Here is a 72,089-nt window from a genome sequence, read left to right on the forward strand (position 1 = left end):
GCCGTAAGCGTAAACCTGCTCGGGAGCAGGTTTACTTTATGTAAACAGGATTAGATCGCGGCCACGCAGGTATGTCCGCTTCATTTATACGAAAGCAACAGCGATATTCCACCACTGTTTCACCATAAATAAAAAACATCAATGTAACTAAAGATAATGCAGCACCTGATCCATTTATTGATTCCATACAGATACATACAGGTCATTTCCTAAAAAAGGGAAATGTACTATTAACATTCTATTACATGTATGTGATTATTACAGATGTAATTCATATTTCAGAGTAGTAATTGTAAATTACTTTGTGTAATCAAGATGAGAGACCACGGCTATAAAAGCGAAGGTGGATTTGGGAAGCCTGTCGCAGCCATGTCCTGTCCGTTTACGCGAGCCACCCATTGTGGAAGGTGCAAGATTGATAAGGAGAGTCCTCAGAATTCAGCGTATATTGCGGGACAGACAGGATCCTTTAGCTCAGCGCGACAGTGTGCTCATAGAGAGATATCGATTTTCCCGTGAGGGTATTATTTACTTAACCAACTTGTTGATGAGGGGGTGCAGGACCACCACCTGTCTTTTTTTGCTCTGCCCTTTTCTTGGTTGCTGTTATGAACAAACAAACAGATTATTTCAGGGTCTCTTTTCAAGAGCCGAAAAGCAATATAAGTGATCAATATTACCATTCTGTAGAATATTCTTATATTTCACTTTTACTTGTTCCCATGTTCTAGTGGGTCCTGTTGTGGCTCTAATGTGAAAGGGGATATAATATAACAATATAATATAATGTAATATAATATTGGATAATATAGTGTAATATAATAAATCTACCCTACCTACTGGTGTTGGCCAGAGGGGCCGATGGCGCGATATGGCAGCCTGGCTTCTGTCAGTCTGTCCCAGGGCAGCTGTGGCTACAACCGTAGCTGCCTCCACCAGTGTGTGAATGTGAGAGTGAATGAATAGTGGCATTGTAAAGCACTTTGGGTGCCTTGAAAAGCGCTATATCAATCCAATCCATTATTATTGTTATTATTGAATTACTTACGAGTTTAATTTGTCAGCAACTTTCTGCCAGCCCTCTCTCCTTGCTTTTGCAGCCTTTGCAGTGTTCCCTTGCATTTTAATTAAACTCTGAAACTCCTGAAATCCCTCACTCAAGAGTTCTTGCTCTTCTGCCGAAAAATACTGAGCGCGCTCCTTCGACATTTTCGCCGACCAATCAGAGGGTTGCCGATCAATGTTTCTACTATCGATGCGTAGCCCCTTTTACGACACCCAGTGATCTCACATTACTTCATCCAGCTGTACTAATCATCAACAGCAGGTGTGTTCGGAGAACTGGATTAGCGAGCTCACGGTTAGCGCGATGATTTGGTCTTGGATGTGTCATTTGATCTTGGATGTAGTAAGCGACGTACGAAGAACGGGCCCCAGGGCTGTGCTGATCTGAGACTGTAGACCAGGGGTGTCAAACTCAAATACACAGTGGGCCAAAATTCAAAACTGGAACAAAGTCGTGGGCTAACATTAATATTTATTGAAAAAAAAATCTTCCTCCAGATATAAGAATGAATATTTTCTTATGGACTCAAATAAGTTTTGCTGGAAACCTGAATATGGAACAAGCAAAGCTTAATACTAAACAATATATATATTAGCTGTATAATACCAGTAGGCCAGCTCTAATAGTAATTTGGTATGGCTTCGCGGGCCAAATGTAATTAGGCTGCGGGCCAAATTTGGCCCGCGGGCCAGAGTTTGACACCTATGCTGTAGACATTAAAAAGTCCACAGGAGAGATGGTAGCTGATTAAACAAGTGTCATGAGATAATAACTAAATGCAAAGATTGGTGACAGCACTTGGAACCATAAGGCAATAAAAAACTGTGAGAAATAATTTAGGCTCTGCCTGTGAATCACTCTTTGCTTCTCTTCTTCCTGCCTTCCATCATTTCATATATCACTCTCCACTTGCTGTCCATCTGAGAACAAGGCACAACTTGTTATTGCAGTAAACTATAATCTAATTATCCACACCTAACAAGTCTTGCACTTAATCTATAATAAAATGATGACAGAAAAATGTTATAGCCCTGCCTTTAGTAGCCTCACACAGCTCCTACTGTTTCCTCCTCATGTCCTTACCAGGCATGTCTGCACAATATTATATCATGAGTAATATTTTTTTTAAAAAGCCATCTAAATGAAACACACACATGCACGCACACACAGGGACATTTTAGACCTTCTTCAGAATACTGTATATACTATGGGCATCACGGTGCTGATCCAGAATCCTTACATTATTATTTATTACTAGAGCTACAATAATAAAGCAATGAGGAGGGGGAAGTAATAAATATGAAATAATGTATTTATGATGATTCCATTTGTTTCACTATCCACTCTGTGCAGGGCAAAGCTTATTACATGTTTAAACTGTAGAGATACAATCATTTTACTGCTGTAAAATCCACATTTTGTCTTATTTAAAATATAAATCTAATATAATCTGCTTCTTAATGTATGTTCTTTAAAATACAGCTTGTGTTTTTTAATATATTATAATTATAATAATTATTATGTGGACATGCATATTAGATCGTTTTTAGTGAAATATAATCCCTCCAGAAAGGCAGGAAAAGCCCGGAAACTTACTTTAAAACTAAATATGTTCTAAATACTTTAAAACTAAATATGTTTCTAAATACTTTAAAACTAAATATGTTCTAAATACTTTAAAACTAAATATGTTTCTAAATACTTTAAAACTAAATATGTTCCCTAAAACGGTGACAGAGCTGCAGACCCATGACAGCCTTACACAGGTAGCCAGCAGCTGTGACCAGCACTACCTGTGCAGTTAATAAAAGGACAGGTAATGTTTGTCGCGCTGTTGCACACACAGCACGCTCGTTTGTTTCAGTTCGTCCGTTGCAACAAGACATCTTACCAACGTGTACGTAATAAGCTAATACTCCTGTGTGCTACACACTACAGTGTACGCTGTACACCTACTTACTGGTTGTGTCGCATCAGTCTGTGTCTCTGAGTTAACTTGTGTTTCTCCTACAGCTCCGGACCGCTAAAAATGCGCGTGCTCTTTGTGAGCTCGTTCCCGGCTCGTAACCAGCGCGTTCTGCCGTCAAGGGTGACCATTGGTTAAATGTGATCATGTGACTGATGCAAGCCAGATCCTTTTATTTAGCAAAACTGTGATTAATAGTTAAATATTATTGTTGAGGGGCACAGACAGGACTCCGCACGCACGCACACATTAAAATAATAATAATAATAATTTTTTTTTTTTAAAGTTGCCTCAACAAAAGGGCACTTTGGGCACCCATCAGGAAAGGGGCGGGTGCTCAAGCCCCTCTAGCCCCCCCCTCTGCACGTGCCTGCTTCTTCCTGCCATTTAGGAGACAGTGATGGCACTCTGAACTCCTCTCCTTCAGCTGTGTTGTCCACAAACTCTGACCAAAATGGAGCATACACATCTCTTGATACGCCATCTGCATCAGCTCCTTTTATGTAATGTAATGGATGTGATGACCAGATCATCTTCCTCAAACTGCAGGAATGGTTCATCTATTACAGTGTCATCAAGTTGACAAGGCAGAGGCTCTCCAAGGTAGGGTCCAATCATTACCTCAGATGTGTCTAATAATACATCTTCATCAGCATTCCTAGATTCTGATGATGAGATTACAACAGTGTGAGAAGCTTCTTCATCTCCTTGATGTGAGTCAGTCAGTTGTGTGACATTGTTTACTTGTGCTTTCCCTCTATCATAAACTTCTTCATCATTGGAAAATCTTCTTGTGCACAAGTAAAATCTCAACATTCCCATTTTAAGTGCTGAGTAGAGTTCTCCAACTGTGACATCTTCATCAAATACGGCCACTTCCTGATAGTCTAATATGTCATGACTGAACACCTCCCATCTTCCAAATTTGCTTTTTCCACTTGGAAAGAAAAGATCTTTAGCATACTGTAATATGTCAGCTTTTTTGGAGTCTTTGGGCACATCAAAGGTCCTTGTTCCTCCTCCTCTGCGCTTTCTCACTTGCTTACCTTCATGGATCCACCCTAACTCAATTTTTCGAGTATTTTTGTCTTGTCTTCCATGAAATCAATCACTGTGACATCAATCTGTAATAACAGAGATATTTATTACTATACAGAAGTACAAGGTATGCCTGCTGCCACACCACTTGAGGTACCTCACTAAAAAAATGTATGTACATTTCACATGTGTTTTGATAATTGTCTGTTATTATTTTAGTGGCAGCCATCAATATTTAGCATTTATTCTTTTCCTCTCTCTATGCCAGCAACATTAATCAGATTCTCTAACATGTCATTAATTGAAATATTACAGTATATACAACGCACACTTTTGAAAAAGTAAATTAGTATTCACGTGTCTTTCAGTTGCACAGTGCACAAAGGGTTGAACTCATTGGTTTTTTTTAAATTGAAGCCAAATATCAATATAAACACAGTTTAATTCATTTGTTTTTAGATAAACAAGGAAACATTGTGCATCACATAATATAGTGATATATTTAAGAAACCTGGAATCTGCATACGGGTTTATTAGTAACATTTAATAACCGTGGTAATAACAACAACCCAGTTTTATACAGCGGGTTAATTTGTTTTACATTCTCGATTCCATATAGATCCACAACAATGCAGCCTACCGTTAAGTCCTTACGCAGTCAAAGCGAGAGAAGCGAAAACCACTGTGGTTGCTAACTTAGCAATATGTCATATTTTTAGACGCTGTAACTTCGTAAAAAGTGAGTTTTACAAATTTCCCCCTCAAGAGAGCACTTACGCGTTCTTGTAGCATTCGAAAGAGACAGTCCTCAGGTACACCACGATTCCGAAGAAATCTCAGAAGTGGGCTATCAGTGTTTGTGTCCATGTTGAAAGCAGCTTAACATTGAAAGTTAAGTGCCAGTTCTGAAGAGCGTGAGCTCTCCATGCCTACCATGGATTAGGGTTTCCGAACGCAACACGTTTTATGTTCTTACAATAAAAAAATGTTATTCTAATGGTATCTTTTTTTACGTTTGTACAATATATGATCACGTTCGTACAATATATTGTACGAACGTGATAATTATGTATATTGTAATAACGTGATATTATGTTGTTTAAACGTGAAAAGTATCTTGTTAGAACAATAAACTTTTCACGTTATAACGTGATATACTTCTATTTTCTTTTGCCTGGGTGGCAGCTCTACGCTTCCGTAGATTTTAGTGTCATGAACAACATCAGCTAATTGTTATTTACTAACTAATCTTAAATGACTGTTCAGTACAGAAATGAAGCCCAACAATCATGTTTTACAGTCCTGTGGTCTCAGCCTCAGATACTCATTTTTTCTCCTTCATTTCTGTCACACACTGCTGTATGAAACGTTTCTCGCGGTTAGTATCATGGTTGCTAGGAAACCTGAACAGCGCAACGAAGGCTTGACCGTCCCATTTCACAACCTCTCACTTCCGCACTTCTCGTACTTATACTATGGTCGTGTCCAAATTCATGGGCTGCATCCTCCTGAGGCCGCATTTGTAGACCGATTACGTTACAGCGACGTGACGAAGGCTGTCCAAATTCGTAGACTCCTCCGAATGCAGCCGACAAATGCGTCTTCCTTTTCCCCGAATTTGAAGGATAGGTCGGGTGTGTCCTTCGTGGCCCACCATATCCCAGAATTCATAGCGCGGCCCAGCCAAACTCCAGTTTCCGGCAATGGAGGCCGCTTCTAAGTTTTAAAATTACTCATACTAATCTTTCTGGGTCACAAAATAAACCTTTAACATATTTTCAGGCGGGAAAGTAGCAGTGTAAACATCAACTATCTGCTCGGTGTATCAAGATATCACATATTTGCAAAAGTGCTTTGACGTTTTCGGAGACGTCTGTTACCCACCAGCTTGATAGCTAGCCGGAAGCTCGATGGTCACTGAAGCCGCCGAGAACGGCACAACTCCCGGCACATCATTTTCAGATCACCGCAGACTTTCGTTACTCGGGTTAAACATGATATATAAGTCACTTAGACAACCTAAAAATGTTATTGTTGGGCTTTTTTCAGTGTTTTGTTTGTTCGTGAGTAAATCGGTTTGGCTGAGATTAAAGTTATTAGATTAGATAAAATAAAACTTTATTAATCCCCCAGGTGGGTTCCTCCTTGGTTTTCACACAGCTGACTAAACGTCAAACAGAAAACTGATTAAACAGAAGTATGAGACAGTCGAGAATTTACCCCAGTGTCCTGTTATATTTTAGATAGCAAGGAGCAGACAGCCGAGTTTATTAAACTCCACCGAGACAGCGGCGACGCTAATCAGAAGGCTAGACCGTCCAATTTCCCCAGCCGTTTACTTCCGGCCTACCCAACCTTCTGAGGACCCGGCCCACGTAGACCGCGAAGGCCGGGTCCTCAGGAGGATGCAGCCCATGAATTTTGACACGACCTCTTCTTCTCACCTTCCGGTGTTACACTCTCTAGACTCCGGGCGGAACACACAAGTAAATGCAATTCCCATTGCTACATGTCTAGGGTTTATTTCTGGGACTTCGCACGACCCAGGATTCAAATCATGAATACATAATGGGCTTGGATTTACAACATTATGAATGAAATGTGCTCTATTTGGAAGCAGCCAGCCCCCCTCCCCTTTCGACAGGTTGTGTGTGAGACTTTAAATCATCAAACTATAAAGTATAAATGTTAAATTGTTATTGATCCCTTTACCCCGAGTCCTAAAGTGTATATTTATTTTCTTACTCTTCTTATATTTATTGTTTGCTTACTTGCACTGCTGTAACTGGAGCCTCGTCGTCTCGTCTCTCTATATGCTGGACTGTATGTATGTATGTAATAAAGTTTACTTTGACTTCAGCAGCAAGCAGGCGCACCGAGGGCTCTCGCGCTCACTTTTCGCGTATAGAATTTTGAAAAAACATCGGTGCAAATTATAAGTCTGTATCATGATGTTTGGTGTTTTTGTGTTTGTTGGTTTGTTTTTATTTTGTTTTATTTTGTGGGTTGGCAATTAGATGCTGCTCCAGCCAGCCAGTGAATCCCCCGCCGCCCCGCCCTCTCCTCCCAAGCAGCAGGTGCACCTCGCAAACGGAGGGCGCCCTTACTCCCAGCAAATGGCCGTAAGAACACCGATCGGTGTCTATGTCATCTCCAAAATGCGCTGGCATGATGTCAGGGCAGCATGAGTACGAGTAATTTTTATTTTTTTTTTGCCAATGCCCGTGATGCAACCGCCCGTGTCGCCCGTATCAAAAACCGCTACTGGACATACCCACACCAGTACCATCATCATCATCACCTCAATGCAACACCATCATCATAACCACGCATAACCACCTCCACCTTCACCATAGTCATCATTGTGCAAGATGGCGCCAGTGTGTACGGCAAGCCGTCTCCGCTCCTCCGAGTTCCTTTTGTTGTTAGCTGTTTTATTTTCCTTATGTTTTCTGGATGGAACCACATTAATTGTTTATGACCGTCAAACGCTGCTGGATCTCCGACCTCTGAAACATTTCCGACCTTTGAAACATCAACCAGCATATCCACTTTTGAAATTGGGAAGCGACATTCCGTCTCCCATAGACACGACTACTGGCATATATTGCCTGCCTTTTTTCCCCCCTGCCAAGAAACGGCCCAGACGACGGGGAAAACGGAGCGGCATCCGGATTCGCATCAAAACTTATTTGAAACTACATGGTGTAACCAACTACTACGCCATTTCGGATATCCTCCAACCCCTATCCTCTCTCCATGACCAGCACACCATCAGATTACTCCGCCATCGATGGATCCGACAACTCGGACAACTCGCTAATTCGGAACTACCAATCGTCCACCAACCCACTAGAAGCTGGATACGGGCGCGTGGTGGTGGCGTGAACCACAGCAACCTACGTCCGCTGAGGCGTGCTCCAAATAGCGATGAGATGACTACGATCAAGATGGCTGTGCTGAACATTAGATCGCTGGCGAACAAGTCTTTCGTTCTGAATGATTTTTTTCTTTCCTCCGAGCGAGACTTTCTATTCCTGACAGAAACCTGGATCCGACCTGGTGAGTCTGTCTCCCTATCGGAATTTCTTCCACCAGAATGTACTTTTGTCAGTACTCCTAGGACTTCGGGCAGAGGGGGAGGGCTAGTCACGGCTTTTAAAAACAAATTCCGTGTGCGACAGCTTCCCCCAGCCATATTTTCTAGCTTTGAGGTGCAGTTACTTGAGTTGAACTGCTCCTCCCCGATCCTCTGTGCGGTGGTATATCGCCCACCAAAAGTCAATAAGGATTTTATTCATGAGTTTGCTGACTTTTTAGGAAACCTCTTGGTTAATTATGACTGTACTCTCATTACTGGTGATTTCAATATTCATGTCTGTTGTGAGTTGGACCCACTGGTCAAGGACTTTCTTGCTCTTATAGACTCTTTTAACCTTACTCAGTGGGTCAGTAAACCAACCCATATTAAAGGCCACACGCTTGATTTGGTACTATCCTACGGTTTGGACATTTGCATTACGGACATTTATAATCCTGGGATATCGGACCATTTCCCGGTTTTGTTTAATGTCAATGTGTGCAATATGGAGCTGAAACGTGAGGGTCCTGTGCAAAATATACGCATGATTAACTCAGAGACTATTGCTCAGTTTTCTATGGCTCTGACCAACACTGCCTTCTGCGAAATTAACTGGGATACAGCTACACCGGTTAATGATCTCGCTAACTCCTTCATCGCCACCTGTACTTCTATTTTAGACACTGTGGCTCCCTTAAAGACCAAACGCCTTAAACCATTCCGTCAACCATGGATGAATGACTATACTCGTACCCTCCGACGTGAATGCCGCCAAGCGGAGAGGAGATGGAAGAAAGACAAACTCCAGATCTCCTTTGACATTCGCCACAATTGTCCAAAGAAATATCAGAAGGCTGTTAAAACTGCAAAAGCCTCCTTCCTTTCGGAGATCATTGCGACTAATAGTCATAAGCCGCAGGTCCTTTTTGGCATTTTTAATTCGTTAATAAATCCACTCTCCACTCAGACCGAGACCTCCCAAGCTTTATGTGAAAAATTCCTAAACTATTTTTCAGATAAAACTATAGCACTAAGATCCACATATCTACCCATTGAGGACACATCTTTAACATCCGAACCCTCGTCGGTACTAGAACAGTTTGAATCTGTTTCCTTTCCGACCCTTAAGGAAATAATAGCTCAAACGAAAAATTCCAATTCCCGTCATGATGTGCTCCCTTCTCGCATTATCAAAAACGCCCTGAATATTGTAGGACCCTGGATTTTACTTATAATGAATTCATCACTACTATCAGGCTGCGTCCCTGCCGTGTTCAAACATGCAGTTATCCAACCTGTAATCAAGAAAAGTAATCTTGATCCTAATGTCCTCTCAAACTATAGGCCGGTATCGAAACTCCCTTTTATGGCTAAAGTCTTAGAGAAAATTGTTCTCAAGCAATTGCAATCTTTCTTAGAGGCAAATGGAATCAATGAAAAATTCCAATCTGGTTTTAAACCTCACCACAGTACCGAGACAGCTTTACTGAGAGTTTTTAACGATCTCCTCGTAACTGTTGATACAGGGCGCCCTGTGGTTTTAGTTCTTTTAGACTTGTCCTCTGCTTTTGATACGGTCGACCATGATATTCTCCTTTCAAGACTTGAACATGTAGTTGGCCTTAAAGGCAAAGTACTCTCATGGTTTAAATCATACCTATCCGAGCGGTTTTTCTCTGTCTCTATGGGAAATCACTCCTCTTCCCCCGCACCCCTTTGTTGCGGTGTTCCCCAGGGGTCTGTGTTAAGTCCCACGTTGTTCTCTCTCTATCTGTTACCCCTGGGAAAAATCTTTAGAAATCACAATATCTCTTTTCACTGCTATGCGGATGATATCCAAATCTATTTCCCTTTGGATTTGGATCTTCAATCCCCGCTATTGCCGTTGCTTAATTGCCTGTGTGACGTCAGAGACTGACTACTGCATAATTCGCTCACCCTCAATGAAAACAAAACAGAAATTATCGTCTTTGGTAGCCACATGCCGTTGAAACAGCTTTCGGAGACTTTAGGTTCCTATGCCAGCCACTTATCGCCCACTGTCAGAAATCTCGGAGTAATGCTGGACAGCTCCCTCAAATTAGATAAGCAAGTGGCTGCAGTGGTAAAAACCAGCTTCTACCAACTACGCCAAATTTCGAAGGCAATGCCTTACCTACGACATAAAGACCTTGAAAGGCTCATTCATGCTTTTATAACCTCTAGACTGGACTACTGTAATTCTCTTTACTTAGGCCTCCAACTCTCTCTTATTCAACGCCTACAATTAGTCCAGAATGCCGCAGCACGCCTTTTAAGCGGCACTAGAAGACAGGATCATATTACTCCCATTCTAGCTGACCTCCACTGGCTTCCTGTCAAATACCGTATTGTTTTTAAAATTCTTTTATATACTTTTAAAATCTTAAATAACTTGGCACCCAGTTATTTGATTGACCTTCTTAATCTATATATCCCTACAAGGGCACTCAGATCCTCTAATCAGGGGCTCCTAATGCAACCAATGTCTCGATTAAAGACGAAGGGGGATCGGGCCTTTGCTTTCGCTGCACCAAAACTCTGGAACAGCCTACCGGTTGATGTCCGTGCGTTGGAAACTATCCAATCTTTTAAATCTCGGTTAAAAACCCATCTGTTTAAGCTCGCTTTTCAAACTACTTAGCTTAATTTTTTCCTGATTCATGTCTGTTCCTATATTATTATTTTATAATTTTATTCTTTGTTAACTGTATGGAACGCCAGGACTGCCATAATGAATTAATTAAATACACCATTAAATAATTAATTAAATGTGTCAATAATTAATTAAAATTGGAATTAATTAATTAAATAAATAGTTATGACACATGTAATTAATTAATTATTGACACATTTAATTAATTATTTATGTATTTCACATTTTAATTAATTATTGACACATGTAATTAATTAATTATTGACACATTTAATTAATTATTTATGTATTTCACATTTTAATTAATTATTGACACATTTAATTAATTAATTATTGACACATTTAATTAATTATTTATGTATTTCACATTTTAATTAATTATTGACACATTTAATTAATTATTGACACATTTAATTAATTATTTAATGATATATTTATTTATTTCATTTTGGCAGTCCTGACGCCTGGCTCTGTCATGAAATAATTTTATCTGTCAGCCTCACCCATCAAACTCAGGGGGCGGGGTTAACGCTGCCCATGCAGCTTCTCTAACATTTGATTGGTTGCCGTGCAAAGTAAGTCAAAACAGGTCGATCCTAGATAATCGATTGCTTGTGTAGACTTGGGGCAGCCAGTTATCCCAGAATGCAGATCAAATCACAGGCAGCAATGGTGGTGGTGTAGTTTTAAAATACCCCGTTTTTCTGTCACCAGCTACACTTTTAACAGTGTTTTAGCTGCGAATGTCGCGACGTATGTCTGGTCAGGTTGTCAACATAGAACATGTTTGCAAAAGTGCTCAGATGTTTTCAGAGATTTCACTAGCTCTGCTAACAGTTAGCATGCAGAGTGCACCGAGGGGGTTACGTTAACCGGTTTGTTTACATATTCCACTCTCCGTGTTCCACATGTTGCATTCGCAGATTCTCATTTTCACCGAACGATCGTCTCTTTCCGCCTGGTCTTGTGTCTCTGTGCTTCTGTAACATAAAGAACGAGCTGACATTTTTCTCACGAAACCAGCGATCAGCTCAGCAGACCCTCAGTTTACCTGCATGCATCCTCCTCCTCATCTGTCAGCTGTTTAACACCTACTGCTAATTCAAGAAACACACCTACGTTACCTGGTGATAGTCACAGTTTAACTGGGCAGCCGGTGCTCGATATAAAGCAATGTCAGCGCATTTTTCTGCACAAGATAAGTAAATATAGTATTTTCCCCGAGCGCAGAGCTGCTGGAGCTCGTTTCCTTACAGAGCACTTTATAGGCGAACAGCTTCATCAGCGGCTGATGTCCAATCACCGGCACACAGCTTTGAAACCTCAGCTGAGTTTTAGCTCTCAGTGGTTAAACGCTGGACTTCATTCACTCAGGTTCTGTCTGTCGGGTCACGTTTACTTCGCTGTTTTATTTACAACTGAGCAAATCGGTTTGGCTGAGGTTAAAGTTACGTTTCATAACTGCATAGTTTCACAGACGTTTAATGGTTCACTGGCACATGTGTTAGACTGAACTATCATCTAAATATCATCTGTTTTTTAATAGTTATTCAACTGTATTCTAAGCACCAGCTGTCTGTTAGAATGTGATTTTTTTTTTTCTCTCTCTGTTGGCAGAGGTATAAAAATGCGCAGGAAAATCTGACGTGCATGGCGAACTTCACCGACGATATTTAGGGAGGAATAAACACACATCAAACATAAATGAACCATTTGCCTGTCTCCATAATTGAGAGAATTTTCTCTTCTTATGTCAACACTCTCTCTCTCTCTCTCGCTCTTTTTTTTTTGCTTTTTCGGTCATGTTATGTTTACCTGTCAAAGGCTTGTTACAAACTATGAAACACATTGTGCAGACTTCTGGATGTTAGAAGAAAACTAATACTGCTCATGAATGAGACTAAAGGCAGGAAGGTGTCCTTTAAAACTAAACATGTTAATAGGACCTCCCTGTTTATATCATAGTTTATGATATAGCACGTGTATTTCAGTAATAGCCTGCTGAGGCCACTATACGTGCTGGCCTCATATCAAATGTGAAGGCAGACTGAGTCTATGTTTGACGTTTTTTATATCTAATCTTCCTTTTCAAACATTTAAACAGCAGCGAGTCTGCAGCTGAGGGAATACAAATTCAAATTGTCGGAACAGGTTTGCTCGTTTCTTGGATTCATTTGGTGATTTATTAAATGTATAACTGTTATTCTAATCTGCTGCTGAGTCTCTTACACTTTTCTTTATGCTGTATATTTTCACGTCTCTGGAATAGTTGGCAGTTAGATAGTCAGCTGGGAAACTTTGTGTTAACTCATGGAGCTGAGGATATCGTGGATATGCTGACCTCGCTCCGTGGTGTACAGAGCGAGGTCAGCATGATTAATATTCACAATAAAAATATTAGCCGAACATCATGAAGTCTGTATGTGTTTCATAGTGTCGAACAACCTTTGTACAGTTAAAGCCAGCAGTTACTACATGACGGAAACACCAACGTTATCTCTTTTATGTGTTTATACACAGGTCACGCTGATTACTGAACAAAAACCCAAAGATCAGATGTTAAACAGATTTATTTGCTCTCTCTCCTCCTTAAACATGTTTTTAATGTTAGTTATAATTCAGACTGAAACACGTAGGACACATAAGAACATCAGGAAATAAAACACCGATAAATATAACCTCAGTAAAAGAAGTCAGCGGGGGTTACTACAGCTGTGTACCGGGGCCTGCGCTTTGTCGGTGGGATTGCTTGCGAGGCGAGCGGGTCTATCCCACGCTTTGCCGTGAGACTGGGACGACATCTCCGAAATCATCGAAACACTTTTGCAAAGAGGCTGTATCTTGACAAACCGACCAGACACATGAAGATTAAACCGCTACATTCTCGGCTAAAAAAATATTAAAACGGTATTTGGTAACACACAAACAGGGTTTTTCAAAGCTCAGTTCTGTTAGCTTCCACATGCCGGTTGTTGTGTGCTAGAAACAATGGCCACCAGGCCAAAGCAATGGTTTTGACTCGATCAGCGTTAACCCCGCCCCCTGAGTTTGATGGGTGAGGCTGACAGATAAAATTATTTCATGATGAGAGCCAGGCGTCAGGACTGCCAAAATGAAATAAATAAATATATCATTAAATAATTAATTAAATGTGTCAATAATTAATTAAATGTGTCAATAATTAATTAATTAAATGTGTCAATAATTAATTAAAACGTGAAATACATAAATAATTAATTGAATGTGTCAATAATTAATTAATTACATATATCATAACTATTTATTTAATTAATTAATTCCAATTTTAATTAATTATTGCCACATTTAATTAATTATTTAATGGTGTATTTAATTAATTCATTATGGCAGTCCTGGCGTTCCATATAACTGTTTTCTCCTGTTGTAAATTGCAAGTATGGTTCGTTTGTGAAGCACTTTGTTGTACTTGTGACTTTTAAATGTGCTATAGAAATAAAATTGAAATTGAAATTGAAAGTCACAATTACAGTGGCTTGCAAAAGTATTCGGCCCCCTAGAACTTTCCCACATTTTGTCACATTACAGCCACAAACATGAATCAATGTTATTGGAATTCCACGTGAAAGACCAACACAAAGTGGTGCACACGTGATAAGTGGAACGAAAATCATACATGATTCCAAACATATTTCACAAATAAATAACTGCAAAGTGGGGTGTGCGTAATTATTCAGCCCCCTGAGTCAATACTTTGTAGAGCCACCTTTTGCTGCAGTTACAGCTGCCAGTCTTTTAGGGTCTGTCTCTACCAGCTTTGCACATCTACAGACTGAAATCTTTGCCCATTCTTCTTTGCAAAACAGCTCCAGCTCAGTCAGATTAGATGGACAGCGTTTGTGAACAGCAGTTTTCAGATCTTGCCACAGATTCTCAATTGGATTTAGACAGGTCAGGGATAAAGTTATTGAGAAATTTAAAGCAGGCTTAGGCTACAAAAATATTTGCCAAGCCTTGAACATCCCACGGAGCACTGTTCAAGCCATCATTCAGAAATGGAAGGAGTATGGCACAACTGTAAACCTACCAAGACAAGGCCGTCCACCTAAACTCACAGGCAGAACAAGGAGAGCGCTGATCAGAAATGCAGCCAAGAGGGCCATGGTGACTCTGGACGAGCTGCAGAGATCTACAGCTCAGGTGGGGGAATCTGTCCATAGGACGACTACTAGTCGTGCACTGCACAAAGTTGGCCTTTATGGAAGAATGGCAAGAAGAAAGCCATTGTTAACAGAAAACCATAGGAAAAATAGACCTGAGTCCAAATTCAACATTCCAAGAGGTGGAGTGATCATCTGAACTTACCATTCACTGATTTAAATAAAACATCTCACACGTTCACTTTGACAGTGTTTTATACAAATAAGTGACAGTGATTGCAAACAGAGATTCATTGACTAAATGTCAGTTGTGGGATATGTTTTATTAATGACCTCGCTTTCAAAACTATAGATCAACATGTTTGATTTTTCACATGTAGGCCTGAACGTGGTTTATAATAGTTTTAATAATAGTGAGGGAGGAATACAGTATGTCTAGATTTGTGTAGTCTTTCAGGACTAAATGAGACAAGCAGCTGACAGTCAACATAAAAATGACAGGATGGGTACACAGTCACAGAAAGAAGTCTTGTAGATGAGCCAGAAGCTTGAAGACCTCACATTGACTCTAGAATACTTTGGTATACAGAGGACTTCATGGTCCAGTAAAAACAAAACCATCTCACACTGCCGGTGTTACAATCGGGTATTTATTGTCATTCAGCTGAAGATAAAACTGAGGGAATAGCACAGTTACACATTTTAATCTTTTAAATTAAAAACACATCAGCTAAACATGCAACTAGGCCTGGGAGAATTTGGACATCCACATCAATTTTGTAATTTTAGGGACCAAATGCATTGGGGTTTAATCATCAGCGATGATTACTAGCAGCTAGTCGAGTGTCTGAGCAGGTTTGAGGTTACACTGATGATATTCTGCCTCCATCAACATCTACTTGGTGAAAAGTATCAGTGGTCTAATGAAGCCGAGCCAAAGCCTAGTTCAGCTGGCACAATCTGAGAGAGGAGTCATAATCCCACACTCTGAACCCAGGGTAAAGAGGCTCTGTGAATTTGGTGAAGAAGGTGTGCAGGTGTGTCAGGGACCTTCCAGGTGAAACTCTGTAGAAGCACAGGATGCCCTCCTCCCAGTCCAGATACACCGCCACCCTGTGGCAGCCTGATGAAGGAACTGGGATGGCTATGCTTTTGATATTGTGATAAGCGGCATAGCCATGAGCTGAACTGTGCAGTCCCCAAGACTTCTCATTGTATCCTATTACGCAGCTGTTTCCAACACCTTTGCGACTGATGCCCTTGTAGGTCACACCGATGCCAGCCCAGTTTCCTTCCCACTCAACCTCCCAGTAACAGCGCCCAGTAAGGCCCTGCTGGAACAGGACTTGGGTCCAGTGGTCAAACCGGTCAGGGTGATCAGGGTATGGCTGCTCCTCCCTGCCTTGGCTGACTTTTCGGTTGCCATCAGATAGGACGAGGAGTTTATGAGCGGTGTTAGGATCCAGTGTCAGCTCACATGCATCTGGAGAAAGGTAATAGGAATTAAATATAATTTTTGAGACAGATTTGATAAATCACACACTAAGATCAAAGTTGGATCGACCAAAAAAGGTAACTTGTGTAGCTCTCATTTGCAGTGAGGGAAATAATTATTAGACCCCCCCTGCTGAATTTGTAAGTTCACTTACAAAGAAATAAACAATCTCTAATTTCTGTGTAGCTTCATTTTAATAGAGAGAAACAGAATATCAACTAAAAATCCAGAAAAACATAAAGAACACATAAAAGTTCTAAACTGATTTACGTGTCAGAGAGTGAAATAAGATCCTCGAGCAAATGTGACTTACTACTGGGTCGAGAAACTCTTGTAGTTGGTATTTGTGCCCCTACAACCAAGCCAGAATTCTGAATTGAGATTACAATCCATGGGTCACACAGATTTCAATCAGTCAATGAACCAGATACTTCTAATATATCAACACATTATGTATATGGAGCACACCAATTTCCTCCATTCCAACCTCTCCACCACCATGGGTGAGACCGAAGAGCTGCCAAAGAATGCCAGGGACAGGAATGCAGACCTACACAAGGCTGATGGGCTACAAGACCATCAGCAAGAAGCTTGGTGAGATGGTGATCACTGTTGGTGTGATTATTTAGAAAGGGAATAAATATAATATGACCATCAGTCAACCTTCGTCTGGAGGTCCATGCAGCATCCTGCCTCACAGTGTGAAAGGTGCTGGATTAGCCCAGAACTACACAGGACCTTGTTAACGATGGCAGGTAGGACCACATTCACCAAGAAGACCACTGCTATCACACTACGCCATACTGGATTGGACTCTGGCAGCACCTGCAAGGCCCCCCTGCTCAAGAAGTTACATGTACAGGCCTGTCTGTACATGTAACTACATGTTTGGCCTCAATTCGACCCGCCATGTTTGGAGGAAGAGATGCACCTGACACACACCCCTTGCTGGTCATATGGAAACAGATGAACTCTGAAACCGACAGCTGCAGGCTTATCTAAAGACCTTGGGATGACATTATGAAGTTTGTGGACACTTCTTTTGGTCTCGGGCTGAATTTTTTTACACACCCAGTCCTGATGAAATTGGGAGCAGTTTGTAAATGATTTTCCTCAAAGTGGATTCAAACTAGAGATGGCACGATACCACTTTTTTATGTCCCATACCGATACAGATATCAAAAATTTGGATATTTGCCGATACTGATACAAATCCGATATAGCGTATTTTATAATCAATAAAAAAATTTTTTTTTAAATATCTTGCTGCATTTTGTATAAGTTCATAGTCAAGTTTAAAAAACTAAACCAAACTAAAGCTATTGTGTTATACCTGTATGCAAAAGATACACTGCACCCAAAATATTTCATAGATCAGCAATACTGATCAATCTAATAACCTTAAACCTGCACCATCCTCCCTATTCTGGTATTTTAAAGAGGACTTAGTGGAAATATTAAGCAACCTAACTATTAGGGTTGCAAACTCCTAGCAGAAAAAAATAATAATAATAATAGGGAACCACCCGCAACGCTCTGCCTCATTATGCTTAACTGACGTAATCCACTTTAATTTATTAATGCACGTGTAAAAAAAAAAAAAAAAAGCACAGAAATCAATAATTTTTCTACAATAACTAAATAGATTCAACATTCCCAAAGGAAAACATATTATAGCTTACTAGGTTATAAATTTAATTAATAGTTCCTATATACAGTAATGGACTTCCATACATTTTACATCAGATGAAAACTTCGGTTGTAAGATTTGGGTAATTATTTATTAAAAACTAGACATTTTAAATGAGAATAAGAAAGAAAAGTAGTACCTTAGTACCCCCCTTTTCCCTGTTAATGCCCTACCTGCCCCCCTGGCTAAACCATGCTAGATCCGCCCCTGCACAGTTACAGCTGTCAGCTGCATAGAAAAAGATCCTGGTGTAGAAAGTAATATTAAATAAATTCTAACAACAGCTTATCAAGCTCAAAGGTGCTGCTGTTGTTCAGCCGCTGGTTTCCTCTTTCAGGCGCAAAGTGGGCCAAAAACAAACAAGAGAGACGATCAGCTGATCATTGATCAGTTTCATGATTGAAGTAGAAACAGGAGAGGGAGGGGGAGAGGCAGTCGCTCCCAGCATTTGCTGGCAATGCTTTACAAACATTCAGAGATGAACTTACACACTTGCTTTACTTGTCTGGGATAACTTTCTCGGAGATGAAATGCCGTTTTGGTAGCGAGGCTCCAAATGCTCAACCAGACCGCCGAGAGGTCTGGCACGCCACAACCGCTCTATCACCTGGTGCATACTCCGACGTGCTACGGTTATGAGTTACGCCATGTCGCACGTTTTGTGAGGTGCTTTTGTGATATGGATCGGATTACATTTTTCTTTTCTCTCCGATATCCGATCCAGTAATTTAGGTCAGTATCGGACCGATACGTAATATCAGATCGGTCCATCTCTAATTTAAACCACTTGAAGATCTTTTGAAATCTTTTGCCAAAATGCAAAAAAAGCTTTCTGGAGAAGGCTTCATAAAGTAATGAACAGCAGTACCTCAGTACTGTCAGAGGTTCCCATCATGCACAACTGGTTGTGGCAGATGGCCCCGCCCCTCCCAGAGAGCCTGGTTCCCCTTTCTTCCTGTTAAAAGGGAGTTTCCCTTTTAACAGGAAGATAGATGTGTTTGTGTTTCCTGCTTCACATCACACCTGCTCACACAACAACAAAACTTACATTTTGCCAGTCCAGATTTTAACCAGCATTCTGCATTGTGGTCCACTCTGTGGGGGGAACAGGGCACACATCAGTACAAACTAAATAATAATGTCCAGATAAGTTTAACAAAGCTTACGCTAAATATAATTCTAATATTTTGGCTCCTTTAATCAGTGAGTAATGAGTTCACTGTCCCCCTTGGCCTTTTGAGCTGTTTAGTGTGTGTTCCTCCCTCAGCAGGTGTGTTTCTTACTAGACTCTGTGGGATTTGGTAAATAATATTGTTTACTGTTTAAACTAGTGCTGTCAGCGTTAAAATGACATTAACGCTATAACTGCATTAATGCGACAAATCTCCGTTAACGCGTTAGTGCGGTTAGCTTGTTAATGCATTGACACCGTCCAGCCTCACGCTGACAGCACTAGCTTAAACATATAATGATGGTATTGGACATTTCCCAGTTAAACCAGCAGGCACTGTGCTTCCATTACAGGAGTTTCAACATTAGCGGTTTTGCTAAAATAAGAGGAAGTGCTGCTTCGGAAATTAGTTACCAGTTAAATAAAGCTCAAAATGTAACAAACTTCGTAACAGGGAAGGGCTTTAATCTCCCATTTAAGACATAAACATGTTTGTTTGGTTTGTTTTTACCTGAGTTTAATATTTTCACAGTGTTCTTCCTCCAGAGCTTCAGAGATGAGCTTCACTCCAGACTCACTGAGGTGATTGTATCTCAGGTCCAGCTCTCTCAGGTGGGATGGGTTGGACTTCACTGCTGAAGCCAAGAAACCACAGCCTTTCTCTGTGATGCTGCAGAATGACAGCCTGTGGAGCAACATCATTTAATATCATATTATTCAATTACCAAAGGTCAAAGTTCCTGATGAAGCAGTCAGTGTGAGCTAGTCTTGGTGATCCACCAACTTCAACTGTGAGGATAATCCACGGAGTCATAAAGGGATTGCTGTTAACTACCTAAACAAATTTAAGACTTACTATAAATCAAACTGGGCAAAGTGTCACATGTTGGCTGTGACATATGTATGTGACACAGGGAAAAGTGGCTATATTTACAAATTTCCTGTTTCCCAAAAAGGCCCAACAAGAGCACAGTTGCTGCATGTAAACAGAACACACCTGTTTAAACTTATTTTTGGTATCGAAGGTGTTCAATAAACCCCAAACATCCAACCAATTCAATCTGATAACTTTGCACTCTTCCCGAGCATGCCCTCTACTTCACTATTTTATCCGGTCGTTCAGTCTGACGTCACTAGCCGTGTCTGGACCTAAACTCCGCTGCAGGTCCATATATCAAACGATCACTATGGCATTACTGAGAGTTGAAAAACTGTCTAAAGTCTTTCATCTTTAATAAAATGATCAGCGTTCTGCTCTACCAGGTGTAACAATTGAGTTTAACATCCAGGCATCCATGAAAACGGAATTTATGACATTTAACGGAGTTAGAAGTTAGCAGGAAGTTAGCTCGCTAGCTTCTATCTAAATACAATATAGCATGTCCTGACTGCGGGGTTTTGGAAACAAATTAAAACGTACAGCTCTGCTATCACTTCCAACATAAATGAAGACAGAAAACTAAACAGCAGTGACGTTTGTAGGGTTACTGAAGTTTGGCTAGCTGGTATATAATGATGTGCTACGTGACCGCTAGCGACACAGCTATGTTAGCATAATATAAACAAGCTAACTTTTTTTCCACTCGATAAAAGTTAACGTGAGTGTTCTCGGTGGTCAGGAACAAATGTAATCGCATGGCAGGATGCTGTAAAAGGACCAAACTTCAGCCAGGAGAACAACTGAGATAATCCATCCACAATACGAGGTTAGTCATTCATATACTGCTGCATGGGCTGGGCTGCAGTTACATCCTAAGGTTTTAAAAACTGAGCTTAAATGAATGATTAGCGGTAATAAAAGCCGAGGGAGGTCAACAGTGATCACTGACTGTTTTAGGAGCTTTTTGAGATCAAATAGAAGAAAATACATAACATTAAACATGTTAACAACACAAAAGCCATATTAAACGCAGACTACTTTAGACCCGGAAGTAGGATTCGTCGCGTCATCACTGAACAACCGGATGGGCGTGCCTGCTGATTTGACGTGAATTCCTGAGGCCATAAAATACAAAAAGCCCAATAGGATGCCATTATGAAGCCCCTGTGTAGCGCTGTCCAAGGCTGGACATGTGCTGGACAGTCACGTAGGCCATCCTGTAACCACCAGTTACTAGTGAAAAATGGCTACTCCCTTACCAATTGCTGAGAGGCTGCTGGCAGTTACTAGCCCTCAAACAGGTACTGCACTGAAAACCTCCTTGTGATGGCTTTGGTCACTAGCAGGTTGCATAGAAGACGCTGATTTGCCTGCAGGCACTTGTCATTTACTCTGTCTTATTTCACCTGGCAACTGTCAGCCAGTGTTGGTCAAGTTACTTGAAAAAAGTTATTAGTAAATAATTACTGATTACTTCTCCAAAATGTAATCCCATTACTTTACTGATTATTTATTTTTAAAAGTAATTAGTTGCTTAGCTACTTGTAAAAACATGATAAAAAACCTGAATATGTAATAAAGCAACAGATCTTTCAGCCCAATTAAATTTTTTCTGCATAATCCATCATATAAAATTGAATCAAATGTAAAAGTCTTTTTTGTTTTATTAGTTTTAATTTTTTAACTTTATGCATCATGCAAAAATTTAATTATATGCAACACTCTTTGACTGGAAGAAATTGTTTAACATTTAAACCTATTTTCTGCACATTCTGCATATAAAATAAAATAATGCTTTGTGTTTACACTCAGTCTTTCAAATAGATGCAAGTAAAACAGAGCATAAAATAAATAAAATCAAAGACTCAGCGGCTCTTAAATCTATTGTCACCTGTTTAGCAGGAGTGGGGCGGGTGGAGGTTTGCCCACTCAGATTTGAAGTTTAATTTTTCGCTGTAGAAAGAAGTTTTCTACCCATGCAGAGTGTAGAGCGGACGCTGATGTTTGTGTCGCTTTGTACAGAATCAAACTAAAAGTAATGTGAGTACTTCCAAGCTTTAAATGCCATCACTCCATATTATCAATCGTTGATCTGCACACGTCTGTTACCACGGATGTCGCACGCTCGTACGTCATTGTCATGAGACACTCTCACAAACAAAATCACAGTTTAGTAACGCAGTGTGCTTACGGGAAAGTAACAGTAATCCAATTACTTTTTTGCAATAGCAATCCCTTACTTTACTCGTTACTTGAAAAAAGTAATCAGATTACAGTAACGTGTTATTGAAATGCGATACTGCCCATCTGTGCTGCCAGCAACCTCCACAAACTTCCCACCAACTATTCAGGGATTACACATTTTTTTAGCAACTGAAGGTTGTCAGGAGGTCTGCGACTAGTTTCGAGGCCTCTGGGCTAGTCTCTTATCTTAGGCCTCTTTCACCCAGAGTCAAGAAAGGAAGCTCAGTGTCAGATTTCATCCTGAAAAGTAAACTATCCCCTCCTCCTGCTGATCCTGCCCATGGGCTTCATTAGATAAAACTGGCTTCAGTGGACTCTATTTCTAAGCTATTGGTAGCTGGTCTAGCTCTTTGTTGATGCTGGGAGCAGAAAAAGAAGAGAGGCATCAAGCCACTTGGAGTATAAACATCACATCCTCCAAATTTTAGACACATATTCATCCTGAGTGCGTCCTGAGTGTTTCACCTAGAAATAAGTCCACTGGCTGAGCCAGTGAAGGACTTATTATCTAAGTTACATTAAGACATGAAACATTAAAAACATCTAATATGAGGGAAAAATGTTTTAGCTTTTTTTTTTTCCTTTTAAATATGAGACACTACAAAAACTCAATCTACAAAAAATCAATGTCACTATTTAGGAAAAAATCTAACTTTGGTGAGCAGATCATCTCACTAATAAAGTCACTCCACTATATTTGAAGTCGTTTTACCTTAGTGTTACCAGTTTGCAGCTTACTTTTCCCAGACCAAAACAAAGTAGCTGCACTCCCAGATCTTCAATGTCATTGTCACTCAGATCCAGCTCTTTAAGATGTGATGAGGGACAGCTCAGGACAGAAGCTAGACTCTCACAGACCCTCTTGGTGATATGACATCGGTTCAGCCTGAAAGAGCAGACGGGGTGGCATCAAAGTCATAGCAAAGTCATTAGAACAGAACTTTCAGGGACCAAGGGTGCATGTACAACATATGACTGAGTTATTAAAAGATTCATTTATGTGCAAAATACTTTTTAAAAAAATGCAAAACTCAAAATATTGAATGATTAGTAAAAAAAATGTTTAAAACTGAAGACTATAAAGGGAAAAAAAAGTCTGAATAGAAAAAGAAACACCTTACAAAATTATTTTTACTCTTTAGTATTTAAATCATCTCAAATTCAGAAGTACACACAAATCCAAGACTCGATCACCTCAGTGTCTGCAGCCTGCAGCGTGGGCTCTGGAGTCCGCTGCAGAGTATCTCGACGCCCAAGTCCTGCAAGCTGTTGTCACTTAAATTTAAGTCCAACAGTTCTGAGGATGATGAGGTGAGAGTGGAGGATAGCGCATGACAGCAGTGTGGGGTGAGACTGCAGTCATTTAACCTGAGAAACAGAATGACAAACATGATTGAAACTATACAAAACATTTCAAAATGTACATTTTTAATCCGGTTGTTCAGTCTGACGTCACTAGCCGTGTCTGGGTCTAAACTCTGCTGCAGCTCCATATATCAAACGATCACTATGGCATTACTGAGAGTTGAAAAACTGTCTAAAGTCTTTCATCTTTAATAAAATGATCAGCGTTCTGCTCTACCAGGTGTAACAATTGAGTTTAACATCCAGGCATCCATGAAAATGGAATTTATGACATTTAACAGAGTTAGAAGTTAGCAGGAAGTTAGCTCGCTAGCTTCTATCTAAATACAATATAGCATGTCCTGACTGCGGGGTTTTGGAAACAAATTAAAACGTACAGCTCTGTTATCACTTCCAGCATAAATGAAGACAGAAAACTAAACAGCAGTGACGTTTGTAGGGTTACTGAAGTTTGGCTAGCTGGTATATAATGATGTGCTACGTGACCGCTAGCGACACAGCTATGTTAGCATAATATAAACAAGCTAACTTTTTTTCCACTCGATAAAAGTTATCGTGAGTGTTCTCGGTGGTCAGGAACAAATGTAATCGCATGGCAGGATGCTGTAAAAGGACCAAACTTCAGCCAGGAGAACAACTGAGATAATCCATCCACAATACGAGGTTAGTCATTCATATACTGCTGCATGGGCTGTGCTGTAGTTACTTCCTAAGGTTTTAAAAACTGAGCTTCAATAAATGATTAGCGGTAATAAAAGCCGAGGGAGGTCAACAGGGATCACTGACTGTTTTAGGAGCTTTTTGAGATCAAATAGAAGAAAATACATGACATTAAACATGTTAACAACACAAAAGCCATATTAAACGCAGACTACTTTAGACCCGGAAGTAGGATTCGTCGCGTCATCACTGAACAACCGGATTGAAATGTTTCCATCTGACACATAATATGAAGGGGTAAACACTCAAAGTTGCCTATACTTTAGCCTGAATTAAAGTTCAACTTTTCACTAAAAATGAAAACTTACATGAGTCCTAACGTGGCCACTCACAGGTATGCTGAATAATGTTAATTGCCTGACTTAATTGCCTTGGAGGTGTCAATTAGACCAGTGGTCCCCAACCTTTTTTTGCACCACGGACGGTTTAATGTCAGACAATATTTTCACGGACCAGCCTTTAAGGTGTGGCGGATAAATACAACAAAATAAAATGATACAACCGAGACAAAAACTGTGGTATTTTGTAAATATAAAAATAAACTCAAATTCACTGTGGAATTGTGTAACTTTAACATTGAGAGTAACATCCTCCTCTCAGCCCCTTAATGCTCTCTGCTCGCTATGGTAACGCGTAAATATTTCTTTCAAAATAAGACACAACTACAACACAGGAAAAGACCCAGGGAAACTGAGTTAATGATAAAAACCCTGAAAATCATAAATTTGACACCCGAGCCTCAACTCTCGGGGCCAGGTACCAAACGACTCACGGACCGATACCAGTCCATTGGCCGTGGGTTGGGGACCGCTATATTAGAAAATAACATTACAATCAATTTGAAGTAGAAAAGTGTAGCCTCCCAAACAGTTTTTCTGTTCTGGTACATGAGACCAAGTTTGTTATTGTCCTTGAAATATCATGAAATTATTTTGAGGCTATTTATCACACAGCCCAGGTGTGAGTGAAATTTAAATTTGAGAGATACTTGCATTGCTGAGCGTGATGCTTTAAGGACTGGAAGGAGCCTCATGAGCCCTTCTTCACTTCTGGAGTATTTCTTAAGTTCAAACAGCTCGAGCTCTTCTTGTGATGTCAGCAACACAAAGACCAGTGTTGCCCACTGAACTGCAGAAAATTTGATCATTGTTGGGTCTTGGCCCGAGTTTAAGTAGTTGTGGATCTCCTCCAACAGACAATGGTAGTTTAACTCATTCAGGCAGTGGAACAGATTTATACACCTGTCAGGATGTGAAGTCTGCCTAATTTTCTCCTTGATGTACTCAATTGTTTCCTCGTGACTTTGGGAGGGTCCGCAAGGTTTTATCTCTATCTTCAGTTCTCTGAGCAGGACCTGATTGGATTCCAGAGACAGTCCCAGGAGGAATCGCAGGAAGAGATCCAGGTGACCGCTGTCACTTTGTAAGGCTTTGTCCACTGCAGCTTTGTGCAGTTTGGATGCTGACTTTGTTCTGGACTGTTCGGGTTTTTCAGTCATCAGGTTTACACCGCTGGTTTTATACATCACATGCACAAATAAAGCTGCCAGAAACTCTTGGACAGAGAGGTGGATGAAGCAGAAGACTTTCTGCTGCATCACAGATTCTTCCCTGAACACCTGAGTGCACACTCCTGAATACACTGAAGCTTCTTTCACATCAATACCACAGTCTCTAAGATCATCCTCATAGAAAATCAGGTTGCCCTTCTCCAACTGCTGGAAGGCCAACTTCCCAAGTGACATGATTACTCGGTTACTCTCCTGGGTGTCCAGTTGTTGCTCCTCAGAGTACTTGGCATACATCTGTTTGGTCTGATGTGTCACAAAGTGGATGTACATCTGAGTCAACGTCTTGGGCATTTTCCCTCCTGCTGCACTGGAACACATCTTTCCAAGGACAATCGAGGAAATCCAGCAAAACACCGGAACATGGCACATGATGTACAGGCTTCTCGTTGACTTGATGTGAGTAACAACTCTCCTAGCTAAGTTTTCATCTTCAATCCTCTTGTGGAAGTACAGTTCCTTCTGAAGGTTGCCAAAGCCTCTTATCTCTGTCACCCGGTCTACATACCATGGAGGGATGCAGCTGGCTGCAGCTGGTCGGGTAGTTATCCACACGCAGGCTTTGGGTAGCAGGTTACCGGCAATGAGGTTTGTCAGCAGAACATCCACTGAAACTGTCAGTGAAGCATCACAACATTTCTCATTGCCGCTGAAATCTAGCTGGAGTCTGCACTCATCCAGACCATCCAAGACAAACAGAACTTTGTAGAGGTTCAGGTCTCTGATTCCAGAATCTTTCAGGTCTGAGGAGAACTCACACAGGAGCTCCATCAAGCTGTAGCTTTGACTTCTGAGCAAATTCAGTTCCCTGAAAGGAAGTGAGAATAGGAGCTGGATGTCCTGATTGGCCTTCTCCTCTGACCAGTCCAGCATGAACTTCTGTGCCAACACAGTTTTACCGATGCCTGCTATGCCCTTGGTGAGCACCGTTCTGATGGGTTTCCCTTGTTTGGATAAGGGCTTGAAGATGTCCCCACACTTGATAGATCCTTGGTCCACAGACCTTGGTCGGTTGGTAGCAATCTCAATTTGCCTCACTTCATGTTCAGTGTTGATTTCGCCCATGTCTCCTTCAAGCACATAGATTTCTGTATAGATTTTGTTGAAAGCAGTGGCATTTCCTTGATTTGGTATCCCTTCAGCCATGTCCTTATATTTCAGCTGCATATGACGCTTAAGTTTGAGCTGGTACATGATGAGTGATCCATAATACTCTGAGAGGATAGAAAATAGTTATAACTTTAAGACATTCGAGATTTTTTTTCATTGTAATGATAAATATTTTGTACTGTCTATTTAAAAAATGAATTAAAACTTGTACACCAAATTCTTAGAAATTACTTTTGTGCAAACACAAAAACAGTTACAGACAAATATAATCTCTTACTTTGCTCAAGGATGTAAACATACTGTTCTTTTTTCATGGTCCTGAAAATGTGGAAGCAAATCTGCCGAAATGCTTCTTTGGCTGAAGCTTCAGACAGAACCAATTCATCATCAACCAGCACCTTCTCTTCCGCCACTTTTTCATGCCCTCCATTTGGGTCAAGATCCGTGAGAATACTTTGTAGATTTGATGTGACAAAATTTAAAACCTCAGTCTGAAATTCCTGAAATAAATACAATTAAAAACAAGTTTTGTTGTTTAAAAATGTGTTTAAAGCATAATGGTAGGGGAAATGGTAGGGGAAAAAACAAAAAACCCTACCACAATGTGTACATTTGTGGTTAGATATAGGATGAGTCAACAAGGTGCACAGATGAAATATTTTGCATGAACAGAATGTGTTATGTCCTGAGGGGAAAATCTTTGAAAGACACCTACGTTTAAATCCTGGTTCTCAGTGCTTGAAGTCTGACCACTCAGTTGTGAAAACCTGCATCTATAAAAAAAACATTTTAAAACAACATTAAGATTTCACATTGCCCGGAAATGGGCTACAATTACATTTTCTTTGTCACTTGGCATATTTTATACTTTGTTTTACTGAATGTATTGCAATTTTAAACTGCTATTTTTCATTCCCTTTTCTCTGAGTTTAGCTCTCAGTTCAGATCAAGTCCAACAGATAATAAACCTTGGAACCTGGACAGCATCATCTTCACTTAGCTTCTTTGTGTTGATACATAAATGAATCAAGAGCAGTGAAGCTGCACTTAACAGTATTCTTGCGTATGCATGCAAGAAAGACATCACAAAGAAAGCACTGAAGACACTTTTGGCCAGTAACAACAGTCTGCAGTCACCAGTGTAAAACTATCTGTCTGTCAATGCTATAAAACACTAATGGCAGTTTTGTAAGTGAGCAGCAGTTTTCTGTAACTGGACTGATTGCATCAGCATTTGTAGGTTTTTAGGAAACAAAGTCCTTTTCCGGACTCGCCTGTTCTTAATGCTGCAGGTGACACCAACTACATTATCAGTCGAGAAGAATGTGCGGGAATTTTGGTCCTAACCCTGCCAACCAGAGCTCAAACCATCCCACTAATTCAATTCAACTCAATTTTATTTATATAGCGCCAAATCACAACAACAGTAGATCGTACAATAATCTACTGTACTGTACTCCCACTAAAATCCTGAAATGTGTAGGAAAGCTTCAGCTCCTGGATTAGACCAGGAAATCCACCCTCGACCTGCCTTCTCCTGAGAATCAGACCATCCAGAACCTCAGTTTCATCTTTTTTTGTCAAGATACATCAGGAACAGCTCGTCATCGCTTCATGTTCATGTGAGGACAAATTAGCAAAAATCACAATGTTTTCAATGTGTGTATTACACAAAAAGTTCACATGCCAAAAATTGGGAATTTCATGTTGTTTTTCACAATGCGCTTGGCATGTGATAGTCTTCAAGCTAAAATGCAGAGACTAATGGGATAGAAATGAAGAGAGATTAAGACATTTACACATTAAAAATTACACAATAAAAAGTGTCTTCAATAACACATTTCTGAAATCTGTAACGTCTGACGCACTGAAGATAAAACATTATTTACTCTTAGATCTTAGCTAGACCAATCCAGAAAACAGTTGCTCCATCTTCAAGGCCTTAAAGGGTCTCAGCTGTTTCAACAAGAGTTCATTCTTATATCAAAGACTCCTTGATTTTTACTGCTACACGTTTCCAAAGAGAAACAACTGCATCAGCCTGGAGCTTGCTTGGTATTTTTTGGTTAGCAGACTACCATCCTTTCTGCTCTGCTTTAACCTGCTTATGTGTGCTGCTCTTTGTACGTGTTGGTCATGGTCACGGAAATGAACTGTCTACGTCCTTATTTAGAAATTAGAGTGCAGTGTATTGGTCACTAGCAGAACTTTTTCCCACTCTAATCTGGACTGCTTACCTTTTATCAGCAGGAGATTCTCCTCCACTCAGCTGTGGAGGAATGTCCATGGACACGTTACTCTTCATGGACAGTTCACTGGGACACAGAGACCCAGCTGTTGCCTGATCCCTGGAACCCAGAACACAATTAAACTGGTTTCTACTACCATTTTAAAGGGCCTGGAAAAAAACATACAGAGACTCATAGCATTTCATTAAATTAGCATTTGTTTCCAGTGCTGCTGCAGTATTAAAGATATAGGCCATAGCTGGACTGGCCATCGGGCATACCGGGCATGTGCCCGGTGGGCCGCTGGCGATTTTTTGCTTTTATGGGCCGATCGATTTTTTTTTTTTGGAAGGGTATAAATAATGTCCAGTCCAGCCCCTCTCTCCTGGAGACTCTGTCTCAGTCTGGAGTTGCCCCTGGTGAGAGGCGGCGGGCTGGGGTGGGTATTCTAATATCCCCTCAGCTTGCTGCCGGTACGTTGGGCCGGTACGTTCAACGCACACCTCCGGCAGAGCTTCAACAGCATTCCGAGGGAGACTGGGGACATTGAGTCCGAATGGACCATGTTCACCGTCTCCATTGCTGAAGCTGCTGCATTGAGCTGCGGCCGCAAGGTGGTTGGTGCCTGCCGTGGTGGTAATCCCCGAACCAAATGGTGGACACCAGAGGTGAAGGGAGCCACCAGGCTGAAGAAGGAGTCCTATCGGGCTTGGTTAGCCTGTGGGACTCCGGAGGCAGCCAACAGGTATCGACAGGCCAAGCGGAATGCGGCTCGGGCAGTGGCTGAAGCAAAAACTGCGAAGGGTGGCTGGCCTCTCCCTTAGAGATAGGGTGAGAAGTTCGGCCATCCGAGAGGGGCTCAGAGTAGAGCAGCTGCTGCTCCACATCGAAAGGAGCCAGCTGAGGTGGTTCGGGCCTCTGACAAGGATGCCCCCTGGGCGCCTCCTGGGTGAGGTGTTCCAGGCATGTCCCACCGGGAGGAGGCCCCGGGGCAGACCCAGGACACGCTGGAGAGATTATATCTCTCGGCTGGCCTGGGAACGCCTTGGTATTCCCCCAGATAAGCTGGAGGAGGTGGCTGGGGAGAGGGAGGTCTGGGCCTCTTTGCTTAGGCTGCTGCCCCCGCGACCCGGCCTCGGATAAAGCGGATGAAGATGGATGGATGGATGGATGGATGGATATATATATATATACATATATACACACACATATCACTGACTTTCAGCTCTTTGTGTTTGTGGATATATGACTGACTTTAATTATTAAACATTCGCACATAAATAACTGACGTCATATTCAGTACTTCTGACAGTTCACTCTTCGGCCGCTCCGTCTTATTAGGGAAATTCCACATACATAAATGTAAATTTCAAAACTCAACCCCATCATTTAATTTGTTTTTGATTGAAATTGAATATTACTTAAACTCTCTTAAATTAACTTCCAATAAAAAAGGTTTATCATTGATTGAAGTTCATTCAGAAATGTTTAAGGAATGAGCTGTCACAACTTTCAAGTACAAAGTTGTTATGAAGTCTGTCACATTTCCCCCCCCTTTTTTTTCTCCTTTATTTATTTATCCTTCTTATTTCATTGTACTGTATATTGTTACTCTTATTTGCCTTGTATGTCTACTGTACAAACTGAACTGGAATGACTGACTGTTCGCTTTATGATTTCAATAAAGTTTGGAAAAAAAAAAAAACCCTCTTCGGCCGCTCCCTTCTGCCGTATTTTGCAGCAAAATTATCCACACCCACTGCCGCGCTATGAATTGTGGGATATATGGGACCACGAAGCGTGCACCGGACCACGCTTGATATTTGGGGAAATCGACGGCGCATTTGGAATTTTTCCCCTGCTCCCACTCTAGCAGTTGAGCTGTCTCACTCTAACCTCCAACATTCCGTCCCATACACAACCATTATAAACTCTGAAACAGGTGAAAAAAAGCATGAAACTTAAACTGGAACTGAAGAAAAAGTATAATAGATATTGAAAAGATGAATACAAGTTCAATGTCTTGGCTTTGTTTTAAAGTTTGAATGGTGGCTCTATGTCAACGTATGATGAAGTAGATAGAGTTGAAAGATGAGTAAGTTGAATGAGAATTTGAAGATTCTCCCATTGAAATACATGGGAAATTTTAGTTGAATAAAGCTGAATAATTTCAAAAATATAAAAGTTAAAAATAAGAAAAATACAAGCAATAATGTCCAAAAGAAGAGGAATCTAACAGTGGTTGAATGTTTTTTCTAAGTTGAATGGTGTTCAAATAGTTAGAGTACAAAAAAACGTACGGAATAGATAATAATATTTATAAAGAAAAAAATAGAATAAAGATTTGGAGAACAATACTGTGGATGCTTAATCAGCATCCACACTAATTATCACATGCTGCAGTGCCGCTGAGGACTAACCCGACTGTAAATAGCTACAACATGTGAACAACAGTGGATAGAACTAAAGCACAACCACACTAGTCCCTCAAAGACCATGTGTGTGTAACTGGTGCAGCATCACCTAAAGGCACCAGCTGTTTGGAGAGTTTTGTTCGAACAGGCTTTATTTGGTGATGAATTTTATATCTGCAAAGACTTGCACATTCACAGGCATGGAAATGCTCAAGGTAGTGTCACAAATTCATTCAGGTTTGTTTTTCCACAAGTTTATTAAGTGCAGCACACCATACAGTCAGTAAATATAACTACACTGGTTGGCCTGATGAAAAAAAGAATAGAAATCAAGAATATTTTGAGGTCTGAAATTTAGTGTGAGACAAAAAAAGAAGATTATTTTTCCTTTTTATTGAGACACATTTTGTCTCTTACCTTCTATGAGTCGGAGATTCTCCTCCACTCAGCTGTGGAGGAATGTCCATGGACACGTTACTCTTCATGGACAGTTCACTGGGACACAGAGACCCAGCTGTTGCCTGATCCCTGGAACCCAGAACACAACACCACCATGTTTAGTAGGGCCTGGAAAAAAGTGCAGGCTTTCACATTCATTAGCACTAACTAACTAACCCCTGATAACATCGTCATGCCTTCTTAAGCTTCACTTTAGCTTCTGTGTCCTGCGTTTGAATTTCTCTATTAGCTGTTCCAAAAAAAGGTTTCTCCTACCATTTTGTAGCAACTTCCACAGTCGTTAGAGGCCAGGGATGGAGCCTGCCTATTTTCCTGACACGCAGTCAACTTTACGCAATAATTCGAGAGGTAGAATTGCTTGCTTGTTTATTAAAGTGCTTTGAGAGTTGACAGAGTAATGTGATTGGCTCCTTTTGACAGAGCCCTCCTCTCTGTCAAAATCAAACCAGTGAATGACAGACTGACAACGCCCTCTTAATGTCACCGCTAGCACCCACGTGACTCCCGTTACACATCACCATAGCAACCAAACAAATGAAAACCCAGTGATCGTCAAAATCCAATACATTCAGTTATGGCTCCTACACTTTTGAAAACTGTTTTAAAGATTTCAGTGACAGTTCACTCACATGCTCGCCTCCACGTGGTGTGGTGTGGACAGATCCTCACTTTTCCTCTTTGAAATTCTTCGGTTCGGTCTGTTTTTTTGTGGAGATTCACGTGTTTGCCTCTAATAAAAAAAAAGAAAGAAAGAAACAAAGCAGAAAGTAAGTAAGTAAGTAAGTAAAATTTATTTATATAGCGCTTTTCACAGATAAAAATCACAAAGTGCTTTACAACACAGAAAATGGGAATATAAAAACAATATAACAGTAAATAAAACAAAGTAAAACAATAAAACTATAAAAACAGCATAAGAAGAAATTAATCAAATGCTTTTCTAAATAAAAATGTCTTCAGCTGTTTCTTAAAAGAATCAATGGAGTCCGTGCAGCGAAGAGACAGTGGGAGAGAATTCCACAACCGTGGTGCCACAGTCTGAAAGGCCCGATCACCACGAGTTTTAAAACGAGTGCGTGGTACCACCAGCAGTCTCTGATCTAATGACCTTAAAGCCCGAGAAGATGTATGTGATTTCAGCAGGTCAGATAAATATTGAGGAGCCTGACCATGCAGGGCCCTAAAGGTTAGAACTAAAATTTTAAACTGAAACCTAAAATTTAGGTGAAAGCACAGCACACTTGTGGGTCATATGAATAAATAAAATTCACTTTGAAACAGGCTTTCCCAAAACCATAGCTTTTTATAGGGCAGCTAGGCCAAAGCCGGTGAGCCCAGGAGATAGGAGAGGCCCACTGAACATGACTATCAGATGGGCCCTTCACATCACATGGAATGCACGTTTTTGCCTTGGTAAATGGCCTGTATTTGTATAGCGCTTTACACTACATTCAGTCATTCACCCATTCACACACACATTCACACACTGGTGATACTACTTTTCGCGATCGCGTCGCGCATGAGGATATCACCAGGTAAACTCGCCACATTTTTAAACATTTTGTTGTTCAACAGCATCAAGACTGACGGAGTGTGTTTGAGACAACCTCACAAGTGTCACAGGTGACACATTTGGCGTTTTTTTGCTGGTCTGTAGGTAGCAGCTCCTGAAACGCAAGACTGCCACACATCTGTTCGACTAACGCCAGTTGATCTAAACGCCAGTAGATCTGGAACACCGGCAGTGCAAACAGGGGTACGGGTGAAAGGCCCGTATCCTGAAATGGAGCAAGGACAAGACAAAAACCTCCCCCTTACCTTAATGCCTTTCCGTGTTGAACGTCGCTTTTATTGATATTTAACTAAACGAAGCTGAGCGCTGACGCGAAACATTAAAGTTCTTGTTGCGCAGTTTTGTTGTTTTTACTTTCGTTTCTTTCTTTTTGGACTCAGCTGGTAAGCAGAGTAAATGCTGCACACAGACAAACTCCAAATCTAACCTTAAAGTCTTATTTCATCCACTTTTTTAAATTAATGTACCGCCCTCTGCACGACATACTTACTATACAAATGCCACTGTGCTGAATGTTAATAACTGCCTTAGACGACAGCAATGGCAGCTCCTTGTCACAGTACTTCCTTGTTTTGCGTTGTTGCCATGTCTCAAGGGGAGGGGCGGAGCGTAACAAAAATTAGCATTGTGGTTGAAAATGGACGGAGAGGGCACAGTGATGTTGAATGTGAAGACCAACAAACAAAATAGTGTAAAATATAAAAAGCCCCCCAGAACGGCGCCTTTCTGTGGGGATTTATGTATTTGACACTTTTGTTAATATAAAACAGTGGCAATGGAGTTTAAAAGTGTGACTCTGTCATGTTTTACTGCTGCTGAGTTTTCAGCTGCAGATTGGTTTCATTTGGAAAAAGACTTTCACCACCAGGTGGCAGCATTTCACCAGAAGGTTTGAGTGTAGATCACACCAGGGGCGATTCTAGGATCAGAGCTTTGGGGGTGCTGAGCACCCAGACAGCTGCCCAGCCAGGCAAGATAAACCTGTCCCTGTCAGTCCCTGCATCCTTAAATGTTGTCCGAGTTGTCTCTGAATGTCTCCTTGGTGCATTTAAACCCCTGTTCCTCCCTGTCCTCATCGTCTGTTGTCTTCGTCTCCATTATCAGTCATCATAATTTTACCATCTCTGTGCAAGTCTGCAAATTTCTTTATTAAATCATAAGATTCTTAAATTCATCAAGTCTCTCTGTGCCTGGGTCTTCATCACAAAACATGACATCACTGTTTTGCACATTTTAACACAATTTAATCCCACATTTGTGAAAGAAAAGAAAAACACTTTTTTGAAAAGTCTGTAACAAAACCATCAAATCTGATAAAGGTTATTTAAATGCTGCTAAAGAAGAATGGATTGGAATAGAAAAATACATATGCTAACCTTAGTTACTGGGAGAATAATGAATGATGCTCACAGTGAGTAAGAAGTAAACAGTATAATACAGATACATAAAAAAACTCCCAAAACAGAATAAATTATTACAAAATATTAATAAAAAACTATAAAAATGGAGGCAACTTTGCCATCCTATGAGTATCTATGAGTTATGAGTTTCATGCTTTCATGGTGGTGCTTGGGACAGCTTGACCTTTTATCAGGTGGTCCACACTGTAACAAGTGTGAGAAACACTGATAAGTGTGTGTGTGCTTTTGGAAAACATTTAAAGCTGCTGTACAGAATCTTTGAAACAAGCTTAAAACACTTTTAGAAACAGAGCATCTGCTTCTCTTTACAGCTGCTCACTCCACCAGGGCTGTTTGGCTCTTTCTGATAGTGAGCACATGTGATGCACGTACTGCAGCAGTCATACAGACAACTGGACGGTCCAAAAGTTGGCCGACCTGTTACTGGCTGAGGTTTTAGCAGAGCTGTGGCTGAACCACATAAAAATATATCATTAATGCTTCAGCACCCCCAAAAATGGGCTAAAATCGCCCTAACTCCAAATGCTCAACCAGACCGCCGTCAGGTCTCGCACGCTACAGCCGCTCTATCACGTGACACATACTGCTCCGACGTGCTCCGAGTTACGCCATGTCGCAAGTTTTGTGAGGTACTTTCATTATATTTAATGGATCGGATTACATTTTTTTATTTCTCTCCGATGTCCGATCCAGTAATTTAGGTCAGTATCGGACCGATTCCCATACGTCATGTCGGATCGGTCCATCTCTAAATAAAACTGAACAGATCTAAAGAAGGTGTTCCTGAAATTTGGCTTTATTAGAACAGGACGGATGGATGAGCACAGTCCTCTCAGCACAGGGCTGACAGGACTTATAAACCATAATGTACATCAAATACACAGTGACTTAAAAGAAATCAATAAATACACAAACACTTCAACCGCTGCTTCCTCAGACTGCATGAGTAACAGGAACCACTCACTGTCGGATCTGTGAGCGCTAAAATGACTCTGTTACTAGAGCCATCCAGTCGTTCTCTAAAAGTGAACATTAACTTTCTTCAAAGTGCTTTAAAAGTCCAAACACCCACAGCTACAAACATCTGGCTGGCACTACCCCCTCTAGGTCTCCTGACCACAAGGGGGCAGTATATAACGGTATGCAACAAACATAAATCAACAAAATCACTTAAACAAAAGCTGAATTTGTGTCAAACAGTATTTGCCTGCACATAGAGCTTACATCTTTGTCTGTATATGTCATCGTTTCTGTGGTCAGTAGTAAAGTAACCGAGGTATTTCCCCTTTTTGAAAGAAAAAATGTGTAACCCCTGGACTAAAGAACAGATGCTCCAAGTGGGCGAGGTGCTAATTTTCAGATGGCAGGTCTACATCTAGAATCAAAATGAGCACAAACATCAACAACCAAAGTGAAGCATTAAGACAAAACAGAGCAATGTCACACAGGATCCACACATTTGGGCCACAAAATAGATGTAAATTGACTAAAGTAAGACACAAATCAGACAAAAACAGATGCAGCAGGATCACAAACAGACACATGTTGGCTACATGTTGATGCTAAATGACTAAAATCACACGTGCAACACTTTCTACATATTTGACAACAGAAGAAGAACACAAACAAAGTTGGAATGTATTTTTAATTATTTTAAATTTTTATTTTATGCCAAATTAGATATTTTGCATAATCAAGCACCAAATCACAAAGTCTCCTCCCTGTTTGTACTGTAAGGTCAAAACCCTACAGTACTACAGAGAACCCCAACAATCAAACGATCCCCCTCTGAGCAAGCACGAGGCGACTGTGGGGAAGAAAAACTCCCTTTTAACAGGAAGAAACTTCCAACGGAACCGGGCTCAGAAGGGACGGCCATCCGCTGCGACCGGTTGGGGGGGATGGAAATCAAAAAGGAGACGAGATGGCGTGAACTACAGTTGTTAGAATTTGGATTTGGTGCTAAAATTCTGCTTCAAGATGTTAAAAGAAGCAGGGCGGCGGGGAAAAGCCAGGATGGTCATTTCAATCATCTCTGGCTTTAGTGAACCACCTGAAGGGTTTTCGCAGAGTTTTTCCCAACGCTGAAAAAAACCTGGAAATTTTGGACTTTTTGGGAGGACCGGGGATGACTCCGAGGCGCATTTTTAGATGCTTTGTCAGAACCTCATCAAAAGACGCATCCTTTGCCATCGCAGCCTTTAACACAGTGTCTGGGGAGCCAAACTCCTTGATGAGGCATTTGGTCATTTTCTTGATGAACTTTTTCTTGTCCTTCATCAGACTTGTGACGGACTCTGTGCTGCTGAGTTCAGGCTGCATCAGATCTCTCAGACGCTTGAGGATCGCGTCAGGTTCTTTTGTAGTACATGCTGCACTGGCAAAAAAGTGCTGAGTTTCAGGTTTGGATTTTCTGATGACTCTCATCATGAGGAGAACGGCGAGGTCACTGGAAATTTTCTCAGCATCAGAAGATGACGCTGATACAGACCTCATCTCTGACATGTCAGAGGAATCCTTGGGTGAGCCTGAAACACTGGCAGAGCGTTTTTGTGGGGAAATGCTCCCAGACTTTGGTGTCTGATCACTCACCTGATCAGGTGAGTGATCAGGTACCAGAAAGCATTTTTCTGGGGTACTGCTCCCAGACTTTGGTGACTGATCAGGTGACTGATCAGGTGACTGATAAGGTACCACAAAGCATGTTTCTGGGGTACTGCTCCCAGACTTTGGTGACTGATCAGGTGTCTGATCAGGTGACTGATAAGGTACCAGAGAGCATTTTTCTGGGGTACTGCTCCCAGACTTTGGTGACTGATCAGGTGACTGATCAGGTGACTGAAAAGGTACCACAAAGCATTTTTCTGGGGTAATGCTCCCAGACTTTGGTGACTGATCAGGTGACTGATCAGGTGACTGAAAAGGTACCAGAGAGCATTTTTCTGGGGTACTGCTCCCAGACTTTGGTGTTACAGGTGTCGGAACAGATTCTCTTCCACTTCCATCTGAATCTGTGCTGGTTTCCTTTGTTGGGATCTTCGTTCTTTTAATAATGTTCTGGATTTCTTCCACAGCCACAGAAATTTTGTCCTCAATCAGGTGATCTTCGTCTTCGTTCTCCACCCAGAGTAAAAGTTTTTGTACAAACTTTTCTACTGCGTCTTCTACGAGCACATAGAGGACTTCAGCAGAAAAGGGAGGCTTGGATCCATGTGCTGGTTGTGGAGTCCTGCAGATGACGGTGTCAGACAGGGATCTACCCATTACAGGTTCGGGGACTTGATACAGTCGATCCGTCATAAGTAGATCAAACATTTTTTCCGTTAACTCCACAGTGAAATCTCTGGTTGCTCCACCAGTTCTAAAGTTTTCCACTGTTTTGTGGATGCTGAAGAGTTTTTCTTCCTTTGTTAATTTCTCATACAACTGATTAACGTCTGATCTAATCGCGTCGAAGTCGACGGGAGAGGAGCGTATGTAACGGAGCAGTGTGTTTCGGCTGGAAACCGTACTGTTATCAGAGGGCACCGTGTCACCTTTGGGGTCCTTGCAAATGTTTTTCAGACAAACAAGAAATTTTCTGTTTGCCTTTATTACTTTTCTCAGGTCTTTTTTCGTTGTTTCAAATTGTTTTCTGGCAAACATGGAAAAGCGCTGTTTGCGTGCTTTGAGCCGGGAGTGAGAGGTGGATTGCAAACATCTGGAGAAGAAGTCTCTCAGCTTGTTGGTAATTAATCCTGCATTAAAGGCAGGACTCCTCTCACAGGGCTCTTCGCTGCTTACATCCATGTCGCCAATGATCTCATTTACGATGTCAGCTGCAACCACTTCTACTGGGGTTGCAGCCCGGAAACTTTGGCTTCCTGCGGCTCGTTTTGTTTCGTCCTTTTCTGTTAGAGTTTCTTCCTCATCTTCATCTGTCATCTCTCCATCTGAGCTCCTTGATGACAGAATCACAGAAATCTCTTTGATTGCTGATTGCACGGACATCTTTGAATCCGTACTTTCTGTACCGGAATCAGAGCCGGTTATTTGGCAACAGAAAACCTCGCATGCTAGACCGAAATTCACTTCCGGTCTTCTCGGCCTTGGAATGATCTGGCTCTGTGACGTCACAATCACCCTGGTAACTCCCAACAGCTGAGCGACAAGTACTGATAAATGTTTCGCTGCACACTGTGAAATCTAATATTGTGTTTAATTAAAAATATTAAGTAGCCTGAACTCTTTTTTTACATTTATTTTTAGGTTTGTTTGTGTTTTCTAATCAAATTGTTATTAGAACTCAGTTTAAGTAAGTTAGCAGTTCTTTTAATTCAAGAAGCTGATCAAGTCAGTTTATTGAGTACGCTGGAAATGTTGCTTCTCAGTGCGGAGGGATAAAACGATAAGGTTTTAACATTCCACGTCGTTACCTTCCTTCTCCCTGGCATGGATCACTCCGCGTGTTCGTGGTGCCCACGTTTCTCTGTGGAATATGTTGAGCAAACCTGTGGAAGCTTCAGCTCAGGAAAATCTTGTTGCCATTGCTGTGATTCTTCACGTGATACAGTGATTTGGTGAGTGAATGTTTACTCTTATTCAAACTGTTTTTGTGGCTTCTCGCAGTTTAGCACCAGGTGCTAGCTAGCTAGTGTTAGCCTAGCATTGCTGCTGCCTCTCAGCTCATGTTACTTAAAAATGAACCCCACAGCTTATATAATTGGCCATGTTTGCACAGCCCTTTTTAAAAAATATGCTTTCATAACATTATTGTGTGTGGGGTGAAGGTCAGGGCTATCCAGACTGACAAGTGGGACACCTCCTGTGGGGAGGGAGCCTGAGATGGTCTAAATTGGGGTCTGTTCAATAGCAAATGCAGAAAAAAAATGTTCTAAGAAAGCAAGTAAGTTGGTGTTCTAAAAATCTGATTGTTTGCCTGCATGACAGCAGGAGAGATGAGTCAATCCGTCACTGAAGATGGTCACCTGCAGGTTCACGCTCATTGCATCTCCAACCCAAATCCACTGCCACTGTCCTTAAGGGAAGTTAAAGACTTTCTTCTGCACTTAATATTTGGATCAACTAAATCCATGACCGTCATTCAGGCAGTAATGCCTAGACTGGAAACAAACCATCCTTAAAATATTACTGCATACCAGCTTCTGTGTTTGAATGCAAAACAAATGTGTTGTTTAAACTAGAGACTGCACTTGTGACTGAACAATAAATACATTTATTTTGATTATATAAGTAATGTAAGTACAAAACAAAGTTGTGGAAAGCCTGAAAGTAGTTTCAGAATAATGAAATCTTTGTTTCATTGTCACATTCTAACAACGATGGTAATATAATTGTTTGTTGTTAAGCAGAACAGTGTCCAGTATGTTGGCTCATATACTTTATGACATTTGAAAATCAAGTTTGGGCTGATTTTAACACCATTACAAGAACTGCAGTTAATTATTCTTTTTTAATCATATTTTTATTCAATATTAATATAAAACCTAATGTGATTTTAAAAACAGAAAAAAGTAAGTTAGCACAAATAGTTTTTAATTTAGTAGAACTTTGTTTGTCTGAAAGTAAACATTTAGTTCTGCACAGCCGCTGAATACTTGCAATGAATAAGTTTTCCTAACGTAGTTTTGCTCCATTTTTTGAGTTCTGGGAACAAATTGGATTTTGCATAGAGATTTTGGGGAGCTCAGACTTTCAGCTTTAACTGTTCAGGACCTGCAGATATTTAGAGGATTATGTATAACAGGGCAAAGAAAATCCATAAAAATACTTCATTTGTTAGATGTATGTTGTAGATTTGTTATTGTTATTTATGGTTCTCTGAAATACTGGCAACATTTCAAACTTGTACTGATGTACACAGTGTCTTGATGCATGCTCAATCATCCAGGTAAGGAAATCCCAAAAGGTTGATTCTGCTCACCTGGATGTTTTCAGTGCGAGAAACGTTTTGTCACTCACCCAGGTGACCTCTTCAGGCTCAGCTGGCTGCAGTCAGCTCCTCCCACTGAAACGTCCAGATGAACAGAATCAACCTTTTGGGATCCACAGTGTGGTACTTCAACAATTTATTATAATATTACACTTTAAGCTCAACACCCTTAGTTTTTATAATCTTCTGTTTATTTCAATGACAAATTTGAAAAAAGTAATTTTGCTCAAAGATCCAAACTGCAGCTTCTGTTTTTGATTTCCAGCCCAGTAAACAGAGCTGTGATGTTCCGTATCCCAACATGAAGATTCTTTTTCTGTTCTTAACCTCATTTAATCTAAAATTGGATAGAAAGCAGCTCTGATATGTGATGCACTGTCTTGGTAATAGTGTATTTCCTTCTTGTTGCTCTCACAGCAGCTTTTAAGGCACACAAAGGATCATTATGATCTATAGCTATGTTGAAAAGGAGGTAATCCTCAGAAAACAAGAAGCAGCACAGCTGAAGGCTGCTGGTAATAACTCAACTCACCAGTGACTGCAAATCACGTGTTCCGGTCAATAGTTTAGCGTGATAGCGTGGGCTTTTTCTGCTTTATGGCTCCACTGGTTTGTGTTTCTCTATGAAGGCGTTCAATAAGCTCAAAGTCACCATGACAGTCACGCCTATGATGAGTGTGTGGAAACCTCTGAGCCAAACTGTTCCTTCTAATGAGAGCGATTTGTCAGCATATAAGCTGCAGTCGCAGTTAAACACACCAACCAAAGAAGCGGAGGTGGATAGATCCATCTTTGACAAACAAACAGTGGCTTTGATAACAAAGTCCACCTTATATATAAAGTTTGTCTCAGTTTCTCTGTCATTTAAACACATTTGGCTCTTTGGTCACATAGACTGTCAGAAAAAATAGTTTTAGATTTTGCAGTTGTTTTAATATGCATATACCCTCATTCTTTGCATCTGAAATGATCCATAAATATGTCAGCGAAGCACACTCACATGATAACGAGGAAACACAAGACAGAGAAACACCTCTGTGACCTCTGAGCAGGTGTGAAACACCCCTGTGTGATATTCTGGACCCTGAGCAGACGTCGCGTCCAGAGGAAAACGCATAACAAGGTCAGACCGGGACCCGTCTCTCTCTCCATCACACACACGGATAAACACCACCGTGATAGGATGTAACTCTGAGATCCTCGCTGTCAACATCAGCTAAGATGTTCTACTGGACAGAGAAGAAGCATTCCTCTTCTTCGGTTAGTTCAGTTTGATTCTTCTGAAGACAAGAAGAAAAAAAGAGTTTTCATGTTTTTAAAACAGATTTCACTACAATTTTCACCAAGGTTACAGAAATAGTCTTTAAAAAGATTGTGTAATATTGGCGTCTGCCACCTTTTTGACTTTATTTTATTTCCCATCTTTCAAGTGATCAGAGCCAGGTAGGTTTGGAGATCGGCTTTTCCTTAATCCATGAAAACATCATTTAAAAACTGCATTTGGTGTTGACATCATAACAGGTAAAGACGGGAGAAAATACAAGTTGTTGCTTTGGTGCATTTTAAGTCAAATAAGTAATCTGTAAATGTCTCTGTCATTGGTTTGCGATGCTTTTGACCCTCTGCGACCCATATCCCGTCATGGTACGACAGTGTGAAAAACTCAAATCCGATCTGGGTCACTTTCGTATGTGGTGCTGAATCCGATACATATCCGATGTTTTAGAAAGCTGCTGTTTGATGGTCATGTCGCATTAAATCCGTCTTTTACGTCACTGACACAAGACAGACGCCAATTATCAGCGCCGGAGAAGACATCGCGAACGCTTCCTGTCCATCCGGTGAAACTGTTGGGAAGACAACGTTGGAGAAACGTGAACATTTTCTTTGTTCTGTATAATCTGCAGATTCTGACAGAAATCTGCAGCTATCCTTTGAAGCGGCGCTCCTCTCAAACAGCAACAAGGATCATTATTAGGCCAAATGTAAATAACAAAATAACTTTATGACTTAAAGCAAAATCGGGAAACGTAAAGTCTGAAACAAGTCTTTATATTAAAGCCATCTGTCAAACAATACTGTTGGTCTGGGTCCAAACAGAGCACGTTGTGTGTGACGTCGGGCCGCTTTGAGCGTTCACACTAGAGCGCGTTTGCTGTCACATTTTATCTGTAGTGTGAACGAGCAGACAAAAAAATCGAATTTGATCAAAAAATTGAGCTTTAAGACCTGCAGAGTGAACGTAGCCGGAGACTTGTGTTTGTAAGTGAACCGCCCCATGTTGTGTAGCTTTATTGGGCTACATATTTATTTATTATACAGGCTACACAGAACATAACATCCAAACTGAGTGAGTGCAGGTCTGTGTGAGTGTACATGCTTATGTGTGCGTGTGTGTGTGTTCCATGTTCAACCCAGAGAAAGCTTCCCTTCACCCAATCTTCGATCAGTGCAGGTGGCCTTGAGTGAGGGGAAAGAGTCGCAACACAGTTTTGTTATCTAAGGGAGAATTTCTGTTATTCCTGTCAGCTTTTGCCTTGAGCACCGGGGGGGCGCATGAGATGAAGATGGTAGTTGTTTTGGTTGGGGTATTGCACAGGAATGAGCAGCAGTACAAACTGAACAGTACAAATTTCTTTTGTTTTATTTTTTGTGGCAGTTGTTAAGCAGTATTGCACTTTTTTTAAAAAATATAAATATCAATAAAGTGCAGTGACCAGCTGCAGGTAGCTTCTGAGTGCGTCCTGTGGAGTGTGTGTGTGTGTGTTTAAGTGTTGTGGTTGAGGTGTCGTATGGCTTAGTGGTAGAAACTGTTTTTTTAAGTCTTGTAGTCCGAGCAGACAGGCTCCTGTAACGTCTGCCAGATGGTAACAAGAACAGCTGATGTGCTGGGTGGCTGTGGTCTTTGATGATGCTGTGTGCTTTACGGAGGCATCGCTGGAGATAAATGTCCTGAATGGCAGGAAGCCTCGTGCCAGTGATGTGCTCTGCTGCCTTCACCACCCTCTGTAGTGATTTACGGCTGCTGGCAGAGCAGCTTCGTACCAAACCGTGATGCAGCTCGTCAGCAAGCTCTCGACTGCACACCTGTAGAAATTTGAGGTGATGTTGGCGTTCATGCCAAACTTCCTCAGCCTCCTCAGGAAGTAAAGCCGCTGGCGAGCTTTCCTGATAGCAGTGTCTGTGTGAAGGGTCCAGGAGAAGTCCTCAGTGATGTTGACTCCAAGGAACTTGAAGCTGCTGACCCTTTCGACCTTGACACCGTTGATGTGGATGGGCTGGTGTTCCCTGACTGGTTGGTACTATCATCTCTCTAGTGTTGCTGATGTTGAGAGTCAGGTTATTTTCCAGGCACCACTCGTACAGCGCCATCACCTCCTCTCTGTAGGCCGTCTCATCGTTGCCTGTGAAGAGGCCTATGATGGTTGTGTCATCCGCAAACTTGATGATGATGTTGGACTCGTGTTTAGCAACACAGTCATGTGATCTGATGTCCAGTATGGCGTTACCGGGTAAGTTTCATTTCTAACCTTTCAATTTAAGGCTTTCTTGTTATTTCTGATTATAAACAGTTTGAACAAAGAAAGCACATGACTGTCAGTACACCATATAAACACAAGACAGGCAGCAGAGGCGGGTAAAGGGTAACAGAGCCGGTGTAGACGGCGCATCCGGTCCTCCAGCATGTCTGCGCTGGTCCAGTCAACCCGCCATCTACCCCGGGAGGAAACAAGTATCGAAGGCATTTGGAAAGGGGGGATGAGTGTGTATCAGTGTGTCCTGAGTTTAGCTGAGACAGTGTCCTTTGCCCAGCCAGGCTAAGTAAACAGTCTTCCAGCCGACCCAGGTGGCCTTGCGTAGGGGAGGAAGGAACAGTCTAAACACCGTCTGTTATCAGGGTGAGAATTTGTTGTGTTCAGCTCCAGCCCTGAGACCACAGCTGGAGCCGATATGGTGGCTGCATGAAATGATGGTTGTTTTGTCACGGTCTGCAGAGACAGGCCGTGCGGTGGTGTGTGTAATGGACCCAGGTGCGTACACAAGTGAGTAGATGGGAGTGAACTTAACAGAAAGCGAGCCTTTATTATGGCTGAAGACAACGTGTACAACCAAGCAGGGATAACGTGACTAGACTATAACTAAACTGGGAAAACTAATACTGTGACAAACTAGGAAAACTCAGAGACGAAGATGATCACTGAAAAGACTGACCGTGAAAACATGGAAGTGAGAACACAGACGACGCGACACAGACTACATGAAACACAGAGACTAAATACACAAGAGGGATGATCAGGGGAAGTGGCCACACATGGGAACACAGCTGACACAGATAAACATAACAAGACATGGCAGGAGTAAACGACACTGACGGGAGACTGTCAAAGTAAAACAGGAAGTACACAGAGGTGCAAACAGGAGGAGAGAGAGAGCACGGGCATAGTGGGCTGGGGAAACATGGAATGAAACACAAGGAGGGGAGACGAGGGCTCACAGATACATAGAGGGGCACACGGGATAAAAGTCACAAGGGGAAGTCAAATAAGGAACAACACAACAGGACAACTCAGGAAACATGGCCTAAATAAGGAACGAAATACAAAAATACAAGAAACTAAGAATACTGGGCCCACATGGCCCAGGACCATGACATGTTTTCCTTTAGTACGAACAATCTATCTGCCGATCTAGCAGTCCGTCACTGGTCTCTCAATCTCCCGTTGAAGAGCCGTGAGCTTCTCCAAGATCTTATCCGTGCTGCTTCAATGAGCCCATTTTGAGAAGTTACAACCCATCCCATCGCTTCAATCCCAGCGGGCAGCCTTGTGGGGTTTTGAACAGCCGATTCCGCTTTCTTTAATCTTCAATAAGCCGAGGCCAAGCCAGCTCCGATCAGCAAGAACCCCGTTATCATCTCAGTTCACTTCATCATAAACACATCATCGCATTCTGTGTTATGATTTGCTTTTGTGTTAGACGAGGTTTGTGGTCTTACCACGTGTGTCACCAGCCGCGTCTTGGCTGTTTGCGATCATCCGTTATTATCATCAGCACACGTGAGCCGTGGAACATTTACACCTCCGTATGTGACACATCACTGTGACAGTGGAAGAAGTAGTTCTACTCATTTAGATGATCTCAATAAAGTAGTTTCCCACTGTGTTCCTGTTAATGACAAACTACAAATTTAGCGCAAATTACTAAAATATCAATATTTTAATTGGAGAATCAATTATAAAACACAAATATCTGCTATTGGACGGATGAGTATCAATCCACACAGGATCACACAATAACAGCAGCATACACACAATCAGGTTTTAACAACACATGTTTTATCTTAAACCTTCCAGTGCATCATGTTTTGACTTCCTGATGATATTCTGGTCATAAACAGGTGGACTTATTTTAAACCAGTGATTGATTTTTCTTGACAGCTTGAAGCAGAAGAGCACTTTAACTGTTTTACGTGAGAGAAATAAGCCTGTTAAATATAATACTGATGAATTCACACAGCCTGGCCTCGTTCTTCTTCGTTGGTCCTCGGCTCCTCAGGGACGTCTGGAGGCTGCAACAGAAGAAGAAGACAGCAGCAGACAGGTCGGTGCTGATAAACAGGCTCAAACTCCAAATCATGACAAGTGATGCAAACAGAGAAACGTTTGTGATGATTCAATAATAATAATGGATTGGATTTATATAGCGCTTTTCTAGGCACCCAAAGCGCTTTACAATACCACTATTCATTCACTCTCACATTCATACACTGGTGGAGGCAAGCTACAGTTGTAGCCACAGCTGCCCTGGGGCAGACTGATAGAAGCGAGGCTGCCATATCGCGCCATCGGCCCCTCTGGCCAACACCAGTAGGCAAGTAGGGTAAAGTGTCTTGCCCAAGGACACAACGACCAGGACAGAGAGCCCAGGGATCGAACCGGCGACCTTCCGGTTACAGATACGCTTCCCAACCCCCTGAGCCACGGTCGCCCCATTCAGATAAAAAGAGACTCGGTGTTCAGAGGAAGGATGACGGTCTGACAGAGAAAGCCATCTGTGACCGTTGCTGAGGCTTTTTCTCATCCTCAGTACTGACAGTGTTTGTGTAATTACTCTCACTGCCAGAAGGGGGAGACACAGCTCCAGCCTGCAGGGAGAAACACTGCAGCTCTGGAGTTTATTTCATGAACATCACCTCTGCATCTGCCTCCATCAAATCGGTGAAAATCACAAAATGTCAGATGGGGGTTTTTCCAACCGCCCACATCCACAACTCCTGTGTGTCAGCTTATATCCATCATGTACACTTTATGTAATAATGTGACTCACCTGAACTGCCACAAGTCTCTCAGCTGTCTGCTGCTGACCCTCTCCTGACCTGCACACAACACGTCCTGTACACAATCAAGAACAGTTAGAGGTGAATGAATTTACATTATCTAAAAAATACTGATGAACTAGTTATTCACCCTGAGACAGGATATTTCTAATTTTAGAGATGTTGCACACATGGATGAAAGCAGTCCTACATATTTGTTTAATATGTGCGTTGAAGGACACGTCCTGGTCAAAAAGTGCTCACAGAGTTACGGCATCTGGTTAGACAGTTTCTAAAGTTTTATGGCTGAGTTCAATAACATCAGCTTTATCTGAATAAAGAAGCAGGACATCCGACCGGTGGCACTGACGTCACATCTTATGAAGACTCTAGAGCGGCTCTTCCTCAACCTCCTCCGACCACAGGTACAACATGCCCAGGACCCACTACAGTTTGCATACAAGGTGGGTGTCGGAGTGGAGGATGCCATCCTGTACCTCCTACACAGAGCCCACTCACACCTGGATGGGGGAAAAGGCACGGTCAGGATCCTGTTTCTTGACTTTTCCAGTGCCTTTAATACCATCCGGCCCTGTATGCTTCAGGAAAAACTGAACAGGATGGAGGTGGACCCTGCCTGGTGGCTTGGATCTCCGACTACCTCACCGACAGGCCACAGTACGTCAGGCTGAAGGACATCACGTCTGACACAGTGGTCAGCAGCACAGGAGCACCACAGGGAACTGTGCTGTCCCCTCTTCTCTTCACCCTGTACACCTCTGACTTCTGCTACAACTCTGAATTATGCCACATTCAGAAGTTTGCAGATGACACGGCCATCATGGGGTGTATCTGGGATGATCAGGAAGAGGAGTACAGAAGTCTGGTGAGGAACTTTGTCGCATGGAGTCACACAAACCACCTGCAACTCAACACCTCAAAGACTAAGGAACTGGTTGTGGACTTCGGGAGGTCCAGAGAAGGTCCACTGCCGGTTCAGATAGAGGGGGAGGAGGTGGAGGTGGTCAACAAGTACAAGTACCTCGGGCTGTGGGTGGACAATGAACTGGACTGGTCATGCAACACAGAGCACCTGTATAAAAAAGCCCAAAGCCGACTGTACTTCCTCAGGAGGCTGAGGTCTTTTAACATCTGCAGGAAGCTCCTGAGGATGTTTTACCAGTCGGTGGTTGCTGGAGTACTTTTCTATGCTGTGGTGTGCTGGGGGAGCAGCACAGCAAAGAAGGACTCATCCAGGCTGGAGAAACTGATCAGGAAGGCTAGCTCTGTGGTCGGCATGAAGCTGGACACTCTGGTGACAGTGGCAGAGAAAAGGACACTAAAAAAACTGCTGGACATTATGAACAATGCCAGGCATCCTCTGCACACGGCCATAAACAATCAGAAGAGTCTGTTCAGTGACAGGTTGCTTCTCCCCAAGACAAGAACTAACAGACTTAAAAACTCCTTTGTCCCACACGCCATCAAACTGTTTAACTCCTCTCTGGAGGGGAGAGGGAGGGGAGACAGGAGGACAAAGGTGTGAGCAGCTTCAAGTTCCTGGGAGTCCACATCTCCGAGGATCTCATCTGGACGACCAACTGCTCCAAGCTGGTCAAGAAGGCTCACCAGCGCCTCTTCTTCTTGAGGACTCTGAGGAAGAACCACCTGTCCTCAGACATCCTGGTGAACTTCTATCGCTGCACCATCGAGAGCATCCTGACCAACTGTATAACAGTCTGGTACGGGAACTGCTCTGCCTCGGACCGGAAGGCGTTGCAGAGGGTCGTGAAAACTGCCCAGCGCATCGCCGGAGCATCACTTCCTGCCATAAAAGACATCTACAGGAAGCGGTGTCTGAAAAGGGCTGGGAAAATCATCAAAGACCCCAGTCACCCATCACATGGACTCTTCACCCTCCTGCCCTCTGGGAGGCGCCACAGGAGCCTCCGGACTAAGACCACCAGGTACCGGAACAGCTTCTTCCCCACAGCTGTCAGACTCCTGAACTCTGCCTCCTGACATCTGACCCACGTTAACTCATGGACTGAACATACACACACCCACAATGGACAACTGTACCCTCAAACACAATAATAACATGGACTGAACCACCACTCACAACCACTAGCACTTTATATAGCCTCTGTAGAAATTATCCACACCCTCACTTATCTTAACTGCACTACTGTATAGCTCTGTGTAAATAATCATTCTGTACGTTCGATAATCTTTAATCCTACAACTGTTTACAACTTGCATAGTTCCCATTTCTGTATAGCTGTATATCTCAGATTTCTGTAAAGTTATTTATTTCATATTCTGTATAGTTTTTCATATTTATATCCTGTCCATAGCCTGTACATAGCTTGTACTCACTACAGCCTGTACATACTTATAGTTATAGAATATTCACAACATACTTCATACCGTGTACATTATAACATAATAGACCCATTTCTGTAATATACTTACATATCTATATTATTGCTAATATATATTGTAATATATCTATATCACTAAAGCACTTCTGGATGGATGCAAACTGCATTTCGTTGCCCTGTACCTGTGCATGTGCAATGACAATAAAGTTGAATTCTATTCTATTCTATTCTATTCTATTCAAAGGAGGGGGAACAACTAAGCTGTAGTGCCTCTTCACCTCACTGTGCAATACCTTTTGTGCAATACTTTTTGTTAATAGTCAACGGTGCAATAGACTCCATACTTGAAATGTGCAATTCACTTGTATTTTTATTTTTATTTTATTCCTATTTATTCTATTTATCCCCTTCGTATATTTTATTTATATATGTCTCTGTATTTATATATATGTGTGTGTGTGTGTGTGTGTATGTATAAAAAAAAAAAACACCCAGCACGCCCATGCGGGCGGTTTGTCCTTAGAGCTCGGGTCCTCTACCAGAGGCCTGGGAGCTTGAGGGTCCTGCAGTATCTTAGCTGTTCCCAGGACTGCGCTCTTCTGGACAGAGATCTCCGATGTTGTTCCCGGGATCTGCTGGAGCCACTCGCCTAGCTTGGGAGTCACCGCACCTAGTGCTCCGATTACCACGGGGACCACCGTTACCTTCACCCTCCACATCCTCTCGAGCTCTTCTCTGAGCCCTTGGTATTTCTCCAGCTTCTCGTGTTCCTTCTTCCTGATATTGCTGTCATTCGGAACCGCTACATCGATCACTACGGCCGTCTTCTTCTGTTTGTCTACCACCACTATGTCCGGTTGGTTAGCCACCACCATTTTGTCCGTCTGTATCTGGAAGTCCCACAGGATCTTAGCTCGGTCATTCTCCACCACCCTTGGGGGCATCTCCCATTTTGACCTCGGGACTTCCAGGTTATACTCGGCACAGATGTTCCTGTACACTATGCCGGCCACTTGGTTATGGCGTTCCATGTATGCCTTGCCTGCTAGCATCTTGCACCCTGCTGTTATGTGCTGGATTGTCTCTGGGGCATCTTTACACAGCCTGCACCTGGGGTCTTGCCTGGTGTGATAGACCCCAGCCTCTATGGATCTTGTGCTCAGAGCTTGTTCTTGTGCTGCCATGATTAGTGCTTCTGTGCTGTCTTTCAGTCCAGCTTTGTCCAGCCACTGGTAGGATTTCTGGATATCAGCCACCTCCTCTATCTGCCGGTGGTACATACCGTGCAGGGGCCTGTCCTTCCATGATGGTTCCTCGTCTCCCTCCTCTTTCTTGGGTTTCTGCTGCCTGAGGTATTCACTGAGCACTCGGTCAGTTGGGGCCATCTTCCCAATGTATTCTTGGATGTTTGTTGTCTCATCCTGGACTGTGGTGCTGACACTCACCAGTCCCCGGCCCCCTTCCTTCCGCTTAGCGTACAGCCTCAGGGTGCTGGATTTGGGGTGAAACCCTCCATGCATGGTAAGGAGCTTTCTTGTCTTTATGTCAGTGGCTTCTATCTCCTCCTTTGGCCAGCCTATTACCCCAGCAGGGTACCTGATCACGGGCAGGGCGTACGTGTTGATGGCCCGGATCTTGTTCTTACCATTCAGCTGACTCCTCAGGACTTGCTTGACCCTCTGCAGGTACTTGGTGGTTGCAGCTTTTCTAGCGGCCTCTTCATGGTTCCCTTTCGCCTGCGGGATCCCCAAGTACTTGTAACTGTCCTCTATGTCTGCAATGTTGCCTTCTGGTAGTTCAATCCCCTCAGTTCTGACTACCTTCCCTCTCTTTGTTACCATCCGACTACACTTCTCCAGTCCGAACGACATTCCAATGTCATTGCTGTATAGCCTGGTAGTGTGGATCAGTGAATCGATGTCTCGTTCACTCTTGGCATACAGCTTGATGTCATCCATGTACAGGAGGTGGCTGACAACTGCTCCGTTCTGTAGTCAGTATCCGTAGCCAGTCTTGTTAATGATCTCACTGAGGGGGTTCAGGCCTATGCAGAACAGCAGTGGGGACAGAGCATCTCCTTGGTAGATCCCGCACTTGATGGTGACTTGTGCTATGGGCTTGGAGTTGGCCTCTAGTGTTGTACGCCACATCCCCATTGAGTTCCTGATGAAGGCTCTTAGGGTCCCATTGATCTTGTACAATTCTAGGCATTCCAGTATCCAGCTGTGGGGCATTGAGTCATAGGCCTTCTTGTAATCAATCCAGGCAGTGCACAGGTTGGTCAGTCTGGTCTTGCAGTCTCGGCTGATTGTTCTGTCTACCAGTAGCTGGTGTTTTGCGCCTCTGGTATTCTTGCCAATTCCTTTCTGTGTCCCGCTCATGTATTGACCCATGTGCCTGTTCATCTTAGCCGATATGATGCCTGACAGGAGCTTCCATGTAGTACTGAGGCAGGTTATTGGTCGGTAGTTGGAGGGGACCGGTCCCTTCTTGGGGTCCTTGGGGATCAGGACCGTCCGGCCTTCAGTTAGCCATTCCGGGTGTCTCTCGTTAACTAGCAGCTGGTTCATTTGTGCTGCCAGACGCTCGTGGAGTGCAGTCAGCTTCTTCAGCCAGTAGGCGTGAACCATGTCGGGCCCTGGTGCTGTCCAACTCTTCATACTGGAGACGCTTTCTTGGATATCTGCCACTGTGATGGTTACTGGACCCTGTTCAGGGAGGTCGCTGTGGTCTGCCCTCAGATCCTCTAGCCACTGAGCATTGCCGTTATGGGTTGCATCCTTCTCCCATATGCTCTTCCAGTATTGCTCTGTCTCCAGCCTTGGTGGTGCTGTTCTCTTATTGTTCCCTTGCCACTGAGAGTACACCTTTGCTGGTTCTGTGGAGAACAGCTGGTTTATTCTCCTGCCTTCTATCTCTCTGGTGTACCTCCTCAAGCGGCTGGCCAAGGCTGTGAGTCTTTGCTTGGCAGTTTCCAAGGCCTCAGGTATGGACAGCTTGCTGTATTTCTTAGGCACCTTATTTGTCGCACCTTTCTGCAACTCCGTTAGTCGCACCTTTCTGCAACTCCGTTAGTTGGCTAACCTATATATATATATATATATATATAAATAATATTCTGCAACTGTAACTTCTGTCGGTGCTGTGCTTTTTTGGAAACCGAATTTCCCAGAGGAACCCACCCGAGGGATTAATAAAGTTTTATCTTATCTTATCTCTTATCTTATTAGAGGTCATCCAGGTCTTTATGTCTTCAAAACTTTACATTAGCTTCACAAATTTGTGTCGTCCGGCTTTGCAGATACATATAATTGTGCGTCATCTGCTGTGATATACAGCGCAGTGACAATCTATGCCATGTAATGTATAACATACACAGTAAAATACATTTAATAGATGAGGTGAACTGAATGGTTCGAGCGCATGGTTCCTGTGGTGCTTCGTGACTAACGTTTTTATGTGAGGAAGACTAACAAGTGTTGTGCTGCTCTCTCTCTGTCCCGTCATGTGATATTTTCTACTTGATAAGGTTTCTTAAAATGTTTGTTCACAGTCAACTTTGACCTGTGGTACTATGAAAGTAGGTCAAACAGTTAGGCAACCCAGGCACTCCTCAAAAGTTCATGTATGAAAAATGACTGTAAAGAAACAGACGGAGGGAGGAGAAGAAAACAGAATGATGAGTGGGTGTAAGTTACCTTTGAGTATTACTGATGCCAGAAAGAGGATGAGCACTGTGTGAGCGCTGAACAGAAGCAGACGGGCAACTGTCAGGTTGTCCACTTTGTCCAGTTTGACTCCTGTGAAAAAGATTTGACATTTCTGAAACTGAATATTAACTTTTTTATAGAGATTTGACCACCTCCCTTAAGAGAATAACTTGTCTCCCATTGGATCACGTGAACACACCATTTCCTCTCCGGCTTACAAGGTATCTGCTCGTCACAGTGCTGTGACATACCTGTGGTTTGTTTCTACACCGTAGCCACAACCAACCAACCATTTTTATTTCTATAGCACATTTAAAAAGGACAGTTTCTAACAAAGTGATTCACACAAAAACAGTTATAAAACAGTTACAGTTACATAGCACAAATGCAGACAGAACTAATTTCCTTCAAAGGCTAGTTGGAACATGAGCAGCCTAATTAAGCTGCAGTGGAGGCTTAAAGTCACTGCAGTGGCTCCACTGAATAAAGAAACAGCTTCTTTCAGAGAGGAACACCAACCTGCCTCCACCTGCAGGCTGTGCGGCTCAGAGAGAGTCTTCATGTTGGTCTTCAGAGCACAGGTGTAGTTCCCAGAATCCTCCACCGTCAGAGAGCTCAGCTGGAGGGAGGAGCCTGTTTCTGACAGGATGCAGCCATCTTTGAACCAGGTGACCTCCAGGTGATGAAAAGTGCAGACTGAAGCACAGAGCAGTGTGACGTTTTCTTTTTTTCTGAACTTGTTATCATCACTGGAGCTGATTATTCTCATCTGAATCCCATCTAAAATGAGAATATAGATCAGTTTGACTTAAAGACACATTAATGATGAATATTAGTCTTAGACTGAGGAGATTGTTGTCACCAGTAACTCTGACAGTCACTCCTGTGCCGTTAGTAAAATGTCCCCCACGATGATTAACTCCCATCCTGAAGGAAAAGCTTGCGTTGTCTCTCTGCTGAACATCTCTGATCTGTAAAGTGCAGTTTGTCTTCATGTCTCCCAGATATTGATAACGAGGTTTGTTGTTTGTTGAATCGCTGTCGTACACAGATGGTTTGGTGAGCTGATAGAGCTGATAGCAGTGGCTCTGATACCAGAGGACTCTGACGATCTTTAGTGGGACTTCTCTTCCTCTCTGATCGACAGACTTAGGTGGTGTGAAGGTGCAGGGGAGGGTGGCAGTGGATCCTGTGACAGCACAGGTAGACCTGAGAGGATAGTTCACAGTTTGACCCACAGCACCTAAAGAAGAGCAAACACAGAGCTGAGATTCAAACACAGTGACTCAGCCTGGGAAAAGAATAAAGCTGGAAAAATGCTGCTAAATAGCAGAGATCTGTTTGTTGGTGGCAGGATGTCTTCTGTGTTCACTTCCTGCCACTTGATTTAATTTAGTACCACACACAACCATGAGACAGGGTGCAGATGATACATTTCTCACACTGCAGAACTGTGGTAGTAGCACTGTCACCTCACAGCTAGAAGGTTATTGGTTTGAATCCCATCCTTTCTGTGTGTTTTCATATTCTTCGTCATCTCTTTGGGTTCTCTCTGGGTACTCCAGACTGCTGACAGGTGGGTTAATTGACTGCAGGTGTGAATGTGAGTGTGCATGCCTCTCTGTGTGTTTTCACGGACTCTGGACACCTGTGTACTGTCTCACCTCCACCCCTCTGCAAACCTGAACTGGATAAGTGAAAGAATCTGTATAGATGGATATCTTTGCACCAGTTAGCTGATGGTCGAAGGAAAATGAGGCAAGCATGTCACTCTAAGAGTTATTGTTTCTCCAAGCTGACTGTAAACATGAATATTTCTTTTAAAAATCAGTTTGTGAGGACCTGCTTGTTGACTCAACAATGTTCAGTTAATTGCAGCTTAAACATCCTTCACTGTGCTGCACACATGCAAACTAGGGGTGGGTTTTTGTAATCGATTCATCGATTAAAATCGATTCTGGCTTGGATAACGTAAAATCGATTCATTAAAATCCTGAATCGATTTTTTAATATAAATTTATTTTGCCCGAAATGCCAGAATCTCTGGTGAAACCTCACAAAATTTCAAGAACCACCAAACAGCTAAAACAGTAAATGAGAGCAGGTACAGGGATTCTGCACATAGACGTAAACACACAGCGCGACCCGCGGATCAGAATCAGTGAGATGTGACTTTCTCACGGTCGGGGCTGGAAGCCGACAGCTCGCTGACTCTGATCTGTCGGCGCTTTGTGTTCACGTCCTTTATGAGCCGATTCTAAAGCTGTTAGTTTGATGTCTCTCCAAACAATATTGACCGAACCAGCAGCAAAAGAAGATCCAAACTACGCTTCACATAAACATCGTCATGATTCACTCTTTTACTGTTTTGCTTCCACCGCGATGCACAGCTCTCTCTCTCTCTCTCCCTCTCTCTCTCTCTCTCTCTCTCTCTCTCTCTCTCCCTCTCTCTCTCTCTCTCTCCCTCTCTCTCTCTCCCTCTCTCTCTCTCTCTCTCTCTCTCTCTCCCTCTCTCTCTCTCTCTCTCCCTCTCTCTCTCTCTCCTCTTCATTATTCGCTTGCTTGTTATGCACCAGTCTACTGTTGTTTACAGGCTGTCGGCCGCTGTTTTTTTTCCTTTTACATTCTTCTGAAAAGAAAACCTCATTTCTGCTGCTCAAAACTGAACAAATTTAAACTTTTTAAAATTATTCAAAATGCAAAACGCCGTGTCTCTAATAAAACCGCTGTAACTTCAGATTACAATCATGTGTTGATTAATGGTTTTCTTTCGTTTTTGATCTACTGCAGAATATTTTTATAAAATCCCAGAACAGGAAAACCTTCATGTTTTTCTGTTTTATCTTCAGCTACTTTGACACAAAGGCCTCGCTGTGATGCTCACACCTTTGATAAAGTCTTGCGTGTGTCAGCTTCCTTTTTATTGATACAAAAATATGTAAATGTACTGATCTGAATTATATTTCTGACTGTCAAAATTTCCCAGATTTAAATCGAATCGTGGATCGAATCGATTCGGGACCTTGTGAATCGGAATTGAATCGATTCTAGAAATCAGTGACGATACCCAGCCCTAATGCAAACAAGGAGTGTGCTTGTTAAAGTGGACAAGAACCAGCAGGGGGCAGTACAGTAAACCAGCTTTAATCGGTTTAACATCACACAGCTGTTTGACAGAGGAGAAAGGAAACTGATCACACCAACCTGTCTCTCCCGTCACCTGCAGGCTGTGCGGCTCAGAGAGAGTCTCCATGTTGGCCTTCAGAGCACAGGTGTAGTTCCCAGAATCCTCCGCCGTCAGGAAGTCGAGCTCAAGAGAGGGGCCGGTCTCTGAGAGGGCGTGGCCATCTTTGAACCAGGTGACCTCCAGCTGGTGGAAAGTGCAGACTGAAGCACAGAGCAGTGTGACGGTTTCACCTCTGCTCAACTTTTTATCGTCACTGGAGCTGATTATTCTCATTTTAGTCGAATCTAAAAGGAGAATAACAAACTTCATTTGGGACTGTAAACTGTGTGACAACATTTCTGTAGCATTCTTGTTTGAAGACAACTTAAAAAGGATAAAACAAACCGGAAATGGCTGGAAATCTGTAAATCCAAAACAAATCAATAGATTTATAGATTTCATGGAGGAGACTTGTGTCGGTGTAATACTAAAACCATGTGTTAAGACTCATGTGCTGTCCAATGTGCTGAATTCATAACAGTTTCATTAATTTAATACAGGATGTATCAGAATTGATCATTTGATTTCAGAAGAATATGAAGTTTTACATCCAGTCCCATTGTGTCCCCCTCTGGACCAGTGTTGTGTATGACCACGTTACATTTTTCAGTAATTCACTAATTTCAGTAATTACATTACAGTTACAATCATGTTGTTACTCGCATTACGACAGTTCTTCAGTTATCTGCGTGCCAGGTTGCGGTGTACTGCTAACACAACTTTGGCTCTTTGCAAGCATCTGCACAGATGCCATGTTAACGCAACGCTAGACAACAATTCAGAGGCCGTTTCTCAGTAGGCGTGCTCATGTTGACTCGTCTTATTGTGGACTTGTGGCTCTATTGAGGGCACATCCGTGATGAAGTTGGGTGAACTTGGTGCAGCTAAGTATCCCAGACTGCATTTTGTCTGAAACCCAAAAAGCAGCAATGGCAGATGAGAGCGGCTAAAACTATAAGAAAGTTTGAAATATGCTTATTTGACACAATATATGCACATGTAAATCTCAAATATCTCACCGATTTATCAAAACACTGCTTATTTGCAAAATTGCTCCAACATTTTCAGAGATGTTTGTTCCTGCTGGTCTCGCAGCCCAGATGTCCCAGCAGTTGTCTGTCGAGCAGGAAGTCGAGGCTCGCGAGAGCGTTTCACTCCCAGCATGTAGTTTTCAAACCCCGCGCTGACTTTCACCACTCAGTGAAAGTTAAAGATGATATAAGTCACTTAGACGATTTCCAGCTGTTATTGTTTGCGTTATTTGTTCCTGAGCAAGTTTGTCTGAGATCAAAGTTAAGATGAGACTTTATTATTTTAACAGATTATTCTGAATTTCAACTAATATGAAAATATTTCATCCAGGAGGAAATCCGAGCCTTTTGAGCAGGAGCAGAAACATCTTGAATATGATGCTGATGCTGTATGTGGAGCTCCGTAAGACTTCTTCAGAAATAATCAAATTATGTTTTTACTATTTATTCGACTCTATTCTAAACACCAGCCGTCTGTTGTAAGTTTGAGGAGTCTAAAATCATTCTAACATCTGACATGTGAGCTGTGCACACATGTATGATCACCCACGACTGCAGACCTGCTGATGGTTCCAACATCATCATTAAGTGTGCAGACAACACCACGGTGATTGGCCTCATCAACGACAACGATGAGGCCGCCTACAGGGAGGAGGTGGATCATCTGGCTGAGTGGTGCGACACAAACAACCTGCTGCTTAACACTGAGAAGACCAAGGAGCTCATCGTGGACTACAGGAGGAATGCTGACCCACATCCAACCATCTACATTAAGGGGACGGCTGGGAGTCCACATCTCCGAGGATCTCATCTGGACGACCAACTGCTGCAAGCTGGTCAAGAAGGCTCACCAGCGCCTCTTCTACCTGAGGACTCTGAGGAAGAACCACCTGTCCTCAGACATCCTGGTGAACTTCTATCGCTGCACCATCGAGAGCATCCTGACCAACTGTATAACAGTCTGGTACGGGAACTGCTCTGCCTCGGACCGGAAGGCGTTGCAGAGGGTCGTAAAAACTGCCCAGCACATCGCCGGAGCACCACTTCCTGCCATAAAGGACATCTACAGGAAGCGGTGTCTGAGAAAGGCTGGGAAAATCATCAAAGACCCCAGTCACCCATCACATGGACTCTTCACCCTCCTGCCCTCTGGGAGGCGCTACAGGAGCCTCCGGACTAAGACCACCAGGTACCGGAACAGCTTCTTCCCCACAGCTGTCAGACTCCTGACCAGAGATGGGCAGTAACGTGTTACGCGTTACTGTAATCTGATTACTTTTTTCAAGTAACGAGTAAAGTAAGGGATTACTATTGCAAAAACGGTAATTAGATTACCGTTACTTTCCCGTAGGAACGCTGCGTTACTGCGTTACTAAAACCGTGATTTTTTTGCGAGAATGTCTCACGACAGTGACGTAAGCGAGTGCGACGTTAGTGACAACAGCTGTGTGCAGATCAACAATGGATCATATATCGAGTGCAGAGAGAGTATGAGCGTGCAGCGTTTAAAGCGTGCAAGTACTGACCTTACTTTGAGTTTGATTCCATAAAAAGTGACAAAAACATTAGTGTCCGCTGTGCGTGGGAAGAAAACTTCTTTTTACAGCGAAAAAACCCCTAAACTTCCAACAAGCACCGAGTAGCTACGACGTAATGGGAAACTCACAGAGAAACTCGCGGATTCTTCCACTGACCGCGGCACACCTGCACCAGGGTAACCCTCCGCCTACCCCACTCCTGCTTTACAGGTGAAAATAGAGCAACAGGACCGCTGAGTCTTTGACTTTATTTATTTTCTGCTGTGTTTTACTTGCATCTATTTGAAAGACTGAGTGTAAACACAAAAAATATTTTATTTTATGTGCTGGAATGTGCAGAAAATAGGTTTAAATGTTAAACTAATTTCTTCCAGTCAGAGAATGTTGCAGATAATTAAATGTTTGCTTGATGCATAAAGTTAAAAGATTAAAACTAATAAAACAAGTTAAAAAAGAGACTTTTCCATTTGATTACATTTTGTATGACGGATTATGCAGCAAAAGTAACTAAGTAACTAAGTAATTAATTATTTTTGAAAATAAGTAATCAGTAAAGTAACGGGATTACTTTTTGGGGGAAGTAATCAGTAATTAGTTACTGGTTTTTTCAAGTAACTTGACCAACACTGCTCCTGACATCTGACCCACGTTAACACGTGGACTGGACACACATCCACACAACCACCTATAACTGAACACACACAATGGACAAAAACAAACAAATGGCCAACTGGACCCTCAAACACACAATAATAACATGGACTGAACCACCACTCACAACCACTAGCACTTTATATAGCCTCTGTAGAAACTATCCACATATCTCACTGATCTAAACTGCACTACTGTATGATTCTGTATAAACAATCATTACAATATGATAATTATAATTCTAACACTGTTTATAACTTGTATGTTCATATTTCATATTTCTGTATAGTTTTCATATTTATAGCTTGTATACTCACTACAGCCTGCACATACTTATAGTCACAGCATATTCATGACATACCTTCATACCATGTTCATTGTAACAGACCCATTTCTGTAATATATCTATATTGTGGCTAAAGCACTTTAATAATAATAATAATAAACTTTATTTATAAAGCACACTAAAAAACCAAGGGTATACCAAGGTGCTTGACAAAAATAAAATAGGAAAAGGGAGATGGGAGGGAAAAGAGAAAGGACCTGGCACGTATCAATTATAAAAACCTTGACAATCATAAGATATAAAAGTAGTTCACAAGCATAACGGATAAAAATGTACCAACGCACACCAAGTGTTAACTAGGTGGAAAGGCAAGATTAAACAAATAAGTCTTCAGCCGTGATTTAAACAGTGGCATAGAGTCAGACGCCCGGATAGCGACAGGAAGGTTGTTGCATAAGACCGGGGCAGCTACAGCAAACGCGCGGTCACTGCAAGACTTCAGCCGAGAACGAGGTTGCTCCAGAAGAATTTGAGTAGCAGATCTAAGTGCTCTGACAGGAGAGTGTAACCTGAGAAGCTCATTGAGGTAGCTCGGCGCCAAATTATTAATGGTTTTGTAGGTGAAAAGTAATATTTTAAATTGAATGCGGTATTTAATTGGAAGCCAGTGCAAGCCAGCGAGAACAGGAGTGATGGAAGAAAACTTCCTGCTACCTGTCAAAAGGTGTGCCGCCGCATTCTGGACAGTCTGCAATCTAAGGAGAAGGGTGGAGGAAAGGCCAGTGTAAAGAGTTGCAGTAGTCCAACCTGGAAGTCACGAATGCGTTTTTCCAGGTCAATGTGCGGAATACAGCGCTTAGCCTTAGAAATGAGGCGCAGCTGATTAAAACTAGACCTCACAACAGCAGACACTTGCTTGTCAAATTTAAGCGAGCTATCCAGTAGTGCCCAAATTACTGGCATAATCAGAAGGAGAGCTAGCAAAAGGCATCAGAGCAGCGCACAGTTGGTCGCGGGGGATTTTACTATCAAACACCACGATCTCCGTTTTCTTTTCGTTCAGGACAAGAGAATTACTCTTGAACCAACCTTTAACCTCACGCATGCATTCACGAAAATAGTGAAAAGACAGCAAGATCGTCAGATCCATTTCTGGATGGATGCAAACTGCATTTCGTTGCCTTGTACTTGTGACGTGTGCAATGACAATAAAGTTGAATTCTATTCTATTCAATGATATTTTTTATTAAGAGATGAAGTTTCACTCATGTAGGGACTGCTGATACTTAACTTTTGTTTGTTGAACTTGTGATGATTTATTATAAATTCTTCATTACTGCTGGTGTTCGACTCTATGACGCTGTTAGATCAGATTCATCTCTGGATGTTATAACACAGACTAAAGTCAGCGAGGTGTTCTTTAGATCACTAACAACATAAATATAATTGCATCTGTAGATTCCTAATATAATTTATAGAGCAGGTGTTTGTGCTGGCACAACATGTTCTTACCAACAACTCTGACAGTCACTCCTCTGCTGATATTAAAATGTACTTTTGTGTGATCGACTTCCATCCTGAAGCAAAAGGTTGCGTGATCTCTCTGCTGCACGTCTCTGATCTGTAAAGTGCAGTTTGTCTTCTTGTCTCCCAGATATTCAAAGCGTTGTTTGTGATTTTTTGAATCACTGTCGTACACAAATGGTTTGTTGAGCTGACAGAGCTGATGCTGCTGGCTCTGATACCAGACGACTCTGATGAGCTCTGGTGGAACTTCTCTCCCACCATCACTGAAAGTCTTCAGAGGTGTGAAGGTGCAGGGGAGGGTGGCAGTGGATCCTCTGACAGCACAGGTAGACGTGAGAGGATAGATCACAGTTTGACCCACAGCACCTAAAGACGAGCAAACACAGAGCTGAGATTCAAACACAGTGACTCAGTTTAGAGACAGAAAATACAGACTGCTGTGTGTGAAGCTCTAAAACAAAGATTCAGTTCAAACAATCAGATCTTTGAATCTGGAATCAAACGCAATCAAAAAGTGTCCCCAGATCAACTTCAGATTTAAAGATTCAAACGACTTTGATTCTGTGTTCTCGAGATAACATTTCATACGCGTGAAGCAATCAAGATATCACGAAAAAGGCTTCAGTCACAGTGGAGTTTGTTCTTTAACAACAGTTTGATGTGAAAACAGAAGCTTCATCATCATCACAGTCAGAGTCTTACCTGCCAGCAGGAACAGGAGCCCCCACAGCCTGTTTTTGTCCCAAACTGCCATCCTTACATTTTAATGAGCCGACTGAATGACTTCTTTAAACGTGCGGTCAGCAGTGCTGATGAAGACACTGACTGACATCGTCTTAGCTTTGTGGTCGTGTCTCATTTCCTCTGATTTTTTCGAGACCTTTTGAGAGCATTACCTGTTACTGAAACATGTCATGAAGTGCAGCTTTGGTGAGGAGGAACTTAAATGTTTGAGTTTCACTGGTAGCTCTATGAAATGCACCACAGAGAGGTGGTCGTGCTGGTAAACAGGCAGTGAAGTCTGATTGATTTCAACCAAGAGGAAAAGAAGCAGAAGCGGTTTGGCTAAAAATAATTCAAAGTAAAACCAAAAAAAACATCAAATCCATCATCAGTGTCACAGTCAGAGTCTTACCTGTGAGCAGCAACAGGAAACCCCACAGAGTGTTTTTGTCCCAAACTGCCATCCTTACGTTATAAGGAGCCGATTTATTGTTTGAATGTCTGCAGCAGGGCTGATGAAGACACTGACAGACAGACTGAGACGCTGGTTTGTCTTTGTGGTCAGTGTTTCACTTCCTCTGTTTGTTCAAAGCTTTACTGTTACAGTACTGTTGAAGTACAGGGAGGAGAAAACAACAGGTTAGAGCTTCACTGCTAGAAGTGCAAACAGCTGAAGAGAGGGGGAAACAAGAAGGGCTTTACTTTTACTTTCACATGTTTATTGTTTCATGTCACTAATTATTATCATGCTTCTGGCATTTACCTTCATGCTCGTGCTCTCATCCTGCTGAAGAAACCTCGCCCAAAATATGTGGAAGCCTCATGAGTCCTTCAACAAAGAAAAGCATTTTAGGTGCTGTTAAAGAACCTGGGTAAATATAACAAACCTCAGAAGACAGAAAACACATTTAAATCAATTTCAGTATTCGACATTTATATAGTTAAACAGAGCAACACTCGCCTCAGAGTGACAGGGATTCGCAGACGTGGTGATTCACAGACAGATGAAATGTAAATGTAATGTAAACAGAACTGGTCTCAGCACAGAAGCCGTTGTTGTGCCCTCTCACACACCACAGCAGACCTGTATGTTTGTCTGCTTTTTGTTTTTGGAGTGCGTCGTGTTACAGATGTTAGCTAACCAGGAATCTTCTACAGCAGGGGTGTCGAACTCCAGGCCTCAAGGGCCGGTGTCCTGCAGGTTTCAGATCTCAGCCTGGGTCAACACGCCTGAATCACATGGTTAGTTCAAGAACTCAAGTTCAAGACATGTTGAGGAGGTAATGTAGCCATTTAAATCAGCTGTGATGGATCAAGGACACGTCTAAAACCTGCAGGACACCGGCCCTCGAGGCCTGGAGTTGGACACCTGTGTTCTACAGGAAACTGTTTTGATGTTTCTATTTATAGACCGCATGGTAGAAAAGTAAAGGTTGGAGGGAAGATGTCAAAGCAATGACTAGCAGCCTTCTTACTTCACAGGTATGAGTGGAAAACAGATCGAGACAAGTGGCCAGCTGTGGTTTTTACAGCTGCAGGAGGTGGCCTCTCACCTACTAAGAGGAGGAAGTGGTGTTTATGGTAAACGCCCCTGAGCTAAGTGCCTTTATTTACATGAATGATTCACAGGTTAGTGCAGAACGTATTGTTTGTTATTAGGTGTGACGTGACTAAATCCTCCCAAACTTCAGGATCCTCTCTTGTCCTGTCTAATCTTAGGTTAGGAAATCCTCAATAACACCTCAGCCTCGTGTCTCTAAGTTGGTCTCCGAACCACTCAGCTGTCCCTCTCATCTCCTCATTTCTAATTTCTGTCCAATCGGATCACCTCCAGTGAAAATCTTAACGACTTCAGCTCTGTGTTTCTGTTGGTGCTGAAATATCTCAGGTAGTCTGCTCATAGCTCTTTAGGAATCAACTTATTGGTGATTATTTTTGCTATTTGTTGTAGATTTAATTGAAGAAATAGTCGAAGAGTTCAGCTGAGAACAAATGATGTTTAGGCGACACAGAAAAACCTTTGTGGATCCTGGAGAACTATTAAGAAACTCTGGCTCCCTGGAAGCAAACTATAAAGAAATGTGTGGTTACTTTACACTTTCCATAGTGCTGTATATGTACTCAATGATCACTAAAATAGAAAACACCCAGTGAGTGACAGTTCTCTGGGTGAAATGCTTTGGGGTACTGAGGGAATGCTTGGTCTGCTTTGAGCTCACGAGAAGGAAACAGTATCTTAAACTGCCGCCTGCACACTTTGCAGACGCATCTCTGAACACAGATAAAAACAGGAAACTGAGGCGACAGTTCACACAGCTTCGCCACAGTTGGACAGCAGACTCCTGGAAAATGTCGTCTGGTCTGATGAGTCTCGACATTTTCACGCTACACTTTGGGCTCATCAGTACCATCTGAGCATTATTCAAACATCACAGCCTCCTTGAGTACTCTGTGCAAAAGTTTTAGGCAGGTGTGAAGAATGCTGCAAACAAAGAAAGCTTTCAGAAATATAAAAGTTGAGCCATGAGTCCCATTCACAGAGAGTTGGGGAATGGCTGCAATCACAGCATTGTAAGATGGTGACAGATGTACCCTTAGGCCCCTCCTCCATTCAGAGATGGTCTTTCCGTTTTCACGTAAATGGCCTCCTTGACTCCGCCCTCAAACCAGCGTTCCTCCCTGTCCAGGATGTTACATCCTCATCCTTGAAAGAGTGTCCACTGGCCTGTAGGTGTGAACAGACTGCAGAGTCCTGGCCTGACGAGGTGGCTCTTCTGCGTTGTAGCCAGAGGTTGTTTGGTTTCCCCGATGTATAAATCCTGCCAATCCTCCTGCACTTAACAGCGTACACTATGTTACTCTGTTTGTGTCGGGGACCCGATCCTTGGGGTGGACCAGTTTTTGGCGCAGCATGTTTTGGGGTTTAAAAGCCACAGAGACCCGGTGTTTAGAACAAATGCGTCTCAGCTGCTCCGATACTCCTGACACGTACGGGATCACTACAGGTTTTTGCTTTGGCAGCAGTTGTCCTTCTCTCCTGGATCGGCTGGAGCTTTCTTTAGGCGCCTTCCCAGCTTTGACAAACGTCCAGCCGGGATAACCACATTTACTCAGGGAGGAGACAGAAGGATGTGAGGAAGCCTTCATCCACAGATGATCTGTGCTTAGTTCTCCGGGATGTTTGGAACAACCTACCAGCCGAGCTCCTTCAAAAACTGTGTGCAATTGGACCTAGAAGAAGGCAAAGGCTGGTCCCACCAGATATTGATGTGATTTCTCTTTTGTTCATTCACTGCATTTTGCTGATTGATAATAATAAATGATTAGCACTTCCATTTCTGAAAGCATTTTTTCTTTACAGCGTTTTTTCTCACCTGCCTAAAACCTTTCAACAGTTTTAGGCATGTAACATGTCACAAAGCTACAAACATCTCAAACTGGTTACTTGTTGGACAAGTAACTGAGAGCTGGATTCAGATTTCAGCCCAGTAGAGCACTTTTGAAATATGGTGGAGCAGAAGATTCACATCAGCGACCTGCAGCCTTTGTGTGATGCTATTATTAACCCCGATTCTTTTGTCCCCATGATAGAACAGAGAAAACCGACTCATAGTGTGTTAAAACATTTATATTTCTTTTTATTCAATCATCTTCCGGAAGAGAGACCCCTGCACAGCCCAAACGCCAGTTGCAGGATCTCTAACATTAGAATCATAAACTGTGCCTCATATAGGTTTTATTTTGATACTTTACACGTCACACAGGTTCAAACATTGCTTATTTGGCAAAGTTCCTCTTTTCTGTGTCTTATCTATTAATATGCCTGTGCTGAGCAAAAGTCAAAAGTGGCCTTGCTCTACAAGCCTTCAGTACATAAAACAATATAATAGGAAAATAAGGATACTAAGGATATTGATTTCATGACACCATCTGTCCTTATGGACTAACGTCTCTGAGGAACGTTTCCAGCATCTTACTGAATCTCAGGACTAAGAGAGCTCTGAATGCAAAAAGGGTCCAAGCCAATACTAGCAGGGCATCGCTAATCAAGGGTCCAGTCAATATATCTGCTCTGTGACAGCAGGTAATAAAGTAATGGAGCAATATTCAGCCTGCAGCTTCCTGTGGTTAGCTGTTTACTGACAAATATGGGTCACCAACAGGAAGCGTCAGCCACATGTAGGTTATAACCTTCTCTCTGAGTGGGCACTTTGCATGTGACGACAGCTGAAACAGTACACAGTGCAGACTTAATCACAACGCTGCGACTCAACCACTTTGTTATGGAATCTGATTTAGAGCAGAGATTAGAAGCAGGAAATGCCTGCTGAGGTCGGTGTAAACCAGTGGAGGCAGGTTTACACCGACATTAACAGGTGTTAAGTGTTAAAGTTGACTTTAACATGAGTGCAGAGAGAAAATGTGATGTTCCAGCACTCCTTAGAAAGAGAGCGTGTGTGATTCAGTGAGTGATGGTGTTGAACGGGACTCTCAGTTACAGGTCAGTGGTTGATTTTGTCATCATACCATCAGATCTGCAGTTTCTTGGACACACAGGTGAAGAGAGAGAAGCTCAGCTGATCAGCACTTGGTGGTGACTTGAATCAGGTGCTTGGTACCCGACAGACCTGGCGTTTCTAAACATATATGTCCCGGGAGGGTCTTGCAGAGGCCTCTTCCACATGGTGGAAGCATGAGCTGCAGCCTCAACATGGACCAGTGTGGCCCAGGCAGCGGCTGAGAGGAAAATTCAGTAGGAGTTTGGACAGGACATGAAGCAAGACTTTTAGCTGGCCCTGAAATGATTCTAGCAAACTGTAACTTGATTTGAGAGGAGGTAGTGGCCACTCCCACTGCCACGCCTTCCACAGAGAACATCGAATCGAATCCGGGGAAGAGGAGAAGGACTCACCCATCACTGCAGGTGAGGTCATTGTAGTAGTTGTGACAGTGACGGAGCAAATCTCCACGGGGTGAGATGAAATGAGCTGTGGTTGGAGCGTCGCTGGTCTTTGTCTTAGAGACAGGAGGAGCTCTGTCATTTGTCTCTATCACTGGCATCCTGGTCGCTTAACTGACGTCTTCTAGGGATGTCCTACAGGGAGGAGGCTCCAGGGCAGAGCCAGGACACGCTGGAGAGATCTGGCTCTTTGCTTGGCTGATCACCCTGCTCTCCCTGCTGCTTAGACTGCAGATGGATGGAAAATTTCACTTCTTCATGCGAGTTGGAATATGGCCAGATTTCCTAACGCTTTGCAGCAGGTGCAAAGTCAACTTTTAGTGTTAAAAAGCTACAGTTGGGATTTACTAAAGAGGCACAGTGAGAGTTTTGAATCAGAAAGGAGCAGACAGGGCTCATTTTCACCGGACTTACTGAGGAGTTACAGAACACACAAGGTTGTGGGGAGAACCTTTAAATTAAGTTTTATTATTTTGATGGTGGCAGGAGTGTTCATTTATTTTGAAAGAACAAGGAGAACAGAGCAAACGTGAAGAAAAACAGTTTGTGATGATTACGATAAAAAGAGACAGCAGCAGGTATATTACAGGTGATAGTGGCGTTGGCCTCATTCTTCTTCGTTGGTCCTCAGTGACGTCTGGAGGCTGCAACAGAAGAAGAAGACAGCAGCAGACAGGTCGGTGCTGATAAACAGGCTCAAACTCCAAATCATGACAAGTGATGCAAACAGAGAAAACTTTGTGATGATTCAGATAAAAAGAGACTCGGTGTTCAGAGGAAGCATGACGGTCTGACAGAGAAAGCCATCTGTGACCGTTGCTGAGGCTTTTTCTCATCCTCAGCACCGACAGTGTTTGTGTAATTACTCTCACTGCCAGAAGGGGGAGACACAGCTCCAGCCTGCAGGGAGAAACACTGCAGCTCTGGATTTCCAACAAAGGAGTTTATAAATCAGAGTTTTAGTTAAATAAGTTAGCAAACAAATGTAAAAGAAGAAGCACTGCACTGAGTGTTTTATACCTGCGCAATACTGTGACTCACCTGAGCTGCCAGACATCTTCAGCTCTCTGCTGCTGACCTGCTAACAAGATTTCCTGAGCAGAAACAAGAAGAACAGTTTAATTTTCAATAAAAAATAAAAAATATTGTTGAAATGTTTGAAAGTATATTTTACAAGTGTGTTCGGCCATGATTTATCAGTGAAAAGTCCATTTTATTTTCCACTTTATTTTTATAGCATCAGATCACAGCAACAGTCAGCTCAAGACACTTTGAGGGTTAAAACTCTACAACATTAGGAAGTAGGAATGGGTGCAAGAGAACAACGAAGGAAGTAATAACTGAAGTTTGTTCTGAAAGATTGACCTGAGAGGGAGAGTCAAAACAAACACTGAGCGGTTCTTGTAGAGAACCACTTCTACTGTTCCTTAGAATTGTTAGTCTGCTTGTCCATCTATCACCGGTTAACAGTACGTTTAGTCACTGTGCTATCCTAGCCTGGAGGGTTGCGATCTCAGGGATAATAGTAGATCAGCATGGGGTTTTGAGGCTCGTTTTATTTATTTATTTTTCCCCCTTTTTTTTCCCCTCTCCCCCTCTTTCTTTTGGGGCGGGGGGGTTCCAGAGGTTGGGACATATTTTTTCTGCACCTGCATTTTGGTACCTGAATGGCAAGCTCGCAAAGTCATCTGCTCTTCGTTTTATAAGCTGGAATGTTAAAGGTATAAATAATCCGGTTAAACGCACAAGGGTTTTTACTCATTTAAAATCATTGAGATCCGATGTTGTATATCTGCAGGAAACACACCTCCGATCAAGTGAACAAATTCAACTAATTAAACTGTTTCTCTGCTTGTCTGCATTGCCACAAATTGTTCTATTTGGTGATGTATCATAGAACTGTACTATATAGTGTATGTACGTTTCTGTGTTTGCTAGTAACTACCATCAACCTAAGGTCTCAGCTAATTTATCTTTGCAGAGATGTTCATTTGATTGTAACAGCAGTAGGAAAGAGCAGTAACAAGAGTAGGACAGCTAAGCTAATTATGGCTAAACATTTGGAATTTAATGAAAGCAAAAATTGACCTTGCAAAGATGGATAGGTTTATTTAGAAAGTCAGCTATTTACATTTAGTGTTCGTCCCAAGTAGGAGATTTTGAATTGAGTCTAAATTGACCGCAAATTTACTTAACTTGTTAAAATCAACCAGGCTGTTACTGAAGCAGTCGAGGAATTACCTTTGAGGTCTCAGTCATAGGTAGTAATGCAAAATCTAACATTACACTAACCTTATATTTTTGTAAAAGGCAAAATGGACTTTTTTCCAGGGTGGGGGAGTGTTTCATGTCTGTAAGTTAAAATTGTTATTTTTGTTGTTTCCTGATTTCTAAGAATTGGGAGAACAATTACATGCTAACAAAATGATGCATTTTGGTTGCCCATGTTTGGTGTTGCTTTGGGCTTAGGGTAATCACTGACGATGACTTACACCTAAAAGAGCTCAAAATCAGAAAACGTTGCTCTAAAACATGTTGACATGGTAAATGAAAATGAACAATAATCAAAATTGATCATGCAAACTGAAAGACTACTTACTATGTTTCTCTTGTTACTTCATTAGCCTCAGTGTTCTCAGATCATTCTTTACATAAAAGCACCCAGTTGTCTTGCAAAGAATGTGTAGGATTAGTGCAATCACACACATTCGAAGATACTGGTAGTTATTGTTTCAAATGCCTATTTCATGACAACCAGGCTAAATTCATCTAAGGGAGTATGAAAGAGATTATCTGGATGCTGAAATGATTGTTAAAATACATTAGGCCAATAATAGTAGACCTGTGCTACATTTGTCCAGCTAGGCAACACATATTTCTGCATAAGAGATACATGAGACACCCTTTAAATAAGCAAATTTCATGTTTAAAACATGGAAATGCAGCCAAAATGGACCATACAATGGCCTCAGTGAACACATCAGCACATAAGTAGAGATGAGGAAACTCAATCACATTAGACATTAATATGACTATGAGTAAATTATATATATTATATATTCTGTTACATGGTTTAAAGAATACAATGTGATAATCACACATGAGAACGCTGTTTCCAGTTATACAAATTTATTTTATTTCACTATTAAAGAAACCAATTATGTGAATAAAAGCTCACCACAAGAACATCTCCCAACCCAGTCTTACAAAGTTGCAGTTACAATAAAAAACTGTTGGTGAGCTAAAAAACAATCCTGGTGCTGATGCTTGTCATTGAACGTTTTGGACAGAGCTCTTGATTGAAATGCCTACCGTTGTGTGTAGGCATTTCGGTCCAGATGTTATGGAGTTCAGTTCAGCTAAGATGTATTTCTAAAGCACCGGATGGCAAAAATAGCCGCTTCTCGGCTGTTTATATTGTAAGGTAAAGACCATACAATATAAGAGAGAAAACCCCCCAACAATCAGATGATCCCCTGTGAGCAAACCCTTGATGACAGTGTCTGTGAAGGTTATCAGTCATCAAGGCCATAGTAGTCTAAGGAGCTTGGAAAGAAAAGCGCCTGGACTTCTTTAAGTTAAAGAAGTCCAGGCGCTTTTCTCCAAGCTCCTTAGACTTGGTGACGGTGGGAAAGAAAAACTCCCTTTTAACAGGAAGAAACTTTCGGCAGAACCAGGCTCAGTGAGGGGCGGCCATCTGCCTCGACCGGTTGGGGGGGGGCACAGCTGTTATAACCCCTGACGCAGCATAGCTTCTAATTCTGAAAGATACGTAGATACCTTAAACCTGCACTCTATGCAGGACACCAAGCGATGACACGACTTGCAGTACTATAGGAGTCTATGCAGAAACAGTTTTCTCTCTTGAATCTCTGTAATTTTTTTGCTACTGAGTGTCTGGGTGCAGTCACTCATTTTGGGCCAATTAAATCAAATGAACTTCCATTGTCTAAGTTATAGCCCTATTGAACCTGCGTTAACCAGCTTTAATAGGGAGGGCCAAAGTCCTAGTTGTGCTAAATTTCCTCGAATTCTCCTCGGAGATTTTCGAGTAGCTTCCTTTGTTCTTGAAAGTTCTTTTCCATTTGTCTCATCGCTTCCCGTCCATTCCACATCTTTTTGGTAAGGTCACTAACCTTATTTTCTAAGGCCTTATTTTGTTGTTTGAGTATGTCAACTTGGACATCGTAGTTGTTTATCAGATTGTTATGTTCTTCCTGTGAATCATACAGATTTTTCTTGACCTCTTCAAGCTCTCTTTTCATTTCCTCAAATTCATGGCACAACAACTCCTTTTCTCTGTTGGTCACGTTAACATCATGTTGGGAGTCTTTCTCAGTGGCTTTGAAGATCCGTGATTCTCCTTTCGCACCCTCATCGTGTGGTTTCAGTTCTTTTTGAGAATCACCACTCCTTTTGGAAAGCTCCTGGAGGTCCTGTTCAAGAAGTTCGTTATGCCGCCTCAATATGTCAATTTCATGTGCAAAGCATTGGAGTTCCAGGGTCT

At 42.2% G+C, this 72,089-nt stretch overlaps 2 protein-coding genes across 4 annotated transcripts; both read right to left on the bottom strand.

The window, feature by feature from the left end:
- Positions 1-15,198: 15,198 nt before the first annotated feature.
- LOC309717050 (NACHT, LRR and PYD domains-containing protein 3-like) lies at positions 15,199-34,476 on the bottom strand. The gene is made up of 12 exons (XM_082551292.1): positions 34,368-34,476; positions 32,934-33,034; positions 32,263-32,373; positions 29,441-29,551; positions 27,919-27,976; positions 27,481-27,703; positions 25,519-27,307; positions 23,636-23,809; positions 23,154-23,327; positions 19,829-20,002; positions 19,195-19,241; positions 15,199-16,444 (listed from the first exon to the last, which is right to left on the bottom strand). Coding segments are annotated over exons 2-12 (3,405 nt in total). The 5' UTR covers positions 32,936-33,034; positions 34,368-34,476; the 3' UTR covers positions 15,199-15,902.
- An 11,988-nt stretch (positions 34,477-46,464) lies between these two features.
- LOC309717862 (CD276 antigen-like) lies at positions 46,465-63,119 on the bottom strand. 3 transcript variants are annotated; one of them, XM_082552737.1, is made up of 8 exons: positions 63,035-63,119; positions 61,885-62,265; positions 56,845-57,111; positions 54,503-54,883; positions 54,160-54,420; positions 53,629-53,730; positions 47,558-47,622; positions 46,465-46,799 (listed from the first exon to the last, which is right to left on the bottom strand). In XM_082552737.1, exons 1-8 carry the CDS (start codon positions 63,084-63,086, stop codon positions 46,740-46,742), a joined length of 1,569 nt encoding a protein of 522 aa, XP_082408863.1. In that variant the 5' UTR covers positions 63,087-63,119; the 3' UTR covers positions 46,465-46,739. The 3 variants fall into 3 exon arrangements, with proteins under 3 accessions (XP_082408863.1, XP_082408864.1, XP_082408865.1); XM_082552738.1 differs by lacking the exon at positions 63,035-63,119 and adding an exon at positions 62,602-62,714; XM_082552739.1 differs by lacking the exon at positions 47,558-47,622.
- Between the last annotated feature and the right edge of the window lie 8,970 nt (positions 63,120-72,089).

The sequence above is a fragment of the Aulonocara stuartgranti genome, assembly GCF_965226115.1.
Source record: "Aulonocara stuartgranti genome assembly, chromosome: 11".
In the NCBI taxonomy this organism is placed as follows: domain Eukaryota; kingdom Metazoa; phylum Chordata; class Actinopteri; order Cichliformes; family Cichlidae; genus Aulonocara; species Aulonocara stuartgranti.

Coding starts and splice junctions, on each gene's coding strand:
- LOC309717050 (XM_082551292.1), bottom strand. Junction 23,328..23,635: donor TGCAGGCTGCAGACACTGAG/GTGATCGAGTCT, acceptor CTGCTCTTTCAG/GCTGAACCGATGTCATATCA. Junction 16,445..19,194: donor AAAATCTGGACTGGCAAAAT/GTAAGTTTTGTT, acceptor ACCTTTCTCCAG/ATGCATGTGAGCTGACACTG.
- LOC309717862 (XM_082552737.1), bottom strand. CDS start 63,086: ATGGCAGTTTGGGACAAAAACACTCTGTGGGGTTTCCTGTTGCTGCTC. Junction 62,266..63,034: donor TTTCCTGTTGCTGCTCACAG/GTAAGACTCTGA, acceptor GCTCGTCTTTAG/GTGCTGTGGGTCAAACTGTG. Junction 53,731..54,159: donor CAGCCTGCAGGTGGAGGCAG/GTTGGTGTTCCT, acceptor TCTTTTTCACAG/GAGTCAAACTGGACAAAGTG.